Source organism: Scyliorhinus torazame, chromosome 13, assembly GCF_047496885.1.
Source record: "Scyliorhinus torazame isolate Kashiwa2021f chromosome 13, sScyTor2.1, whole genome shotgun sequence".
Lineage (NCBI taxonomy): Eukaryota > Metazoa > Chordata > Chondrichthyes > Carcharhiniformes > Scyliorhinidae > Scyliorhinus > Scyliorhinus torazame.
This window is the reverse complement of record NC_092719.1, coordinates 188,991,450-189,063,538: the sequence shown is the minus strand read 5'-3', so window position 1 is coordinate 189,063,538 and position 72,089 is coordinate 188,991,450. Positions and strand designations below refer to the sequence as shown.

The 72,089-nt window shown below is 45.2% G+C and overlaps 1 protein-coding gene across 2 annotated transcripts; it reads left to right on the top strand.

Moving 5' to 3' along the window:
- Positions 1–23,613: 23,613 nt before the first annotated feature.
- On the top strand, positions 23,614–42,005 carry LOC140388448 (5-aminolevulinate synthase, non-specific, mitochondrial-like). 2 transcript variants are annotated; one of them, XM_072472601.1, is made up of 11 exons: positions 23,614–23,772; positions 29,306–29,520; positions 30,450–30,650; positions 31,066–31,209; positions 31,334–31,556; positions 31,940–32,124; positions 33,173–33,352; positions 34,925–35,089; positions 40,211–40,479; positions 41,070–41,232; positions 41,690–42,005. In XM_072472601.1, exons 2-11 carry the CDS (start codon positions 29,319–29,321, stop codon positions 41,848–41,850), a joined length of 1,893 nt encoding a protein of 630 aa, XP_072328702.1. In that variant the 5' UTR covers positions 23,614–23,772; positions 29,306–29,318; the 3' UTR covers positions 41,851–42,005. The 2 variants fall into 2 exon arrangements, with proteins under 2 accessions (XP_072328702.1, XP_072328701.1); XM_072472600.1 differs by lacking the exon at positions 23,614–23,772 and adding an exon at positions 28,217–28,234.
- The last annotated feature ends 30,084 nt before the right edge of the window (positions 42,006–72,089 follow it).

The following is a 72,089-nucleotide window of genomic DNA, read 5'->3' as shown; positions in this document are numbered from 1 at the left end:
GGCTCTGAGGGTGGCCTGCGGAGTACTCGGGGGGGGGGGGGGGGGCGCCCACCGAATACCGGAGAATCCCGCCCAAAGTCTCCATAGTCTCAGATGACCATAGACGGCTTTCCTCTTTGAGGGGGAGAGCTGGCTGGAGCAGATTTAACCTGAGGGTCACCACACCTCAGGCAAGGGGCAAGGTTGAATAACCTCAGCCGGTGCGGGAATTGAACCTGCGCTGCTGGCCTTGTTCTGCATCACAAACCCACTGAGCTAAACCGTCCATCAAAGCACTACTAAATTAATTTGCAGCAATGAAATTTAGCAATAATAAGAAGACATACCAAAGCTAGGAGAGCAGAGATAATAGGAGACAGGCACAACATAGGTCAACATCAATGGACTCATATTCTCTCACAAGTTTTAATTCTTATCGGGCCGGTTTTCACTGTAATTTCTATTATAATTTTTTGTGTAGTTGTGATGAAATGATTTCAAAGGTTGTATCTTTTAGACTGTTTCTCATTAGAACAGATTCTGAGGTAAGGAGTTTCTTGATTGTTTTTCCTGGCTGTGACACAGATGTGCCTTCGGTTGCTAAGGAAATGGAAGCTAATAATTGGGAGATAGGATTCCAGCCTGTCGTGGTCAGAACAAGCAGGGCTCAAAAAGGACAGTTTTTCTCTTTAGCAGCAGGAGAATGAATATAGTGTGAAGCTGTGTGAATGAGCCAACTGAAAACTGTTTTGATGGAGGAAACAATTGATATAAAGGTATAAAAGCAAGCTCAAATTCCCCTGATATGAGTGATTTAATGAAAACATAAAGCCAAGTTCAATTAAAACATTCTCAAAGTGAGATTAGATGCACGTATGTGTTGCCATCTGGCTACTTTGACTTTGATCACCTCAAAACTTTGAAACTCTAAGCAGGTTATATCTCTTTTTTAACTACGATGTAAGTATAATCTTTATATTTTAACTCTTTAATTATTGAACTGTAGTTTTCTTTCTAGCTGTAATAAAACCTATATGCCTTGTGCAATACTCCCTCTCGTCCCTGAGAATCAATGATCAAATCTCATCTGAATTTACTTACGCTGTAAGTACGCTGTACTTACTTACGCTCCATAGTACACAGAAGATATTGCTTGTTCCCCACAGAAGCAATGAGTTTACTCTACACAGTTCATAAGGGTGAGGTTATGTAAGCTCTGAAAAATTGCTAATCACTAGTATCTAGTTCATATAGGTCTATCCAATAGACCAGTTATCCACAAACTGTTATCTTATCAGATTTAGGAATCTGTAATCTCTGATTGTAGTCAGAATTAGAATTAATGCTCAACATCCATTCATCTAACATGCAGTGATATAAAACCCCTACAGTGCAGAATGAGGCCATTCAGGCCATCAGGTCTGCACAATCCGGTCGAAAGAGCATCGTACCTAGGCCAATCCCCGCCATATCCCTTTAAACTCACCTAAACGTTTGGACACTAAGGAGCAATTTAGCATGGCCAATCCACCTAACTTGCACATCCTTAAACTGTGGGAGGAAACTGGAGCATGCGGAGTAAACTCATGCAGACACGGGGAGAATGCGCAAGCTCCACACAGACAGTCACCCAAGGCTGGAATCGAACCCATGATCCGGCCGCAGTGAGCCAGCAGTGCTAACCACCGTGCCACATTGTGTAACTACTTTTGTTCAGAGATTCCGTTCCATTAATTATTTGTTATTCCACTCTGACTACATTTATTCATATTTTCAGTGTTCACTTACCCAATTATAAGTTGCGATTTTAGATGAATAAATAGTCGTTACTACGTCACCAGTTGTCGACTCTCTTTGATGATCTGGCAAGATAGAATTAATTAATTTGGTTTTATGTTTCAAGGGTGGTAATCACCATCGGATTGCCATTCTGCTCCTATTTTTTGACACAGTGGCCTGGATTCTTCCACCGCAAGATCTACAAGTTCTGGTCGCGGCCAGTATTGGAGCTCTGCATTTCTGACCTTGACTCCAAACTGGGGCCTTTCTGAAATAAGGCGCATAACTGGGCTTCTCATAGAATCATAGTCATAGAATCATACAGCACAGAAAAAGCCCTTGGGTGCACCGCATCTGCACTGGTCAAAAACAACCACCTAATTATTCTAATCCCATTTTCCAGAACTTGCCCACAGCCTTGTATGCATTAGGATCGCAAGTGCACGTTTAAATACTTCTTAAATGTTATGAGGGTCTCTGCCTCTGCCACCCTTTCAAGCAGCGAGACCAACACTCCCACCACCCTATGTTCTTCCTCAAATCCCCTCTAAACTTCCTGTCCCTCATCTTAAATCTACGCCCCCTGGTCTTTGACCCCTCCACCAAGTGGAGAGGTTTGTTCCTGTCTACTCTATGCCCCTCATAATTTTATACATCTCAATCATGTCCCCCTCAGTCTCCTGTGCTCCAAGGAAAATAATCCAAGTCTATCCAATCTCTCTTCATAATTAAAACGCTCCAGCCCAGGCAGCATCCTGGTAAATCTCCTCTGCATTCTTTCCAGTGCTAGCACATCCCTCCTGTAATGTGGATTCCAGAACTGCACACAATACTCTAGCTATGGCCTAACCAGTGTTTTACACAGTTCCAGCATAACCTCCCTGCTCTTAAACTCTATGCCTCGACTAATAAAGGCAAGTACACCATATGTCTTCTTAACCACTGTATCCATCTGCTCTGCTGCCTAACAAGACCGGTGCACATGCATACCAAGGTCCCACTGATCCTCAGTGCTTCCCAAGGTCCTGCATTTTATCATGTATTCCCTTGCCTTGTTTGTCTTGCCCAAGTACATCACCCCATACCTATCTGGATTGAATTCCATTTGCCACTGATCAGCCCATCTGCCCAGCCCGTCTATATCCTCCTATAATCGAAGGCTATCCTCCTCACTATTTACCACCCCACCAATTTTTGTTTCATCCGCAAACTTACTGATTAACCCTCCTACATTCATGTCTAAATCATTTAGGTAAACCACAAACAGCAAGGGCCCCAACACTGATCCCTGAAGGACCCCACTGGACACAGGCCTCCAGTCAGAAAAACATCCCTCGACCATCACCTTCTGCTTCCAGCCACTCAGCCAATTTTGGATTCAATTTGCCAAACTTCCTTGGATCCCATGAGCGCTTACCCTTTCTATCAGACTCCCATATGGGACGTTATCCAAAGCCTTGCTGAAGTCCAAGTAGACTACGTCAAATGTATTTCCCTCATCTACACACCTGGTCACTTCTTTGGAAAATTCAATCAGGTTGGTCAGACATGACTTCCCCTTAACAAAACCATGCTGACTGCTCTTGACTAATCCCTGCCTCTCCAAATGTAGATTACTTCTATCTCTCAGAAGTGCTTCCAATAGTTTTGCCATCACTGAGGTTAGACTGACTGGCCTGCAGTTTCCCGGATTATCCCTTCCTCCCTTCTTGAACAATGGTACCACATTAACTATCGCCCAGTCCTCCGGCACCTCTCCTGTGGCCAGAGAGGAATTGAATATTATTTCCAGCACCCCTGCTATTTCCTCCCTTGCCTCACTCAACAGTCTGGGATACATTTCATCTGGCCCAGGAGATTTGTCTACCTTTAAGCCTGCCAGACCACTCAGAACCTCCTATCCGTCTATGTTAATCCCTTCAATTTTATCACAGTCCTTCTCCCTGATTTCTGTACCCACACTGTCCCTCTCAGGAGTGAACACTGGCACAAATTATTCATTTTGAACCCTACCTACATCCTCTGACTCCACTCACAAATTACCACTATGGTCCTTAATGAGCCCTACTCATTCCCTAGTTATCCTTTTACCGTTAATGTAAAACAGGATTTTACCTGCCAGTGGCCTATTATGTACCCTTTTTGCTCTCCTAATTTCCTTTTAAGTTCCCTCTTGCATATTTTATACACCTCGAGGGCTTCTGCTGTTTTGAGCCTCAATATCTGCCATGAGCCTCCAATGCTGTATATCCCTCGATATCCAGGATTCACTGGTTTGTTGGGCCCACCTTTATTGTTTATTGGAACATCTTGACCCTACATCCTCCCTATTTCCTTCATTAAAAGTTTATTGGATAAACATATGGATGATAATGGCATAGTGTAGGTTAGATGGCTTTTGTTTCGGTGCAACATCGTGGGCCGAAGGGCCTGTACTGCGCTGTATCGTTCTATGTTCTATGTTCTATGAATGCGTCCCACTGTTCTGTCACAGATTTAACTAATAGTGTCTGCTCCCAGTCCACTCTGGCCAAATCATATCTGATTTTATTAAAATCGGCCTTCGCCCAGTTTAGAACTTTGATTTCAGCCCCATCCTTGCCCTTTTCCAAAACAATCTTGAATGTAATGGAGTTATGATCACTGTCTGCAAAATGCTCCTCCACTGATACTTCGGACACTTGCCCAGCTTTGTTACTGAATTTGTTTTTCGGTAAATGTGAGGATCATTGAGGAGGAGCCAAGCCACTCCCCTTTTTGTGGGATTAGCAGCTGTATTTTGGTAAATCCTCATTCACGAACACAGTGAAAGACTTTGAGACTTTTGAGTAGCTTTTCACTGTGTCAGTGAATGAGGCTAAGTGTGTGGGGTCAGTATAGGGTGACATGGTGATGGATTCCAGCTGGGAATGGTAGCACAGTGGTAGAGTCACAGGGTGATGGGTGGTAGGGTTGTATGTGGCAGTGTGAGTAGGGGGGCAGGGTGGTAGCCTGGGAAGGGTGGTCGATGGCAGGGTGGCTAGTGAGATAGGTAGAAGGGTGGGTGGAAGAGTGGCATGGTGGCACAATGGTTAACACTGCTGCCTCACAGCATCAGGGACCTGGGTTCAATTCCGGCCTTGGGTGACCCTCACTGTGGAGCTTGTACGTCCTCCCCATGTTTGCATCGGTTTCCTCCGGGTGCTTCGGTTTCCTCCCAAGTCCAAAGATTAGGTGGATTGGCCATGTTAAATTGCCCCTTAATATCCAATGGTTAGGTGGTGTTCGGGGAATAGGGCGGGGGAAATGGGCCTAATTTGGGTGCTCTTTCAGAGGGTCAGTGCAGACTCGATGGGTTGAATGGCCTCCTTCTGCACTATAGCGATTTTACGGGTAGGGTGGAAGAGTGGGTAGACTGCCAGGGTAGTAGGATGGTAGAGCACCAGCAGCGTAGAGTGATAGTGTGGGTAGGGTGCCAGCTGGGTAGGGTCATAGGATAGTAAAGTTAAGTCTGGGAGGGGGGGAGTTCAGAGGAACAAGAAGGTTGGTGGGTCAGAACGTCAGGGATTCCAGAGGGTTGGGGGGGTCACAAGTTCGGGAGGCTGGAGGGAGGGGTGTTGTTAGTTGGGTCTGTCAGAAGGCCAGCAGGGAGTCGGAAGATTGGGGGTGCCGGAGGGTCTGGGAGGATCATAGGGTCAGTGGGTCGGGATGATGAGAGGATTGAGTGGGAGGTGGGGGGGAGGGTCGAGTGGTCAATGGATAATAAGGGGTGTCCGTTGTAATTACGTTTTCTTTTCTGGGTAACTATTCTGGTCAGTTATTTGGAACCCTCTGAAGTCTCCAACTCTAGCTCAGAGTTGGAGATATTTTTTGAAGATTCAAAAGTGTCAGAAATGGAAACTTCCTCGGCAAATCCTATTGTGTCTTTGCATTGGGACTTCCAAAATGTCCCCCAGCTGCATTTTCTGAGCTACTGCCAGGGTACAACCATATGAATACTGGAGGTCCTGGGCCAATAATTCTGTTGCTGTGAACGCCTTGTGACGCAGTCTTGTGACCACTTAACAAGAAACGCCGAGCTCGAGTCCAATGCCAGGATTTGTTGGCCACGGAAAGAGAGTTCAACAGGCTCATAACCAGCTCGGAAATCCTTCTCTCACCATTCCCCGAAGAGTAAAAGCGTGTGAATGTGAAGAAGTTGCTGTGGTGTCTTAATTAAGGCGTGAAACCAAAACTTAAATTTAATCTGAACTGGTTGAGATAGGCATTTTGATAAGCAGCCTCATCAGGCATCACTCATCCCTACCTCTCAAACTGGATGGGATAACTTCATAAAGTTCCTTAGTGATGTTAATGCGAGGATGTGAAGGAGTTGTCTGGCTCCCTGGCATATATTTGTCAGGACATCGTAAACCAGTTTTCTTACAATGAGAGCGGTGTGATCAACTATATCAAAGGTTCAAGAGGCGTCAAGGACAAGGAAGAACAATACACCATGGTCACAATCACAGAGGATATCATTTGTAATTTTAAAATAGAACCATTTCAATGTGAGTTACAAAAAGATGAGAACAGTAAAAATTGCATTTAAAGATCAAAGAAAAGTACATATAGTGTAGTAATTGTTGGGCCAAATGGCTTCCTTCTACACTGTAGGAATTCAACAAGATTTTATGAAAAACATAATCAAAGCAATAGGCCTAAGGCAAAGAAAGAAATATTGGAATGGATGGGCAAATCTTTAGGCACAGCGATGCACTTTAAAGAGAGTCTTAAATGGAGAAGGGGAAAGGAATTCGAAAGCATGGGGTATGACATTTTTTTAAAAATTCATTCATGGGATGTGGGCATCACTGGCTGGGCCAGCATTTATTGCCCATCTCCAATTGCCCCTGAATTGAATGGCTTGCTTGGCCATTTTAGAAGGCATTTAAAAGTCGCCCACATTGCTGTGGATATGGAGTCATCTGTAGGCCAGACCAGGTGAGGATGGTTTCCTTCCCTATAGGACATTAGGGTAAAGATGAGTTTTTACGACAATTGACAATGGTTTTATGGCCATCATTACACTTTTAATTTCAGATGTTTATTGAATTCAAATATCCCTGTCTGCCATGCTGAGATGGGACCCTGGATCACCAGAGCATTACCCTGGGTCTCTGGATTACTAGCCCAGTGAAAATGCCACTGCGCCACTTCCTCCCCTCCCTGGAAGGCACAGCTGCCAAAGTGGGGGCGAAAAGAAAGAATGAATATTCCAGGATTGTTTTTTTAAAGTAACGGAGTGTTTGCTACAGTTGCAGGGCTGGGAGGACGTTACAGTGATTGGATGGGAATCAAACCATGAATGGATTAAAGTCCGATGTTGATTTTGAGCTGAATTCACCACTTCGCGATGCCCGAATCGGGAATTGCGATCGGGCGCTGAATCGGGCGTCAGCCGAAATGCGAGTTTGGCGGCAGGTGCCAAGCCCACCGTCCAGTGCCTCGCTGGCAGCATCAAGGCGTTCCATGCCCCGCACTGGCACGCAAAAGCTGCATTTGCGTGCGTTAGCACGTCAATACTGAGTTTGGACCAGTATTCTCCGGGCCTCCGCGATGCTCCGCCACCACCAAGCGGAAATGACACCAGCAAGGTTCACTTGTGGTATTTAAAAGCGGGGACCGGGCGAGTGCCGTGGCTGCTGAGGGAGAGAGAGGAGGCAGAAACAGTTTCCAAAATCGCAATAGCATGTTAACAGTTGTGCCGCTGACTGGGGGAAGTAGTGGAGGGTGGCCCAGAGACGGGCCGTGGGGTTGGGATGTTCCCCCTAGCTCTGGGGTGGCTGGGCACGGGCCGTCGTTGCTGCAGCCTGCTAGGCAGCCATCTGGTTTGGCACCCCACTGACTGCCTACTGTGTCGTGTAAATGTGCAGAGCACCCCTGTTCGTATGGGTGCCCACCTCAGGCCAACTCCCTAGGAACCCCCAGAATTGTTAGGTGAATTTGACATTCTAATTCTCCCTCAGTGTACCCGAAAAGGCGCCAGAGTGTGGCGGCTCGGGGGTTTTCACAGTAACTTCATTGCAGAGTTAATGTAAGCCTACTTGCGACACTAATAAAGATTATTATTATATTACCCAGCCGGCCTATCAACGGGACTTGCGTGGCCATGGGCACCCAGTAGCCCACCAGGCGTTGGCACTCCCCAGTTCACTCATCTGAAATGCTGCCCCACTGCAGGGGAAGCAGGGGACGGGCAGAGCGCACCCCGGAAAGCAGATGCATGCTTTTGGCACCCTCCCTGGCACTCTGCCTGTTTCAGGGCAGAGACCCCACAAGTGGCACTATCAGCTAGCCCACTCTGCAAGACCACCGGCTGTCTCCAGACCCTGCCAGCACACTACGCCCCTGCTCCCAATCTGCCGCAACCTGTGTGTCGCACACAGGACCCACTGCACACTACAGCTCTGGTCCCAACAGGTGCGCACACCCCTTCGCCCAGCCCATCTGGGGGCACTGCCCACATGCATGCCACCAAGCATGGAGGTGGTCGGTGGCACACGCTGCCCCCCCCCACCCTATATCCCGGTGCCACCCTGCTGGAGGGGTATCCAAGGAGGACACCCAAAGCAGACCCCCCGGGAGATGCAAGACAGGGGCCCCAGAGCATATTGCTGGCATGTGTGGTGCCAGCCACCGGTACCCCTGCCGGCAGGGATGGGTGGTGGGGTAAGAGTCTCCCCGGCAGCAGCCTTTATGGACACACTGAGGATGCAGGCACAGGAGCTGCCCCTGCAGAACAAGAACCTGCCCCAGAGGAGCAGGAGCCAGTCAGTGAGGCTGGGGAGCTGGCCCTCCAAAAGGCCAAGGAGGAGGCGACGCATCAGGCCATGCATATACAGTCGCCGCCTGTCCTTCAAGGACCTGCCAGGCCGAGCATATCGCTCACCGGGGATACCGTGCGGCATCTGTACCAGATGATGCCGCCCCTGGAACCACAGGGGCATGGGGGAGGATACCCTCTTCTGGTGGCCGTCAAGATGACGGTCGGCCCGAACATCTTCGCCGTGGGATCCTTCCCGATGTCAAGTGGGGACCTTTCCTGGGATCTCCCAGATGTTCGTGCACAGGTGCTTCCGCACTGTCACGAATACCCTATGTTACCGGGCAGTGGACTGTATTAACTTCAATGTGGACTGAGCCCACCAGATTACCCAGGCAGCCGGATTCGCTGCCATAGCTGGCATGGTCCAGGTCCAGGGTCTGATCGATGGGACACATATTCTCCTACGGGCACCAGCGCATGAGGGAGTACCCTTCATGAATAGGAAGGGCTTCCACTCCATGAATGTGTAGTTGGTGTGTGACCCCTGGCTGAACATCATGCACGTCTGTGCCCGATATCCAGGCAGCATGCATGATGCATTGGTCCTGGCGCTCACGACGGTGCCCAACACCTTAGAGGTGCTCCCTCGGGTGAGGGGTTGGCTCCTGGGTGACAAACGTGCCTAATGATGCCTGTCCAGACGTCCAGACGCTGATGCAGAGAGCTGTTATAACAACGCCCATGCAGCGACCAGGACCATCATTGAGCAGTGCAACGGTGTTCTAAAGATGCCGTTCCATTGCCTGGGACGCTCTGGTTGGGCCCTCCATTATACTCCGAGGAGGGTCTCCTACATTGTGCTGGCCTGCTATGTCCTGCATAACATCGTGCTGCAGACGGGAGACATGCTGGAGGAGGGAGAGGAGCAACACCAGGACTCCTCCAATGAGGAGGATGGGCAGGATGGGCAGAGCATGGGGCCTGGGCAGGCACAGGAGGCCACACAATGTGTGTGCCAGGGCCGCTGTGCACAGGAGAACCTCATAACCCCCAGTTCCGCCGACTAGGAGACCTGACCTCTGGCAGCCGAGCCACCCTGTCCCACTGCCCCACATTGGCCCCGATTGCAACCCACCCCCTCCCATGTCCCACCTTCCTGCATTACATCCCCCCAACCCAGCACCTCCCCCCCCCCTGACCACGAGCTCCCCAACAACTTCACCACGGGGTGTTGGCCCTAAATTGGCAGTCTAAGTGGGTCTGGTCCATGGGATGGAGGATGAGACGGCCCGCTGTGCAATGAGCTCGAGTGGTCCGTACCATCTGAAAACATCGGTATCACATTCCACTGTCCGCCCGGGTGATCCCTGCATGCATGCTGGCCATTCCATCGCAAGGGCCCACAAATGTTCAGGGGAGGCAGGGCTGGGGTTGGGATTCTGGGTAGGGAGAGTGGTGATTATGGGGGTGGTGAGTGATGATGGGTCACTCACCGCCTAGGATCTGCCACATTGCGCCCCCACATCTCTGGCCTCGTTCCCTGCCGCCTCCGAGGGTGACCCCGGGGGGGACATCGGACTATCCTGGGGGCCGTCAAACACCCCCATACCACCAGCCTCTTACACCCATTCCCCCCACACCGCCCCATCCCACCCAGCACACCCTCTGCACCCAGCCCACGCCATCCTTCAGATAGAGGACCTAGGCAGTTTGGAACAATGGTGAATAGGTGTTTAATTGTAATGGTGCAATGTAAAATAACGCTATCCTATGTGCTGCCCCGGTGCCAGCTTAACTGGTGTCTAATGTTCTAATTTGTAGATTCAGGGATTTGGAGGTGCTGCGTATTCCAGCACCTCCACTGCGGGAGTCACCAGCATGGGCCCCATTACCTCCTCTTCTCTCGGGGTGCCCGATGGCCCCTGGGCTACTCCTGGGGACAGTAGTGTGGCCGGAGTGAGCTCCAAGGCCTCCGCCGTCATCTGGCGCTGCCAGTGCTGGAGTCCTCGTGGCCATAGAGCACATGGACTGTACCACATCCCTCAAGACCTGTGCGACTTTCCTCTGTGACGGCCCAGGTCAGCCAGCGCACGGTCAATGCTCTCGCTTCCCGCAGCCATGGCCCTTTGTGACTGGGCCATGCTCTGGAGCTCCGCAGCAATGTCTATGTGGCCCTAGTACATGGCTGCCTGTGACATTGCTGCCCTGTCCTGGGCCTCAGCCATCGCCCGCACAGTGTGCCCCAGGCCTTGGACATCCTGACCCATGGTTACCACTGTGGACGCCACACGTTCGGTGTTGGCCTGGGTAGCACGCATTGTTGGCACCGCCTTCTGCTCCTGCAGGCAGATGAACTCCTCCAACGGCCCCTTGAAGGGCAGGAAGCTTGCTGACACCCCCTCCAGTAGTCTCTGGCTTTGCACCTGTATCTCCAGTATTGATGGGACCACCCTTTCCAGAAATCCGAGACCTGTCTGGACGGCAGCTAGTGCTTAGGGTTGGGCCCCTCGGGGGTTCCTATCTCCACCTGGTGTACTGCTGCATGTGTGAAGTGCGCAGCAGATAGTGTCCCAGGAGCCTCTTCACTAAAGTGCCCAACCGAGGTGAGTGTCTCTGGGATGGTAGAGGGTGCTGGTGACAGCAGTGACAAAAATTTGGTGTCGTTCCCGAACTGATGTTGCAGGATTGTGGCTGTGGGCGAGGGGCCCTGGACGGTCTGGCCTCGTTGGCAGGTGAGTTGCGAGGTTGCGGCTGGAGGCAAGGGACCCCAGATGGCCCTGCCTCGTCGGAAGGTGATCCTGCAAGACAAAAGACAAGACGCATGGTGCGATTGCAGATAGGCATGGTGTGGGAGAGAGGGGTGAGTCACATGCCACAGGGACATCGCAATTCATTGGGGGCTCACTTGGTTGTCCCATGCCGACCTCTGCCTGGGCGACAACCCACCCTCCCACTCTACCAATCAGGTTCATCACCCTCTGCTCCGCGACATTGAGGGCCCACTGGTCCAGCGGACGCCTCCGATCCTCTCCCGCTCCTGGCGGTTGAGGGCCATCTTCTCCTGGGGGTACAGATAATGCACAGTGTGAGTCACTCCGATGTGGGCTGCACAGGGGGTCCTGGGGTAGCCTCAGGGCACCCGGCCATGGCGGGCGGCGGCTGGGGTTCGATCACCCTCTGAGGGGGTGATGTTTGCAGTTTGCGGGACGGGGGTGGGAGTGGTGAGGGATGTGGGTGCATGGGATGAGGGTGATGCCAGGGGCATGGTGGTGACTCACATGTGCCGCCCTGAGGAGGACATGCAGCTTCTTTCAGCACTGCTGGCCGGTCCTCGAGGTGGGGCCCACGGTGCTCACTGCCTCTGCCACCTCCGCCCAGGCCCGATTGACCTTGGCGGGTGGCAGCCTCCTTCTCATCCCGGGAAAAGGGTGTCCCACCTCTCCTCCATGGTGTCCAGCAATGTCTCGAGCTCTGCGAACGCGAAGCGTGGTGCAGCTCTGCGGGGGGCCATCTTCTTGGTTGGAATGAGGTGAGTGTGGGGGGTGGAATGCTTATATGTCAAGCTCTCTAGTGCCAATCCTGACCCCAGCGAATTCCACACCAGCTTAAGTTGGAATTGCACTAGTTCTATGTGGTGGGAGTGCTGGCCCAGCATGTCGTGAATAGCTCCGTGACTGGCGCCCCCATTGGGACCGGGGAACACCCGCCATTCAGTCCCGGCATCAACACTAGTCTCTCAAACGGAGAATCCACCCCTTTGTTCTTTCCGCGGATGCTGATTTACCTGCTGTGTGTTTCTGTATTCCTTCCAGTTTTCTTGTTCTTTTGAAATTTGCATTAGATTTGCAAAAATGCACAAGACGAGAGGAAATACCACACTAAATTAATATTCTGTTGTTCCTGAATAATTGAGCAGTCTGGCCATGGATTACATATTCCAACCTGTATCCAAAGAAACTTGAAAAATCAACATCTCAAGCTGTTTAATTACGCTCTGTTCCCGATCAATAATTAGAACCAATTTTGCCAACATTTGTAATTTTGATATGTGAACTTTGGGACCAGTTTTCAACCAAATACCCTTCTTGTACATTGTTCAACCTTCAAAGCTTTAGAGACTTCTCAACAACCCTGAAAAATATGTGCACTTTGTTTCAAAATATGATTCAGGGCCTGCACACCACACTTGGCACCATGCTGATAGCTTCAGACTGTTTCCATTACGTTCTGCAGTTGACAAAAATCAACTGTCTTAGCCTAACGTCATCACATTTCTTTAGTCTGTACTAATTGTTGCAGAACAGTTGGCAGAGACCTCATGTAAAACCTCGTTGTATTTTGTGTAAATGGCATCTGGAAATAATTAACAAGCTATACTGTAATTGAGAGTCCAAATTTCATCATAAATTGTCACCTGTTGACTATTGCCAAGTGATCACTTCTATTTATCCATTACTTGTTCTAATATGAGAAAATTGTTTGTAGTTCTGTTGTCTTACTTTGAGGAAAAGGTTATTGTTATGTTGCATTCGACTTCTCCCGTACACAGTTGGGTGTAAACACCCCAGGTAACTGGGGGTGGGGTTTCCCCTTAACAAGGGTATAAAAACCCTGACCTGGGAAGTCAAGGAGGTGACCCTTTGGTTCTTAGAGCAGAAAGTAACAAAAAGAATGCCGGCCGTGACCGGCCTTTAAATATGAACGATGGAGTAATTCCGCCAGAGGGAGCAGCAGAGAGAAGGCCACGCGTCCGGCACATATACTGATGCCATGCGCCCTGTACATCCATGGTTTGGGCGTGAAATCAGGGAGGAGAGATTACTCCATTTTGTATCTGTCAGCAAGCAACCAACAGGACTGTGTGAAAAACTGTAGATGGATTATTTTGTAATAAGGAAGAGAGGGCCAGAGACACAAACAGGCCAGGATCTCACAATTGATTCTGCTGGAGAGAGCTTCTCAGGAGAGTCCACAGCAGGGCAAAGCAGTGTTGGTGTGAGCTGTATCCAGAGCTCCAGGGCCTCTGGTGAACAAACAATTAAGAAGAAACTGAAATTGGGAACAAAGCATTTTAAAGAAGCTTTCTTGAGGTATGGTAATAGTTTTTATGATCTTGTGTATACCGTAATAAACCAGTCATTCATTTTTACCCTACCGAGTGTTCCTGTTGTCTCTCCTGTTCGAGTTCTACAGTTATCATGTTTTACTAAAGGGCTCCAAGTATTTCCCTTGCACTAAGAACGTGGGTTGCAAAGGAGTGAATAATGGGCAGCACCTGATTCCAGCCGGTTTTCACCATGAGGGAAGAAGGCCTGGAGATTTTGGTGGAGAGAGTGTGGTTGGTTCAAATGAGAGAGGCTGGGAAGGACGTGTCGTTTTCAGGAACGACAACTGAGTATGTCACTGGAAAGGTCCAACTACACTTTGCAATGGCCTCACTGGAGATCAGTAACTTTTAGAAATAAATTAAATCTCCCAGTTATTAATTGAAATAATTACACCTCAAGGTTTCATATTTTGGCCAAAAACTTTTACTTAAACAAAGTTAAGTACTACTAACTTAACACTATGGCATGTAATTTATGAGCTCCAAGGCATTGTGACCAAGAGGAATGCCAAAGGTGAATTGGGGGAATCCCCCAGGAAATCACAAGATAAGGATTACCTGGGAAGTTCTAACTTGTTGGGCAATTGTCCTGAAATTGGAAGCAAACAAACGTACAGCTTCATTCGCAAATATTGGATCGTTCTGACTGTCTTACAAGAACAGTTACCAAGGAAAGGCCAGAAGAATTGAAACAACTTCTAACTCCTGGGCAACTATAGTACTGACCCCCCATCCCAGGGGAGCCCTCAGCCACCTGAACCCAGCCCCACTGACCGGCCCCACTACTAACCAACCCCCGAGCACCCATCCCCCTTCCTACCAACTGATCCCTCAACTACCCTATCCTCTCCTCCTCACCCCATCTCCCATTGACCACCCAACAACGTCCCTCACCGACCCCTCCCCCCAATTAACCCCCTGCAACATTATCTACCCGGCCCCACACCCCCGACCAACCAAACACCCAACCGACAGCTCTTCCCCCCCCCCACCACTGACCACCCAACAACCTCATGGACTGATCCCCTCCACACCCTCAACCGAAATCCTCTGCTGACCACCCAACCCCTAACCAATCCCCCCCCAACCACCAGGTCCTGATGACCAACTCATACTCTCCGATCCCCCCAATTGACCGCCTGCACCATTGACTACTCGACAGACCTCTCCAACCATCTGATCCTTCCTGATCGCTGCCATCCACTAACCACCTGATACCATCCCCCGCCCGACCACCTGACATCCCAACTGACCCCACCATGATCACAAGAACCCCCCCCCCCCCCCCCGCCACTGACCACCCAACCCCTCCCAATCGACCAAACTCCTCAATCACCAGACCCTCCTAACAAACCCCCCTCCTCCCCAAGCCCCCAATTCTACCCACTTAACTTCCAAATTGAAAATGGCTGGACATTTAAACCTACCTCTTGCCTGCTTTACGGCCGCTAATGTCGTAAAAAGGGTGCTTCCTTATCTCTGACTCTGTACCCCTGGACTGAAGGCCTCAGGAATACACTGCCCTACACAGTTCTCGCCCGACCTGAGTCAATTTTCAGATTGCCACTCAAATTAAGTGCAGGCCCTATGTTTCGTAAATACTTGGGCGGGATTCTCCCAACGGGCAGCTAAGTGCCGACGCCGGAGTAAAACGGGAGTGTTTTACTCCAGCGTCAGCACCCATTCCGGGACCCCATTCTGCGGCCCACAGTGGGCTAGAACAGCTGCCGACTCCGGCCTGAACTCGGCGCCACAGGGTCTGCGCTTGCACAGTTGGGCCGGCGCCAACTAGTGCATGCACAGTGGCCTTCTTCCCCGCGCCGGCCCTGACAGCAAATGGCGCAGGGCTACAAGAGCCGGCGCGGAGGAAAGGAGGCCGGGGGTCAGAGAGGCCGGCACGCCGACCAGTGGGCCCCGATCGCGGGCCAGGCCACTATGGAGGCCCCCCCCCCCCGGGGTCAGGCCCCTCCTCCCCACCCACAGGCCGCTCCAGACCCTTCAATGTCAAGGTCCCGCCAGCTCAGAGGATGTTAGAACGGCCCACTTGGGCCGGAGAATCGGCGCGCCGGCCCGGGCCGGAGAGTCGGCGCACACCCCGACCAGTGCTGTGCCGACCACGCCGGTGCCGATGGCGCCTATTCTGCGTCCCGGCGTTGGGGTGGCGTAGTGTGATTCACGCGGCGCTGCACCGATTCTCCGAACCTGCGGGGGGGGAGGGTCGGAGAATTCCGACCTATTCTTTCAGCCTGAAAATCCCAACTGGTCACTCCCTGATCTATTTTTATTTTCATCAAAGAGTTTCTTTTTCAGGATCTTGACGCTTCCTTGACATACCCTGGGACCATATCAAGTGTGCCACAGCTCTCAGGAAATCACTTTAATTATCATTAGTTTTCTTACTGAGTGCCATTTTCTGTACTGAGGAGCTCCACTCACCAGAATTCCTCTGTGCGAAGGAGAAAAATGACGTCCAGTTCTCTCAACCTCCCCGATGGGATACCGAACCATCTTAAAGCCCCAACTCACCAATAAGGGGGTTTGTAGGCCCCGCCGGCAACCCATGCACCCATGCAGGGTACTCCCAGGCCCGAACCACAGTGCAGGGAAAATGCCAGCTTGGCAGAATCAGATTGAGGAATTTACATTCCAAGTTTATGCCTTCCTCCACTGCACCATCTTGTTTTCATGCCCTGGAATTCCTTCCCTTTAACCTTGTCACCTTTTCTATTGCCAACAATAATTGAAAACTTCTTTCAAATCTACCACTTCAGCTCTGTTTAATCCCCCTCCCCTAACATTCACTTTACTCTTACTTGGGTCTGACTCCCGACTTTGATTTGCTTCAGCAAATGTTACCACTATTGTTGCAGTTGGTGCTCCGATTTAAGGTCAGGTAGTGAACCATTCAGACTCTTGTTTTCTTATACTGTATCCAATTTTTATAAAGAGTCTGCATTTTATAACACCTTTTATAAAATCCCAAAGTGTTCCTCAGCCAAAGAGGTACTGTTGAGTTTTACCCTGTGCTCCTTTTCAAATAGAATCCTTTACATCCATTCGAGAGGACAGATAAGTCTTTGGTTTAACCTTCCTTCCAAAAGATAGCACCTCCAGCAGTGCAGCTCTGTACTAAACTGAACTGCAGCCTTAATTACATTCTCAAATCTCAGTGGGAGGGAATTGAATCCACAATTTTCCTAACTCCCCAATGGCAAGAATGCATCCTCCATTTATTACTCCAAATTGTATCTGGCCTGTAGGGGTGGTTGCTATGGTTGCCTGCCTCGCATCCATGGCCTTGACCGCTCTGGGAGTGAATTTTGTGGAAGGGGTGCCAATCAAGTGAGCTGCTTTGTCCTAGAAGGTGTTGAGTTTCTTGAATATTGTTGAAGTTACATTCATCCAGGCAAGTGGAGAGCATTCCATCTCATTCCTGACTTGTGCCTTGTAGGTGGTGGACAGGCTTTGGGGAGGTAGGAGGTGAGTTGCCTGCCACAGGATTCCTAGTTTCTGACATGCTCTTGTGGTCATCGTATTTATATGGCTGGTCCCGTTCAGTTTCTGGTCAATGGTAACCCCCTAGATGTTAGTAGTGGGGAATTCAATGTTGGTAATGCCATTGAGTGTCAAGGGGCGATGATTAGATTCTCTCTCATTCAAGATGGTCATTACCTGGCACTTGTCAGCCCAAGCCTGGATACTGTTCAGTTCTTGCTGCATTTGTACGTGGACTGCTTCAGTGTCTGAGGAATGGTGAATGATGTTGAACATTGTGCATTCATCAGCAAACATCCTCACATCTGACCTTGTGTTGGAAGGAAGGTAATTGATGAAGCAGCTGAAAATGATTGGGCCTCAGATACTAACCTGGGGACCTCCTGCAGTGATGTCCAGGGACTGAGATGATTGATCTCCAACAACAATCTTCCGTCTTGCTCAGTATGACTCCAAGCAGTGGAGAGTTTTCCCCTGATTCCCATTCACTCCAGTTTTGCGAGGGCTCCTTGATGCCATAATTTGATTGAATACTGCCTTGGTGTCAAGGCACCTCACCCCTGGAGTTCAGCTCTTATTTGTACACAGGTAGTTAGTTACTTTGCTCAAAATACCTGTTTAGCTGTATAACTTCTAATTTGATGTTGAAAGACTTCACCTGGTAATTGTTATCTGAATGTAGTTAGATTCAGATTTAGATTTATTATCACCTGTACCGGGGTACAATGAAAAGTATTGTTCTGCGTACAGTCCAGGCAGATTGTTCCATACATGAAAAACATAGGACATCCAATAAATACACAATGTAACTACGTTTTATTTTTAAATTTTAGAGTACCCAATTCATTTTTTCCAATTAAGGGGCAATTTAGCGTGGCCAATCCACCCACCCTGCACATCTTTCGGTTGTGGGGGTGAAACCCACGCAAACACGGGAAGAATGTGCAAATTCCACACGGACAGTGACCCAGAGCCGGCATCGAACCTGGGACCTCGGCGTCGTGAGGCAGCAGGGCTAACCCACTGCGCCACCGTGCTGCCCCACAATGTAAATACATAAATATAGACATCGGGTGAAGCATACAGAATATAGTGCTACAACAGTGGAGAAGATGTGTAGAGAGATCAGCAATTCAATTAAATAAATTGAACTATTCAGTATGCACTATCAGGTCATTTCTTGTAATATCAATAGGGAATCTGACTTAGGGTAGTTATTAACTAGATCAATGGATAGATAGATATAAAAATGCATAAAAATGAATATGACATAGCTATACTGGAAGGCAATCCTTTCAAAAACATTTTGTATATGGTTAATTGATGGGTTCTGTTCCCATAACTCTCAGTGCTCTTTTCACAAGGGCTATTTCTGAATAATGTCAAGTAGGTCTGTCTTGTTTTGCTTTGATAGGTATTACTTTGAAATTGGTTACTGTACATGAAGATTTTAAACTAGTCATCTGTGTAGCTGCAAACCTCTTTTTGTTGCAGACTCTAGCAGCTTATTAGTCTTCTTGGTAGTTGGACATGGTGTAAAATAAAACTTATAAGCACACTTTGGGTGGAAATATCCAGCACTGCCTCCTATCCCCCCACCCCCGATGATGGATTTGATGGTGGGGGTGGAGGTGGAACGGTGGGCAGTGGGAGCTGGAAATTCAGTTTACCGCTGGTGTACAATGACTATGGGAACTGGCACTACCGGCCAATCCAGTGAGTTGCCATCCCCAGCAGAGGCCCGTGTGAAACTATTTTGCATCCTGAAGGCCCAAACGGAATTGTTTTCTTTCTTCCCTATCCCTCCCCCACTCCTAATTGTCTGCGCCTCCAGCAGGATGTCACATCTGAGCCAAGGTGACATGGAGATGTTGGGAATTACCTAACGAGGGGGCTGGGGCAGAGTCTGGAGATCAGGACGGAGGTCTCCTGCAACTATGGACCCTGGACAATCACTTGCAGCAGTGGGTGAGTGGAGCAACTACCACATGGATCTTCAAGCTGCAGGTGGACAGCTGCAGGAGGTACTATTGAGCGGCAATGCTCTTTGCTGCTGGGATGGGGCTGGGGAGAGTTACTTGGGGAGGGGAGGATAGAAGACGTCAGGGTAATTAGATGGGAAGGGGCGGAAAGATGAGGGTGGGGTGTAATTAGATGGGGAGGGGAGGAAAGAAGAGGTTGTGCGTAATTAGATGTGATGGGGAGGAAGGAAGCGGTAGGGTAGGTGTGAATTCCAAGAGGTGGTGTGGAGAGGTTGGGGACGACAGGGGAAAGCTGCGGGGGTTGTCGAATGGTTGAGGTGGGAAGGACCGTGTTGGGGGCAGAGATGGGGGTGATGCAGGTGTGCAAGGGCATGGGGATGAAGAAGGGAAAAGGGTTCAGAGAGAGGGTCTGTAGTATCAATAAATGAGTCCTCGGGGGGCCCATACATGGAATTGATGAAGGGAATGAATAGTTATGGTTAAAGGGGGAAGTGGGATCTGGTCAGATAGGAGGCTTCTGTGATGTTTGCCCTGTTGTCTTGAATGAACATGGCAGGCATCCTCTGGAGACGTACCTGATCCTGGAGGACCCCGGCTTATTTTGGTTGTCCTACTGTGGGGTAGCAGTGGTCACAGAGGATGAAGATGAAGGGGTCACGCTCAAATGCAGGGCACCTTCAGGAGTGCTGAATGAAGTCCCGGGGTGCCCACCTGCTGCTCCTCCTCCTCCCGGGTACCCGAGGACCCTGCCTGACTGCTTGAGGGGAAGGGGCACCTGGAGGGAGGACAACATGCCCCATTTCCCCTTGCGTATACATTATGAAAGTCCACCCGTGGCTACAGGTCTATGTGCATCTCTGGCAGGATATGCTGGACCAGATACTCCATGGTATCCTCCACCCTTCCCGTGGAGACCACCATGGCGCCCAGGTTAGAACCATTCCATTTGGGAGCAGGCGGATCGATTCCTTAGCATCACTTGTCACCCCTGAGGGACTCCACCTGACTACCTGATGTTCCCCCGTCCTTTGCTACCTCACCAACATCTTGCGCAGGCCCGATCCCTGAGACTCATCATCCAACTTGGACGTCGCAGGAGCCTCTTCCCCATCATCTCTCTGTGTACCAGCTTGGCTGACCTTGCCTCATCCTGCTGTGGACATGTGTCTGTGCAGTGACCATCAGAATATGAGGCCCTTTCTGAATAACATCCAGTACCCACGGAGGTCTGTGTCTCTGTACTGCTGGAAGGGGCAGGTGACTGCTGTGATCCCTCCACTGCTGCACTCTCTTTCTTCTCCCCAATAACATCTGCCCTCTGTGTGTTTTTGCGACTGTTGGATAGGGCTTCTTCCTCCTGCCTAACCCTCTTCTTGTTGGCAGCTGTAAGAGAGAGAGGAAAGAGAGTGAGTGACTGTATGAGCTGCCTCCGACATGGAGGAACGGGAGACCCTTGGCTTTCAATATGACATGCATGATTCTTTATGGATGAATGCTGTTGCCAACCCTTCCATCCCTGCAGGCATGGTCAACTTCCTCTCCTGCCAGCTGGGCTGCCCACCCCTCTACACCTGTCAGGCGGCTCAGGTCAAGCTGGCCCATTCTGATCTTCACCCACTCCCTCCTATTGTGCCTTAACCTTTCCTTTACAAATAGAGAAGGTGGGATTGAGAACTATTGGGTTTCATGTATTTTTTTTCAGTGTACCTTCACACTCAAACTGTTTGTTCCCCTTTTGGTGAATAAATGGAGAAATGATGGAAGGATTCCAGAGCTGGTTCATTGGCCCATTGCACCATGCTATGAACGCTTCTTCTGTGGTTAACAAGAACTCGAACCCACAGGTTCTAGTGCGGACGTAGGGCCATAAGACTTCCAGCATGTTTCTTTTTCATTCTTTCAGGCATAGTGGCGCAATGGTTAGCACTGCTGCCTACGGTGCTGAGGACTCAGTTTCGATCCCGGCCCTGAATCACTGTCCGGGTGCAGTTTGCACATTCTACCCATGTCTGCGTGGGTCTCACCCCCACAACCCAAAGATGTGCAGAAAGGTGCATTGGCCACGCTAAATTGCCCCTTAATTGGAAAAAAAATAATTGGGCACGCTAAATTAAAACAAATAATAATTCTGTGATTCAGATGGCCATAGGTTGCTTTCCCCTTTGAGGGGGAGAGCTGACTCCTGGGATTAAACCTGCAGATCACCACACCTCAGGCGAGGAGCAAGGACAAGAAGGCAGAATCTTCATGAATAACCTCAGCCGGTATGGGAGTGGAACCTGTGCTGTTGGTCTTATTCTGCATCATGAACCAGCTGTCCCGCTAACTGAGCTAAACCAGATATGGCATGAGATACCATCCTGCCCTGCCATGGTCCTTTTTACCAGAATTAAATAGTCTGCCCTTTGACTCAGTTATGAAAATTTCTAGTAAACTTTGAATATGTTGGGTCCATTAATTAGGGCAAATTTTAAATAGTTATGAGAAGTTGAATAGAAATGAAATGAAATGAAATGAAAATGAAATGAAATGAAAATCGCTTATTGTCACAAGTAGGCTTCAAATGAAATTACTGTGAAAAGCCCCTAGTCGCCACATTCCGGCGCCTGTCTTTTTTTTTTCTCATAAATTCAGAGACCCCAATTATTTGCTTTCCAATTAAGGGGCAATTTAGTGTGGCCAATGCACATCTTTGGGTTGTGGGGGTGAGACCCATGCAGACACAGGGAGAATGTGACAAGGGGAGAATAGAATAAAGACTCTTTCAGGGTGGATAGATATTTCCTATCTTCAGCTCTCGGGAGGCTGGAAAGAGGGAAGTTGTGTAAATGGAGAAATTGGTTAGCATTTAGTTACGTTGGTTTACTTTCTTTTTGAAGAAGCAAATAGAATTGTTCTTGGAAATCTGCGGCATTCTCTTGCTCAGTTGTCTGCTTGCTTAAATTTTGCTCAAATTCAAAAATGAAGCCTGATGTGATGTTCCCAGGGCGTATTTTATTTTAACCTAGTTGAATTTGTGTTCATGGGTTTTTATGTTCATTGCCATGTCTTGTTTGAAATGAAATGAAAATCGCTTATTGTCACAAGTAGACTTCAAATGAAGTTACTGTGAAAAGTCCCTAGTTGCCACATTCCGGCACCTGTTCGGGGAGGCTGGTACGGGAACTGAACCGTGCTGCTGGCCCCGGGTGTGCTAAACGAGCCCCTGTTTGGATAGTGGATAGTTTTGAAGTTTAGATACTGAGACTCGTGAAAACATTCTCTGTTTTCAGAAGTTGGTAAGATGGAACTTAGAAATGCGACAGTGATTATTGAAAAGTAAAAACTTTGCGAGCGAAGGGTAGAAAAGAACCGTACAAATGTAATGCCAATTCTACTGGATGATGTACCCGTGAGTGAAGTCGAGTGGTGGAAACAACTGCTGATTGTCATATTCATTCGCTAGCACTGAATAATGGGGAAATAAGAGGTGTGGTTATTTTAGGGACGTGTTTGTTAGCAGAGGACAGAGTGAGAAGCTATCCCTTAGCACAAATACAAGGAGGCTAGGCACCAGTAAATTGGAGGGGGGATTTGCATATTTATAGCCCCTTTCACAATCTCGGGTTGTCCCAAAGCACTTTGCATATTATTGGTGTTGCAACTCCACAGGTCACTAGTTCATTGCCATTGCATCAGGATTTGCTTCTCGATTCCCTCTTGCGTCAGCTTCTATGTGTGTACACTTCCAGTCACTGGATGACGATCATGAATGGAGATCACCCCCGCCCCTTCACCTACTAACCCTGGTGAATTTGGCAAAGGCCAACACACAGCTTTAAGTGTTTAAACAAAGTTGTTTTGGGTTTATCTCTTTCCATACATACTTAATTCCTCTTTTGCCGTCCTATAAATATTAAGATGGTGTTGCTGACTTGCAAAAGGGGCTGTTGACTTGAATTTAGCAACTGGGGTCAGGATGAGATGTCACAGGCAGCGGGTTGTTGAGGGACAGGCGCTTCACTCATTGACGTCACATAGTAAATAGCCCATCTAATGTGTGTTCACAAGGATCACGGAACAAAGGATTTGTTTTAGTTCACTGATGGGCCTGACCAGGAGGAGTGGGTTCAAGTAGCCAAGAGGGATGAGATGATTAAAAGTGTTAGAAGTTAATTTTTTTTTTTTGGGGGGGGGGCGGGTTTTTTTTTGCGGGTGAGTTATTTTATGAATTGTGGGGCTTATTTTTAAAAAATGCAAGAAAAAGTTTTTATGTTCAACGAGAGCACTTTCCGCTGGGGCTCAGTGGCAGCCAGGCACGGTTGTTACAGGGCAGCAGACACCTGAGGGCGCCTGAGCTCCAGAGGCTGCGAGCACAGCGGCCGGGGGGGGGGGGGGGGGGAAGGGTTACGTCAGGAGGAGGGGGAGGGTTACGTCAGGAGGGCAGGTCTCCAATGCGGGGCGGGGCCCTGGGCTGGGAGGGAAGGGCTTCCTGGTGAAGTCTCGCGGTGTTTGGTGACCGCTGGAGGTTCTTAGCCGCGGCTCCGGGGCGACTTCCGTCCAGTTCGTCCTCAGTGCAGGACAACACAGGGAGCGGATCCAAATCGCAGCGCAGCCCAGCTTACCGAGCGCCCCGGCCCAGTCACCTGTAGCATTAACAGCCGGTAAGAAGAAGCCGATGCACCCCCTCCCCGGTTTATTATCTACCGTCCTTTTCGGAATAACGTTTTTATTCCTGACTTTGAGTGGCGGCTGGGGATGGGCCCCGTTCCTCGGTGACATCAGCAGTGGTCGCCTGCAGGTGTGGGGAGGCTGCTTCCCTGCAGCAGGGGTGGGGGAGAGAGCCAGGGTTTGGTTGTGGTTTGAGATCATATGGAGATACCTGGATTGTGCAGCACCAGCAGCGTCTCGATCTCTGTTCCTCTTGTGTGTTTAAACTGGAAACATTCCTGAATGAGAATGTCATAGGTTAATGACCATCTTTTCTTTTATTCTTCTCTACACGTATGGGACTTTAACCTGGTGGTGTAAGACTTCTTACTGGAGATCGGAATGGTCATTTTAAATGTTTTAAAATATAAATTTAGACTACCCAATTCTTTTGGGAGAATGTGCAAACTCCACACAGACAGTGGGCAGGAATTGAACCTGGTTTCTTGGGCACCCTGTGCTAACCGCTGTGCCACTGCTGCCCACTGTTGCCATAGGAATCATGGCAGTCGATCTCTAACAAGAGAATAATGCTGCAGATCTAAAATAAATAATAAAGCGCCCATCTTCTAAGCTGCATACAGAAGCGATCAGTGGGAGGGTGGGATGGGGGGGATAATCTAGGAACGCTAAACTGGTCAGACAACGTGTGGAGAGAGCAATGATAGCACAGTGGTTAGCACTGTTGCTTCACAGTGCCAGGGTCCCAGGTTTGATTCCTGGCTTGCGTCACTGTCTGTGTACACTTTCCCCCGTGTCTGTGTGGGTTTCCTCTGGATGCTCCAGTTTCCCCTCAAGTCCCGAAAGATGTGCTGTTAGGTAATTTGAACATTCTGAATTCTCCCTCAGTGTACCCGAACAGGTGCTGGAATGTGGCGACTAGGAAATTTGCCCAGTAACTTCATTCAGTGTTAAGTAAGCCTACTTGTGACAATAAGGATTATTATTATCAGCCTGGAATATTAATTTGGTTCCACTCCTCCTCAGAAGCTGACTGACCTGCTGAGTGTTTCCTAATCTTTCCTGATCTCTTCTGCAGTTACTATGAAATGAAAATTGCTTATTGTCACAAAGTGATTTTTCATTTCATTTTCATTTCATAGTAACTATTCCAGTCTGCTTTGTGTTATAAATCAGGTGCCACTGTTATTAATGAAAAAATATATGCCAAACATTTTTCCATGTTTTGTCAACTACTACAGTAATGTTTGTCAAAATATGCTGATTGTGTGTTTGTGATTGAGGGGAAATTTGACAGGTACTCTGAATTTCTGGGTGAAGAATGTTTGTTGCTGCTTGTGGAGCATTCACTGATCCAGTTGTGAAATTATGTTTTGTCACTTGTATGTTATTTTTAAGTCTTAATGTCACGGATATTTTAATCTGTCCAGTGTCTCAAATACTTTTAAATGGATTAACATTGCTCAGTTGCATGGTTGGTACAAGTAATATGTTTCACTTTTAGTGACACCATTTAAATTACTTTATTGCCACTGATTAGCTTTGCTGACAGCCATGAGTAATAGTCGTGCTGCATCATAAATATTGTCAATGTAATGTAATAGAAATTGGCTCAGCTGGCATTTATTGCCTGTCCCTAATTGCCCTTGAGATGTGACCCAGGCAGTATGCCATGCTATGTGAAAAATAAAGGATTGAAAAAATCTTCAATTATCGGTGCATTTGTAAGTTTGCATGTAATCATACTGCTTTGTTACTCGCTTAAACAGTGCTGAAAAGATATGTCTGAGGTTTATGCTCTTTGTGCATATTCCAACTTGGATGTTATTGCACAATATATCTAAATAGAGACAAGTTACTATTTCCTCCTTCATATTTGCACGATGTCTGGCAACAGCATGCTTATTTGAGACATTCTGCTGGAAGTCTATATTAATTTTTTTTCAAAAGCCTGCTTGGTATAATGTTGAAAGCTCACATGTTGAAACATGTGAGCTGTGTGTATGCATGTAGAAGAATGGGCAATTGATATATTTGCTAAACAATAGTAGGATATCACTTGTTGGAAGTCTTTCAGGTATAGAGTTCTTGAGAGCAGATTGCCTCATGTTTATTGCTATCTTTTAAAGCACATTGGCTGCAAATAATTGAGCTTGTTTTTGCTCCTGTTAGCGTTTTGGAAACTTGAGGGATAGTGTTCCCTAGGGATAGCTTTGTAGTTAACTTTTTTCATATTTTTCTTGGTGAATGAGCTTTTGTTTAATTTTTTTCAGTAATAATAAGGTTTGGCAATAATAAGGTTTGGCAAACAGTATCTAGAAGACTTGTTTGACCGTGGTAATTGTAACCACTTATCTTGTCGTTTAAAACTGTCCTTGCATTAATTGGCAGCAATATTTTAAAATCTGGTGACTTTAGTTCTTCCATTGGATCCTCTTAAAATCATGGGTTTCCTAGACCCTAGGGGTTCTATGAGAAAATTGAGCTACCAGGTTTAGACTTTGGCTGTTTTTATATCTTGTTAAAATAGGGAGTTCCTTTTGAGAAACCTATTAAGTTTAATATTTCATATTAAGAGGTGAAGGTATATTTGTTGCTTGGATAAATACAACATACTCTACAGTTTGCACCATGATTAACAGTGATAAGCAGTACAAGGGAAACTAGATGAGTGCACTTTACGGATGACCTCACGAAAGGACAATGTGTGTGATTGTAAATAGTGTTATGCTACATTATTTTGGCAAGCTTTGAGATGAGGCTCAAAGAGCTGCTTGTTCTCAAACTCCTATCCATAATAAACTGTAAATTTTAGTTGTCCACCAAGGACTCAAGATTTTCCCATTTCGACCTCACCCTCCCAAATCCACTTGCACGTCCCAGAAATTAATGCAATATATATTTTCAAGCTATTAATGCAATATTTATTTTTGAGCTGAAGGGCAAGGAAAAAAATTCCAACTCCAGGGAAGAAAAGCGAAGGAGGAATGAGATCGAGATTTTACCACTTTGGAAATAATGCTTCTGATTTTTGGTTCTAAATGGGCTAGCTCTAATTTTAAAGATTCTGGACTTTTTCATTTTTGATTTTCCCTCACCACAGAAAATACTTTCCTCAAATCTGTCTTTTCAAATCGTTAATGTTTTTAAAAGCCACAATGAGACCATAAGACATAGGAGCAGAATTAGGCCACTTGGCCCATCAGCTCTGCTCCACCATTCAATCATGGCTGATATTTTTCTCATCCTCATTCTCCTGATTTCTCTCCATAACTCCTGACCCCCTTATTAATCTACAATCTTCTATATTCAAGCAATGCAAACTCTGTTTGTATAATCTGTCCAATTAATTTAGTGCTGGGATTAGTTAAAAAAAATTCCCATAAATTTGTGGGCAGTTTAGTGTGGCAATCTACCAATGCTGCACACTTTTGGGTTGGTGGGGGGGGCGGCGGTGGCGGCAAGACCCACACAGACACTGGGAGAATGTGGAAACTCCACACGGACAGTGACTTGGGGCTGGGTTCGAACCCCAAATGGCTTTCTTGACCCATTTTTAGTAGTTCTGATCCAATATTACTTGTGCTACGTGGCATTCCTTTTGGAAAGGAATTGTTAAATGTGAGACATGGGGGGTTTAATAGCAGCATTGCACAGATCAGGAACAACTTGGTCATCCAAACAGCAACTGTGTATTAATCAACCTGTACATGGGCGGCTGTATTAATCAACCTATACCTGGTTTGTAATAGAAGCTTTAGCTCATCCACGTTATCTAGTTGCTATTACTGAAATCGAATATAACAAGTTGTACTGACCTGTGTTTTCATATAATTGACCTATTTATAATTTATTCTGAGAAACTATTTTTCTCATCGCTCTTGTTAGGCTATCCAATTTCTCAGCTGCTATATTTGTTTTCTTTCTGTCTCCTGGTGTGGATTGTGCTCCCACACTGCTGTTTAATTAATCTTTGAACAAGTTGCTAGGGAGGGGCAAGAGGATGCAGGGAATTTACCAAGGTGCACAACTGACATTGGGAGCTCAAGGTGTAGGATCAAACCTGTTGCCTTGTAAGTTTATTTTTATGTACGTGTAGTTAACATTTCCCCGATGTATTTAAATTGTGTAATATGCCAGTAAATGTTCTCCACCTAAGGCTTGGAGACTGCGGGGTTATTTCCAGCAGCCTATCTCTTTGAACATAATAGAAACCTCTCTGTCTTATTGTCTCAGTGCACAAAGAGATGATAAGGATGTCAGAACCAGCTGTCTAATTCCGGAGTCTTATTTCGAGGCTCTCGACTGTGGAAATTTTAGATGGTATCTTGCACACCCGAGCTTGAAGCTATATGTTTTCTCCTGTGTTTGCGAGAGTCTAATAAATATGAGCTTTTTGAGGTGTGTGTTTGCTGTTCAGTATCTGAATTACCAATGGAGGAACTCTTCATTCAGGTGGGTTTACGTTTGAGAGCTGGTCAGTTGAGATTTTGCATTTAATTTGGATTCTAAATATTGCAATGAATGGCTAGGTTTTCTCTAGATTGCCCAATCTTCTGATTTCTTAATGGATTTTTATATTTTATTCTTGTGCTGGTCCAGTAGATAGAATCTGATTGAACACAAACTTTTGTTTCCTTGAACAGTAAAGATTGACTGCAGCATGTTGAAAGAAATTTAGTTTTGCTTCTATTTAAAAACTGCAATCTGTAGCTCAAATTTAAAATCCGTCCCAATGTCCAACAAGATCCTGGAGGTGATAATTGTCAAGATGGAGTGCCACTTGGTTTAAAAACAAGCCAAAGGAAAATCACTACTAGATTATTTTCCATAATATAGCATCAGTTTGAAGACTTTTTTGGGGGCAAGAGTTGATTGTATGTCTTTTTAATATAGATTAAAAGCTTGTTGTCATTTTATTTACATTGTACACTTCCTGGTGTATGCTGTTCAGTCATTCTCCTGTGTGCTTCAATATGCAAATACTTTATGCCATAATATGCTGGAAGTGCAAGTTGATGAGTCTCTTATCTGACCTGAGTAAGACTGACCTATTAAACATTTTGTGTGAAGTGCTTGCTAATTTGAGTCCCAAATTTATCCTTTGCCAGTTGTATTGATTATTCCCTTGCCCTGCAGTTGAAATAGTGCTGAATTTTGTTTTTTCTATTCCATTTATTATCTTCTAAGTTTGCTCTCCTACCTCACAAAGGTTGAAAAGTAAGACTTCCTCTCCCAGCCCCAACCAGTCAAACCTGTTTCTGTATCTGGATTCAGGCTGTCGAGTTGGCTTTTGTTTTGTGCAGCACAACCTATTTTAATTCTTCCCTTCAGTTGGTCCCCCTTTCCTGTAATTCTAACATCCCTGATTAAATTTGTGAATCATTACCATAAATCTTGTGCGTGCTTCGATTTGTTTTCTGAAGTGTAATCTTCTTGGTTGTTCATAAAAGTCCGAGGTGTTGCAATCAATGAATGTACTTGAACAACAAAGTCTTCACATTAAACCACTTTCTTTCCCTATAGATTAAGAGCTGCAATGGAGGCAGTTGTTCGTCGCTGCCCATTCCTTTCTCGTGTATCCCAGACTTTTCTTCAGAAGGCTGGCAAATCACTGATCTATTATGCACAACACTGCCCCATTATGATGATGAGAGCAGGAGCCAAGCCTGTAACGCGTACTGTAGCCACCTCTGCTGCTCACTGTCAACAGACCAAAGAAACCACGCCAGTGAATGAGAGTAAGGAGTTGCTTATAATTTTGGGGAACTGTTTTTATGTAAATGCAAAATGTTTGAAGGGAATAAGACAGTTAGAATACAGTCATTCCTGCTTGTGATTTTAGACCATTAAAATATCCTGTGAGGCTTATCAATAGATTAAATTGGCAAAATTGATTCTGAAACCATTTGCTGTAGAACTTAACCTGCAATCCATTGATTTTAGAGGTTGAGGTCACAGGCTCCTTCCCTTGTAATAGCTTGGCTGAAGTGAACTATAGGGCGTAATCTAACTGGGGAGGGGGGGGGGGCATTTGTGCATGGATAATGGGGTTTCTTGGAGCCTGCAATGCTGGAAATGATCCTGCTATCAAAGGGAACTTTGGTTTTTCTGGGGACCTCTGCGAACAATGCCCCACCGAGGCCACACTTGCCTCCAGCTCGTCGGTGCAGGAAGAGATTGGGGTCCCATTTTTAAATGCTGCCAGCCCCACCCAAACCTCACCCCTGGGCATCGATCCCCAGCACACACTGAACTGGCAGTGTCACCTGGGTGGGCAAGATCCAGATCGTGACTTCTCACAAGATCTCATGGGGCATCCAGAGCATTGTAAATCTTGAGAGGCATATCTAGATTTAATTGCCTTGTTGCATCACCGGGTTGGGCATGGTGAGGCCATTCGATTGGGCACATATTTTTTTGACACTGCAAAGTGGTGGTGATCTTTTTTAGTGAGTTTGTTTGGGTAGCAGATGTGGGGAGAAACTACCTCAATTTGGACTGTTTTTAAAATCTGATTCTCTATGATCGGCGCACATTATGTTTACATTATTTAAAATATAGACATTCCATTTACAAGCACTTGATTTTCTCTTATTTATGATGAATAGTTTCTCGTGATTTAATTTCAAACTTTTCTTTTGAGCATACTTTTCTTCATGTACCACAGAACCTACTAACTCGGCTTCAGCTCCAAGTGTTCCGGCTCCCCAGCTTCCCTCCGGACACCCAGTACCTAATGCTGGTCAGGCAGTTGCTTCCAAATGCCCATTTCTTGCTGGTGAGATGAGCCATGGCAAGAGTACTGTTGTCCGAAAAGCCAGTGTGGAGCTTTCAGAGGATGTGCAACAGATGCATGCTGTGAGAAAAGGTAGGATGATCTAGATTTTTTTTTTTCTTTTAAATCACAATTTCATTTTGGTGTACTTTAATCTTGAAGACTGCTGTCAAAGAGCAAACTTGAATTTGTATAATACCATTGTGTCAGCAGGATGTACCAAGTGCTTTACAACCTTTGTTGGCAGATGTGGCAGCCAATTTCTATACTACAAATGACAATATATAAATAAGCTGTTAGTCTCTTACTGCTGTGCATGATCTAGTCATTTCATAATTGAATCTTGCGCAACCTGGCAGTTTGGATGGTAGTTATTTTTAGAATTCAAGTGCCCGAGGCTACTGAATTGACTTTTGCGCACTTTTGTTAAAGTAGCAATTATATTGATTTTGTTTTGCTTATGACATGGGCATGACTGCATACCTAATGTACTGCTTATCCTCTCCAGAATTAGCTGTGACTTCAGTTAATCCGGCTATTGCCAACCTCAGAAAGGCAGGTGTACAAAAGGAAACTAGTCTGCTGAAGAGTCTGAATGTGGCAAAGCAAAAGTCTTCAATTTCTCATCTCATTCAGGACAACATGCCAAAATGTGAGTCTACAACAAAATAAAACTGCAAGAATGCCAATCTTACAAAACTTGTATTTTGAACAGACGCGTTCATGTTACTTGGATTTATTTCTAAGCTTTAAAACTTTATTCTGTACTTGTGCAGCTGTTTCGGCTTTCAAATACGATGGTTTTTTTGAAAAGAAGATTGATGAAAAGAAGAAGGATCATACTTATCGTGTCTTCAAAACTGTGAATCGTCGTGCTGATGTGTTTCCCATGGCAGATGACTACTCCAATTCTGTCAGTGTCAAGAAGGAGGTTTCTGTTTGGTGCAGCAATGATTACCTTGGAATGAGTCGCCACTCCAGAGTTGTGGCGTCTATCATGTGAGTTTATGAATTGAGCTACCCTGGAAGTATGCTGCAACGTGTCCCATAAGACTTCAGAATCCTTCGGAGGGATTTACAGTACTGGTTTCACTCTTGGAATTTGTTTTTAATGAGCTTGAGCCATTCCTTGTCCGTTGCATTTAACATTTTTCTTTGGATATAGTCCCATCAGAAGTGCAGCATGGTCAAAGACCATCTTTTATCCCTCCTATTAGTATCCAGGTTGGTGTGTGAAGAGTTGTTTAATGTGGGACCCTGCTATGATCTATGTAGGCAACATTAGATATCAGTACAAAATTGTGGTATTGAGGATGTTTAAATACATAACGTCTTTAATTGCATGCATAACATTTTTTGCCATTATTACCATCTTTTTCTAGGGATACCCTTCGATGTCATGGTGCTGGAGCGGGCGGGACCAGGAATATTTCTGGAACCAGCAAGTATCATGTTGATTTAGAGCATGAATTAGCTGATCTCCATGGCAAAGATGCAGCACTACTATTCTCATCATGCTTTGTGGCCAACGATTCTACCCTCTTTACATTGGCCAAAATGCTCCCAGGTATGAGTTGCTATTTAAATTTGCCAGCTATTATACCTCAATGGCCTATTTAGGCAGTATTTACCATAGCCCTCACCTGAAGGTGTTGATTTTCCGTTTATTAAAAAAAAACTGTAGGTACTTCTCACTAATGCCCCTAATTCTTCATGTGAGTTGGAAGACCTAATCAACCGTCCTACTATCCATAAAGTCTCAAATTGGATATTAATCAAAGCAGGACCTGATTAAATCTCCCCCCTCATTATCCAAGGGATGTGGGACACTAAATGTAGTGTCCTTACAAATTCTGGCTCCGCTCTGCTCATTCAGCACCAAACCTGTGACCTTCTGATTTGTACGGCACAGGTATGTGCTGTCTCTAATGACCACTGGGGAGTCCAAATTCACAGTTCTGACCCTGACCTCTTAGCAAAGTCTCCTTCCCAGGCTACACTTGCTCCACCTGCCAAATATTACTGAATCCCTTAAGATTTTCATGGTCCAACTTCTGAGTTTCTCACCATTGTTATCTCTCATGTTAAACCCCCTTGGGCCATGCAATCTACCCTGTTAAAATGACTGGTGCATTCTTTCCACGATCCATCAATAGTTTTTAACATGATAAAACATACCAACCTCCTCTGTCCTCCAACACCTTTCCTGTCTCCAGCTCACTGGGGTTTTCCTTCCTTGGCTCTATTCGTCTCCAGCCAATCATAGTCAGACCACATTTCAGCAATGGCTCCTTTTTCACTGCCCCAATTCATACTTTTGTCTTCTAGAAGTCTATTTGTGGGCTACTTCCCTTCCCCCTCCTTTATCCATTTGCTCCTGCGTTGATGCCATCCAGACACACACGTTCTCTGGCATTCCTTCAGCTCCCTAGTAGTTGAGTTATTTACTCTGGATGTGTCTTCTGTGGCGGTCCACTTGCATAATTCACGTGCATTATTGGGACAATATTAAAATTCACTTAATTGACAGCATCTGCAGTCTTTGCTTTGATACACTGATCTCCCAAGTGTTCTATTCATATCCTGAAAGTTTACCTTTTTGTTATTGTGATTAGGCTGTGAAATCTACTCTGATGCTGGGAACCATGCCTCCATGATTCAAGGGATACGGAATAGTGGTGTTCCCAAGTTTATATTTCGTCACAATGATGTTCATCATCTACGGGAGCTGTTGAAGAAATCAGACCCAGCTACTCCAAAGATTGTAGCCTTTGAGACGGTCCATTCAATGGATGGTATGCACTGCAGACAGACTTTAAATTTTAAGGGGAACTACTGTCGCTTGTGAATTTACAGCAGCAAATTAATCAAAGCAAATTGGAAAATTTGCCAAGCTGATCTAGCAACATTTGCATTTCCTAACAATGTATGTAATGTGAGTTGGTTTAAGGCAGTGTTTCTCAAACTTTTTTTCCCCAGTGTGTCTTTTCATGTGACCCTAGAAGCTGAGTTTGAGTTGTTGAATGGGGTGGTTGTAGAGGTCTTTAGATACTGAAGGGTGGGTGTAGCTGTGGCTTCAGATGTCGGGTGAGAAGGGTTCAAGCTGCAGCTTTTTTTTAGCAGCAGTGGCAATCAGGCCTTTAAGATATGTCTAGGCCATCCCACCATAGGGGGCGGGGGGGGGAAGAAAGGCTTTGCAAGGACCTAGAAGCTAGTGGTATTCAGTCCAAGTTGCACAGCAGCCATTGCTGCTATGAAGCTCACGACCACAAAAATTGTTTTGTGACCTGTTTGGGGGTCACAAACCGTAGTTCAGGAAACCCTGGTTTATGGGTAACTTGATTTTTCAGTGTGTAAGGGTTCATATGTGGCCAGTGTTGGTACAACATGTCAATAATTGTAAGCTCTCTTTAAAAACACAACATGGAACAAACTTTATTTGTTTCTAACATGAACAATTGATCTCATTTTTTGTCAACTTTTCCCAGATGGCATTCTGGTTGCAATAATGCACTTCTGATTGGTCTGCATTAATGTGTTTCATGAATTTCCGATTTGTTTTAAGAATACAGTCATCATCTACAGCTTGAAACTAAAACTGTTTTTAAAAAGCTAACATGGCCCCTCTCCTTACTGCTGTTTCACATTGCAGCAGTTAGTGGAAAGAGTCCTTGCTTCAAGTTTGCTGAAGGTCAGTGCTTATCAGAATTCCTATCCACCGTGTAAAGATGGGAACCCTTTCACTTGTGAAGCACTGCTGAAGGAGAAGAAAATCTTTTGCTAGTGATTATAAAAAAATTTTTTTTAAAGTCCCGAGAGACATGCTGTTAGGTGAATTGGACATTCTGAATTCTCCCTCTGTACCCGAACAGGCGCCGAAATGTGGCAATGAGGGGCTTTTTGCAGTAATTTCATTGCAGTGTTAATGTAAGCCTACTTGTGACAAAAGTATTATTATTATGCATTGGTACTGAAGGAAGAATGGAGGGGAGTAAAGGAATTCAAGAATGTAGAAGAAGCTTGAATTAGGATGGGGAGGGAATAGAATGCTAGTTTTGCCAATATAATTTGGAGGAAGTGTTTCCAAAAATGTGGGCAGTTGGCTGTTACACCAAAGGTGTAACAATTGGAGAAACTGTCTAATCCAATTCCACATTTGATTGAGATTTAAAATGCATTTGTGAAACACTTGAGAATGATAATCATCTAGACTACACCATTTTTAAATGAAATTCAACTTGGTTGGTCACAGCCCCAAGCCTCAATCTCAATTTGTACTTTTTGATATTTAAATGTCTTTCAAAAATGTACATGTTTTAAATGTTTTCCCAACTTTGGTAACAGACTATTAAATATGCTATCCTTAGGTGCAGTCTGTCCTTTGGAGGAAATGTGTGATGTAGCACATGAATATGGTGCAATAACTTTTGTCGACGAAGTCCATGCTGTTGGCCTTTATGGCTCTCGGGGTGGAGGAATAGGTGATCGAGATGGAGTCATGCACAAAATGGATATAATATCTGGAACGCTGGGTAAGCAAAATGAACTGAATATAATAGAGCATGTGAACACAAGGTTAGAAGTGAAGACTTTGATCTGAAGGTTGAGGATTTTCTCTACAGTGGGTGTTCATTATAACTAATTTTTGGGTTATTTGTTTTCGTTCTTGGTATCCGTCTTTGCTTCCAGTAACTTCTACAAGTCCTTTTGTGTTCCAGATGAGTTACAAGTTTGGGGTTACTTTAATTAGAAGGAAGAAAAACATTGTAACACACGAGTGCACTTTTTGCCTGTGTACGCCTGGTGCTGATCTCGTTGTGCTGAGAGCATTGCTGGAGAGGCCCAAATTTGGCATGGTGCCAGGTCCAAAACCACACGCGAGTCACACGACCCACAGCACCCTCTGTGATCTGATAATATTTAAATGTGTGGCCTGATTGAGGCAACATTCTGCTGGCGCATGGCTACACTGGTGAGGCATTAACCTAGCGTTGATTGGTACAGGTCTCCACATGGGTGTGATGGTCACTCCGGGGAGGTCTCTGAAGCCATTGTAGGCCCCTCTTTTCTATTTCTTCTTTCTTTCTCCCCCCCTCCCCATGGTGATCGGGGACAGGATAGTGCACCTGGGCAGTGCCAAGGGTTGGAACCTGAAGGGGCCATGCCAATGGCGGGGGGTGGGTGAAGGGGTAGTTCGGAGAGACGTCATTAAGGTTGGGGAAGGGGGGGGCCTCAGTGACCCCTATAGAGGGGGAAATGCCCACGTCTGCAGGTGTTGGCATTGTCTGTGGGGGACCCAAGCTCACTGAGGTCGGGGCATCCTTTCAAAGTGACACCCCAGTCTCACTTTGCTTTTTTCTTTACCAAATTAGAAGATGATGACAATGGCCCAGTTCAAAATGTGTGTGTGTTGAGCAACAGAGCAGTATGGTGATAGATAAAGAAGGCTTAAAGGCTGGCAGCACTTGGGTTGGGATGTCACCAGGCCCAGATGGGGTGCATCCTAGATTTAAAGGAGCATAATGCAGAGCCATTGACAGAAATTTTCCTGGACTTTCTGAACACTTGTTCGTCCCGGGGGAGTGGAGGATTGAAAATATGACACCGTTGTTTAAAAAAGGAAAAAGGATAACCCAGGAAACTACAGACGTGTCAGCTTGACATCAAACTGATGGAGGATAAATATAGACAGGCAACATGGCTTTGTCAAGGGCAAGTCATATCTGAAAAATTGAATTGGGTGACCCGGGTAGTGCCATGGATATTGTATATTTGGGCGCATTTCATATGATTCCATGTGGCAGGTTGGTTAACAAATGTTTGAAATTGATGGGTTCTTGGCAGCCAAGAGATGGGAAACAAAGGGCAGGAATAGATGGGCATTTTTCAGACTGAGACAAATTGAAAGTAGTGTTCCCTAGGGCTCCATGTTGGGACACTTGCTTTCGCTGGCTTTATTGAGGGCACATCTCTAAATTTTTTAGATGATGCGAAGCTAGGGAGAATCGTGAATTGTAAGGATGACGCTGAGTGACTTCAGAGGCACATTGACAGGTTGGCCAAATGGGCAGACACTTCCCAGATGAACTTCAATGCAGAGAAATGAGGTAATGCATTTTGGTAGAAGAAACATGGGGAACAATATAGGCTCAATGGTACAACTTGAGGGGAGTATAGGAGCAGAGGGACCTCTGGGTTCAAATGCTTAATTATCTGAAGGTGGCCAGGCAAGTTGAAACAGTTAAGGCTTCTAGGATCCTTGGGTTTATAAGTAGAGGCATAAGTACAAAAGCAAGGATGCTACACTTCTACAAATCATTGGTCAGACCACATTTGGAATATTGTGTTCATCTGGGCATCTTATCTATGGAAGGATGCTGAACCCCCAGAAAGTGCAGAGGGGATTTACTAGAGTTATACCAGGAATGAGGAATTTTGGATACAAACAAAGATTGGAGCAATTGGGCTTGTTCCCCTTGGAGTCAAGAAGATGAAGTGATGACTTAAGGTATTCAGAATTCTGAACAATTTGACAGGGTATAAAAGGATATTCTGTTTCCACTAGTTGGTAAATCAGTGTCTAGGGGTCACAATTTTGAGATGGTCAGCAAGAGTTAGGAATGAGATGTGGAGAAACGTTTTATTAGAGTTGGGGTTTGGAATGTGATGCTTCAGAGTGGTGGGTGGAGATTCCATTGAAGGTTGCAAAAGAGCTGGGTACATATTTGAAATGGTTTAATTTAGAGGACTGCAGCTGTAGAATGAGAATAGCTGAGTAGCAAATGGACTTGTTTTTTTCTGTGCAGTAAATCACAAACAAAACTTGCAGTAGTGTTTCAATCCATCTCTGGGCACGATGGCCCAGTGGTTAGCACTGCTGCCTCACGGCGCGAGGATCCGGGTCACTGTCTTGTGTGGAGTTTGCACATTCTCCCCATGGCTGTGTGGGTTTCGCTCCCACAACCCAAAGATGTGCAGGTTAGGTGGATAGTATGTCAACTTAACGTTTTATAAACCATTCAGTCCAGCATTGGAAGATGGTTTTGGACTAAAAGCTGTTTCTGTGTTCTCTCAAATCAATGGGTCGGGGCTCTAACTTGGCAGTTACTCACAACTCATTGCGTAGTAGCTTTGAGCACATTTTAATCAAAAGCGCTCATGCAGGATGTTGCAATTTTATGGTAAGGGAAAGCTGAAAGTCCCCCACAGAAAATCGCATTTCATGCTTTCTTTTTCCAAAGTGAAAGGTTTTAAGGTTCAGTTTTCAAATCCATCCCACAAAATCTAATATACCAATTCAATTCATTTGACATGTGGGACGCTTCTAAAGCTCCAGCTAAAATATGTTTGCGAAGATACTCAAACTGTTGCCCATTTATTCCCCATGAGCAGTATCAAAGGTCTGGTCCATCTGTAGTTTACAATAACAAAATATTGTTATTATGAGATCAGCTTGAAGCTTTATTTATCCTATGCACGCAGCGCTGTTCTTTAGCAGCTGGCTGCAATTCAAAAGTAATTTTTCCAGGATTCACTTAAGATCAGTGATGGGGAAGAACATAAGCCACTGATTCCTCTTGCAGTTGCCTTGACAGCTGGTTGCAATCCATAGATAACTGTCAGGGTTTACCCAGGCCAGTGGTGGAAAAATGATCTGTTTGTTAAAAATGTCAGTAGATGGAATATAGGAAAGAGGCGCAGGAGTCGGCCGTTTCACCCCTCTAGTCTGCTCCGCCATTCAGCCATTTCACCCCGAGTCTCTGCTCTGCCACTCAACTAGATCATGGCTGATCTTTTACCTCAACACTATTTTCCCACCATCTTCCCTTGATCTCTTTAAGTCTACCAATCTTTGACTGGGCCTCCACAGTTTTCTGGGGTACAAAATTCCAAGATTCTCAACCACTAGTGAAGAAACTCTTCCTTTTAGTCCTAAATGGCCTAGGTCTGAGATGTCTACCCTGGTCCTAGATCTCCCCTCTCCCAATCAAGGGAAAAGCCCTCCTGCATCTATCCTGTTGAGCTTTGTAAGAAATTTGTATGCTTCAATCAGATCACCTCCATCTTAATTCTAGGGAATGTAGGCCCAGTCTCTTTAATCTCTCCTCATATGGTGATGATCCTCCGGTTAAATTCCATCAGTTTGATATGCTATTGCGCTCCCTGCTATGGCAAGTATGTCATTCCCTGGACAAGGAGACCAAAACCGCCAAAGAATACTCCAGGTATACTTACCAAGGCTTTGCATATCTGCAAGCAAGACTTTTTAATACTCAAACCCTCTTGCAATCCTTTTGGATTGCAGACCATTGAGTAAAGCTGTGCTCCAATTGGATTTATTGACTCATTTTAAAAAGCAGCTTGTAAAATTAATACCAAAACTGAATTGAGAATATTACATTGAACATGTGCAAAAAATAATTGGGTTGTCTAATTGGCTCGTGTCTGAATCTCCTAGCAGCTAAAGGATTTTTACTCCGTTATGCACACCTATAACCTACCTGTGTGCTCTCTGGGGTTTTGTTTTTTAATTTTTGAAAAAGTAACTGGTCTGGAAGATGTAAAGTGGGATTTTTAGAAAAGTTAACTTGGATAATGCTCATTCAGGTGAAGTTTTTGCATGTTCTAGAAACAAGAACACCTTGAAGTCAGCCCACCCACTAATGACTCGTCACTTCACCCCAAAACCCACTATAACTCTTCCCCAAAAAGAAAGCTGATATAGAACGTTGCAAAATGGAAGATTGTCTAAATAAATACTGCTGATTTTTTGATTTCTACTTTTCAATGTGTACCAGTTTGAATTTTTCATGGTTTGATTCTTTGTTACTGTAGTCCTAGATGGTAGGCTGCTTACTCCTTTTGAGAGGGAGAGCTGACTGGTAGTGAATGTGGCTGGTTTAGCTCCGTTAGCTGGACAGCTACTTTGTGATGCAGAGTAAGGCCAACAGTGCAGTTTCAATTCCTGTATCGGCTGAGGTTATTAACGAAGGCCCTGCCTTCTCAACCTTGCCCTCACCTAGGAGTGATGATCCTCCGGTTAAATTCCCACCAGTCAGCTCTCCCTCAAAGGGGAAAGTGGTGTATGGTCATCTGGGGCTATATTGACTTTACTTGGACTGTGAATAAAACAGCTGGGTTACTGGTACTCATCTCGATGCATGATGATCTCGAACCTCATGTACTGTTCATTACCAGTAGTCATGTCAGTTTGACCTTGTAGTTGAAGCAAATTTATTTCTGAGTTGCTGTCATTTGCCAATGACCTGGAAAAATGTTTAGCTTAAGAGAAGTGTAAACCAAGCTCTTGCTACTGAATCTGCCTGAAGCCTTCTCACTTCAAACAATAGCACCACTTATCAAGATCATAATTTTTGTGGAGCCAGCTATGCAGAATATTAGATCTGTAGTTACAGATATCAATGGTTACAACAGAATTTAGAAAAAGATCAAAAGTAGAAGTCTACAAATGAGCTATTATCTTGCCAAACAGTTTGGGCAGGCAATGCAAGTATGAACAATGAAGTAAAGGGTGTCTTTTGAAGATTATTTTACTAAAGAGCATCTTTCATGCTTTGGCCTCAGTTGCTGAAGTGCTTCACTTGTACTCTAGTGAAGTGTGGAAAATGATTTTTCTTTGTTTTTTGCTGCAGGAAAAGCGTTTGGTTGCGTTGGAGGGTACATAGCCAGTACTGCATCCCTTATAGACACTGTCCGGTCGTATGCTGCTGGCTTCATTTTCACTACCTCATTACCACCTATGTTACTGTCTGGTGCTTTGCAGTCCGTCCAATTCCTGAAAAGTGAAGAAGGTCGTGCACTGCGTCGCAGACATCAACGCAATGTAAAACACATGCGTCAGTTGCTTATGGATACTGGTTTCCCTGTGGTTCATTGTCCCAGTCACATCATCCCAATCAGAGTAGGTATCGATTTTTAAAATCTTTGTTTTTCTTTGTGTTCTTCTCTCTCCCTACTACTTCCTAAATTAATTCCTTCTATCTCATTGGTAAGAAAATGTCTAAATGTTGCAAAATGACTGGGTTGGGCAGCCCCTACAGGGCAGAAGGAGGGCATTTGGCCCATTGAGTCTACACCGACCCTCAAAAGAGCATCCTACCTGGGACCAGTCATCTGCCTTATCCACATAATCCCATCTACGTTTTGGACACTAAGGGGCAACTTAGCATGGCCTATCCACCTACCCTGCACATCTTTGGACTGTGGGAGGAAACCTGAACACCCAGAGGAAACCCACATGGACGAGGGATAATGTCCCAGCCCCACACAGGCAGTCACCCAAGGTCGGAATCAAAATTGGGTCCTTGGTGCTGTGAGGTAGCAGTTTAAGGCCAGTAACTTCAACTCCATTTGAAGAGTGAATTGAAGTGAGAAAATTTGAAGTGGAGTAGGCAATAAAAGATGCCAAAGAAGATGGTCACATTTTTGTTTTACTAATGCAAATTGAAATAATAGTTGACGTTTCAAATTGTATATTTATCCTGTCTTCAGGTTGCAAATGCGGCTAAAAACACTGAAATCTGTGATGAACTGCTCAGCAAATACAACATTTACGTCCAAGCTATCAACTACCCCACTGTTGCACGTGGTGAGGAGCTCTTGCGTATTGCCCCAACCCCACATCACACCCCTGAGATGATGAATAATTTTGTTGGTAAGTAGATCTAAAGAAATATCGAAAAGATAGCAAGCTGGATTTAAACTTATTTGAGTGAGATGGTGTTAAAGGCAGAGGTTCTGGGACTAGCAGTTCACTTGGTGGACTGGTTCAGTTGAATGGTTTGTTTTGTCATGTAGCTTGTAGGTACAGAATGAGCTAAACCTGCACGATTCCACATTTCTTGAGGGTTGGGTGGCATGGGCTTGGACGTGTTTTGTTCCCCACTGAATTGGTTGCCCATCCTAGTCTAAAATCAATTAAAATTGTACATTTTCCCAAATATTTACCTGCATTCCCCATCTCTTCCTCTGCCACCCCACCAACCTCTTGTACTTTGACTATATGTATTTACAGTAGTTTTTATAATTGATTACTAATCTTGGTAATATCAAATCTTGGTAATATGAAACAGTACAAATGGACTAAGTCATGTTTCATATTTTCTGAACAGAAAAACTACTGGTAACCTGGAAGAATGTTGGATTGGAGTTGAAGTCCCATTCCTCTGCTGAATGTAACTTCTGCAGGAGACCTCTACATTTTGAGATTATGTGTGAGAACGAAAAATCCTACTTCAGTGGAATGAGCAACCTGATATCTGTGAACGGCTAAACCACTCTGATTCTGGACTGTCTTTGTATTAGAATTTAAAGTTTAAACCATATAATGTAATATGTTTTTACAGAACTTAACTACATATATAATTTAATTATATAAGATTATTTCCATAGTAGACAAAACTTAATAAAAAAAATAGCAAAACTATATTTATGGCTTTCAAATTTTGAATAATTTCATATTTTGAAATGTAATTATTTTTGTTCACGAAAATGAAAGAAACACCAGAAAGGTGAACGGTGACTTAATGGAGACTTTGTAAAATACAGAAGGGTTGTATTAGATTACATGTGCAGGGAGGTTCCAAACTATGGAGGTTCCAAACTATGGTTCATTCAGATAGGTCCCTTTTAAATCTGGTAAACATTTTCGAATTTTTTTAATCCTAATTAGAATGCGGCATTTTCAACTATTTGAAATAGTTCAGCAAGTACCATCTTCAAGATAAGACACAAGAGCAGAATTAGGCCACTTGGCCCAGCGAGTCTGCTCTGCCATTCAATCATGACTGATATTTTTTCATCCCCATTCTCCTGCCTTCTCCCCATAACCCCTGATCCCCTTATTAATCAAGTATCTATCTCTGTCTTAAAGATACTCGGTGAATTGGCCTCCACTGCCTTCTGCGGCAAAGAGTTCCACAGATTCACCAACCTCTGGCTGAAAAAAATCCTCATCTGTTTTAAGGATCATCCCTTTAGTCTGAGATGGTGTCCTCTGGTTCTAGTTTTTCCTACAAGTGGAACCATCCTTTCCAAGTCCACTCTATCCTGTAAGTTTCAATAAGATCCCCTCTCATCCTTCTAAACTCCAAGTACAGACCCAGAGTCCTCAAACATTCTTCATACGACAAGTTCTTCATTCCAGCGATCAAGATGAATTGCAGGAACTCACCAAGGGTCTAGACGACATATTACAAACCCTGACTGCTACCACCTAGGGTGGCAGACATAGGGAAACACCACCATCTGGCAGTTCTCCTCCAAGCCACTCATCATCCTCACTATGAAATATATTACCATCCCTTCACTGTTGCTGGGTCAAAATCCTGGAACTCCCTCCCTAGCAGTGCTGTGCATGTCCCTACACTACATGGACTGTAGCAATTCAAGAAGGACACTTGGGGATGGGCAATATATGCTGGCCTAGCCAGCACTACCTATATCCCACAAATGAAGAAAACAAAATGTACTTGGCTAGCTTCCCCTTGTCTGTGAAGGAGAAAGGTGTGTTGGCAAGGTTGCATGGAATAGTAGAGGTGGCTCAATCAGCTTCTGTGCAGTATTCTATGTAATACGCCAGTACAACATTGACACATCAGCAAAAGTACGATTGCCAATTACTGAAATAATTCCGTATACAGTCTAACACGGCTTTGAGCCTGAACACCATACCCTTGGAAAAAACTATGATCTATAATTCCCAACAGTTAAGTTTTGTTGAGACTAGACCCAATTTGTGATTATCTAGAACCAAGACTTCCATCCAATATGCACTGCAATAATTTAAATTTAATATCAAGCTGACTGAATACCAGGGTGCAGAATTTTGCAGGACCAAATTGGGTCATTTGGCCAACCAAAGATTGGTCTAAACTAGTGCCAAAATGATATGCAAGAAAAGTGCAATTTGGCAAAGGGACAAATGTGTTTCTGCTTTTGTTAGAGTTGAGGATTGTTCAGACAAATTACCTTTTGTGTCCTTGTCAAATGTGGGTGTTGGGTTATTTGCAGGGAAAAGGAGGACACTTGGCTGAATTCCCTTGGTCTAGTCATGTGGGTTACAGCACACAAAGTGAGCATCCAAATATTTTTTTTAACATTGAGGGTATCTGCCTCTTCCACCCTGTCAGACAGTGAATTTCCAAAGCCCACCTGTGTCTGGGTGAAGGAATTGCCCCTTGAATTCACCCTTCAACCTAAGTCCAATTTTTCATCAACCTGAAATTACTCTCCTTGCTCTTAAATACATAATTGAATTAATGGTTCCTTGTCTTGCCTCCCCAAAGAGAGGCAATCACCTCTATCAAAACCAACCAATCTTGTATCCTCTGTTCCAGTGTCAGCAGTTATATTGTATGAAACCTCTCCTCCACTTGCAATTTCCCATCCCATGTATCCAGGCAATGGCTTTTATAAGGGGGGGGGGGGGGGTCACAGTATGTGGCTTTATTTACTCAACTGATTTGGCTCTTTTACTTTTTCTGAGTTACAAAGCCAGGGCTCAGAGTGTGGACAGGGGCAAACCCCTAATCCAGCTCCTCGCCTGCTCCAACAACCAATTCAAATTGAATCCAATTCATGGTCCCCACAAGAGAGACATACCAGATCTGAGCCAAAAGGCAGAGCAGATACTACACTTGATCTTAGCCAAAATATGCTGTTTAGTTATGAAACCACTGTGCTGATTGCCAGTTTTTGATGACTATACGTGCTCTCAGGGCATTGCTTTTGAGTACAAGGTGTCTGTTCATCCACATTCTTTGCTCACTTGTTGAGTTCATGCTTCCATTCCACATTTTTCTCTCAACTATACTGTCTCAGAATTTGGTCCTCCAAGTGGGTCTTAAAAGATGTGAGTGCACCTGCTTTGGACATTTTCAAGCTGAACGAAACATATTCTAATGCATAAGTAGATGCTAAAGTTTGAACACAAATTTGCCCTTCATAATCCAAGATAGGAGTTACCACTTTGCAATCTGAAGGCAGAAAAGTCTCATCCTGAGGAGATTTTCCAAACAAAAATCTAGTAATATATTTCTTCATGTTTTAGCTTGGCTCATTTAGTGGCATGTTTTCATATCTGCACTGGTCTCCTGACTTGTTGCAAAAACCAGGAGGACACTCCACTGTGCTACTTGCTGTATTGGTGCTGCTGGCTGGAATGGTAAACTGCATGCCTGTTACAATAGGCAGCATATTCTGGTATCCTAGCAGCCATTTCTCCTTCAGCCATTGGAGCTCTTTGCTGTTTGTAAGATGTGGGCTGTGCATAAAATGCCTCCGGTGTAATGCCTGCATACTCACAATGACTCAGTAGTTTTTCCCAACAGGAAAAGTCACCATAGTCCCAGGTGACCATAAGCTGCTTTCCTCCTTTTGAGGGAGAGAGTTCACTGGTGCAAATTTAACCTGAGGAAAACCACACCAGGCGATGGGTAAGGTTGAGCAGGCAGGGCTACGTGAATAACCTCAGCCGGTACAGGGATTGAACCCATGCTGTTGGCCTTTCTCTGCATCGCAAAGCAACTGTCCAGTCAACTGAGCCGGAACCTGAAGTCTAAATGGTGGCTCTCTCAATGCCTTTCCATGCATTCAGCAAAAACCCGAGAAACACTTAAAATGCTTTTGCATTGTTTCCAACAGGGTTATGGCAGGAAACCTTGGAAATTCTATACCAAGTGTTTGGATTGCCATTTCAAACAAATGCCACTAATACTTTCTAATATTTTAATGCTGGATGTTACCTTGAATATTTTGGGGTCTGTATGTGTTCTTGGTGCAATGGCTTGGAAATTGTACCTATCACTCACTTTCTGAACAATTGCAACAAATCTCCATTTGTGCACCACCACTCCAGCATTTATCCACTTACTTTTCTTCCGACCCCTGTTCTCCAATATTATCCTTGCGTGGTAGTTTTGTTTAATTGGATCTTCATTTCTCCTATGCACTGATAAATAACTTGCATGCTTGACCTCATCACAGCCCCAAGAAACTGCTGCAGGAGTTTGTCAGGATACTGACTTAGACCCAAGTAGCTTCAGCTACTTCAATGATATTCCCTTTATTATAAAGTCATAAATTGGGATGTTTGCTGATTGTTACTCTGGTCAGTCTGCAACTCATCCGACAGAGAGTGAAGCAGTCTGTACCTGCATGCAGCAAGACTTGGGCACTTTTCAGAGATTTCAGAAGAGATTTACCAGAATGTTGCCTGGTATGGAGGGCATTAGCTATGAGGAGCGGTTGAATAAACTTGGTTTGTTCTCACTGGAACGAAGGAGGTTGAGGGGAGACCTGATAGAGGTATACAAAATTATGAGGGGCATAGACAGAGTGGATAGTCAGAGGCTTTTCCCCAGGGTAGAGGGGTCAATTACTAGGGGGCATAGGTTTAAGGTGAGAGGGGCAAGGTTTAGAGTAGATGTACGAGGCAAGTTTTTTACGCAGAGGGTAGTGGGTGCCTGGAACTCGCTACCGGAGGAGGTGGTGGAAGCAGGGACGATAGTGACATTTAAGGGGCATCTTGACAAATACATGAATAGGATGGGAATAGAGGGATACGGACCCAGGAAGTGTAGAAGATTGTAGTTTAGTCGGGCAGCATGGTCGGCACGGGCTTGGAGGGCCGAAGGGCCTGTTCCTGTGCTGTACATTTCTTTGTTCTTTGTTCAGGCATAGGCTAATAGATGGCAAGTAACGTTTGTGAGAATGACCGTCTCCAATGTGAGAGAGTCTAACCAACTCTTGATGTTGGTATTACCACTGATGATGTTGGTATTACGACAGGAATCCTTTTTTTAAATTATAGAATATCCAATTATTTTTTCCAATTAAGGGCAATTTAGTGTGGCCAGTCCACCTATCTTGGGGACCTGGGGTGAAGGGTGTTGCATGCAACAGTGCTGTACAATCACCGGTTCATGCCTGCCATTTTTGTGGCATTGGGGAGTCTATGGACCTTATCTACGTTGCATGTTTTAGGCTGCACTCCCTTTTTAGTTTTCTAACCAATCATTTGCTGGAGTTTTGTTTGCACTTCAGCACCGTGCTCCTGATCTACGGGCACTCGGTGCGGAGAGGGGCAGGGAAGGTGGAGGACCTCCTTGTGAACCTGCTCCTGGGCCTGGCGAAGCACACCATTTATAGGTCCAGGCAGCGGGCGACCGAGGGTGTCGTCTGGCCAGACTGTCTCTCTGCCGCAACTACATTCGTAGCCATGTGTCCCTAGAAAGGGAGCATGCGATGTCCACTGGCACCATCGAGAGCTTCTGTGCCCGCTGGGCACCGCAGGGGTTGGGGTACATTATTGACCCCTTTAATTGCACTCTGATGTTTTTAAGTTTCCGTTGATCTTTGTCATGTTCGGGCAGTGCCCCTAACAGGAGTGGCCATTTCTTGCTTTGTTCCTAAGTTTGTTTCCTCCTATATTGTTGGTGGACCTCAAAAGAGTGGCCAGTCCACCTAGCCTGCATATCTTTGGGTTGTGGGGATTAGTCCCACGCAGACGAGGGGAGAATGTGCAAATTCCACACGGACAGTGACCCGGGGCCAGGATCAAACCCTGGTCCTCGGCGCCGTGAGGCAGCAGTGGTAACTACTGATGAATCCTTGACCACCTAGAGACTACATTGACCAGAAACCTAATTGGACAACCCATATAAATACTGTGGCAACAAGAACAAGTCAGAAACATAGAATCCTTGCAGGGCAGAAGGAGGCCATTCAACCCGCTGAATCTGCACCGACCCTCTGAAAGGGCACTCCACCCAATACCTCTCCCCCACCTTATCCCAATAACCCATTAACCTAACCTACAGATATTTAGACATAAGGAAAATTTAGCCTCGCCTAGCAGAAGCTAGGAATTCAGCAACATGTAACATGCCTTCTGTCACCTCAAAGCCTGTCAGCCATCTACAACACAGAAACCAGGAATGTGATGTAATGCTCCCCACTTGCCCGATGAGTGCAGTTCCTACAATACTCAAAAGCTTGATACCACTGAAGACAAAGCAGCCAGCGTGATTGTCACCCTATCTACCACCTTAAACAATCACTCCTCCAACTGTGACACATTTATGAAGTTAATTGCAAAAATTTGCCAAGTCTCCGTCAGTACCTCCCAAACCTGCGACCTCTACTAACTAGAAGATCAAGGCATTAAATGCATGGGAACATCACCACCTGCCCCTGACTTGCAACTATATCACTATTCCTTCAATGTCACTGGTTCAAAAATCTGGAACTTCCTCCTAATAGCACTGTTGATACCTACAACAGATGGACTGCAATGATTCAAGAAAGTGTCTCACCACCACCTGGCCCAGTACTCATTTCATTAGTGAATGCAAAAAATAAATGTTTCCTCTTGTCAGAGAATGTGGAACTAGAGGTCACTTTAAAAATAAGGGGTCACTCGTTTAAGATAGAGATGAGCAGAAACTTTTTCTCAGAGCGTCATGAGTCTCTGGAACTCTTCCTGAAAAGGCAGTGGAAGCAGAATCTTTGAATATTTCTCAGGCAGAGCTGGATAGATTCTTGATTAACAAAGGTGAAAGATTATCTGGGATAGGCAGGAACGTGGAGGTGAGGTTACAAATTGATCAGCCATGATCTTATTGAATGGTGGAGCAGGGTCGAGGGGCCAAGTAGCCTACTCCTCCGAATTGGTATGTTCATAAAATAATTAAACCAAGTGTAATGGTGGGAATAAAAGGGTGCAGGTGAAATAGTAGAGCAATTGGATAGAATAACTAGAAAGGCAGTTACTGAAAAAGAAATGGTGAATTCTTGCCTGATAACCAAATTTATAATTGTCAAAGGAATTCCAGAAGTGTTGGCTATCATGGCATTTTTTCCCCCAATCTTATCTCACATCCCAAATTGTTGCCATTGCTTAGATCAGCAAATGCGGCAGACAATAGAATCCTAGTGGGACCTTGTTCTGCCCGCGCTGTGTTACTGATCTAAGCAGGGAGGGAGTTGGGGACTTCGGGGATATAGAGAGGAAACATTTGCTAGAATTCCAACTGTGGTGCACCTCCCATATTTCTAAAAACTGGAAAATGTGCTATGTCTTTGCCTGCTTTAGCTGACTTAGCTAGTAGTTTCTTGGATGTTCTTTTTGCTGGTTTTGTTATGACTTTACCAGCAGCTCTGCCTGCTGTGACATGAAGTTAAAGGCATGTTTTGCTTTTTCAATCTCATTCAACACACCCCCAGATCTAGCGGAATTGTGCTGAGGTTCTTGGTCACATTCAGGGATTCTTTTCTAAAATGATTTGCCACAGAAAATAATTTTGATACAAGGTTTAAAAAATAGAATATGTGTATCTATTCACCTCGCTCATTCTCCCTCTATTCAATGAATAGGCGATAAGAGATCCTTCATGTACTATCAATAACATTGCAATCAGCCTCAAGTGTTTGGATTTAAAATCTGTTATAGGTGTGCTAATTGAAAGTATGAATGGATGAAAAAATTCTCCTGCTTCTGACGACCAATGTCATAGGTGATCACAGAATATTCTGAAGAAATGGCAGGGATTCAAACATGCTAAAGACAGCCCTGACTTTGCAAGGCAAATGTCATCAGCAAGTGTAGAGCCACAGTCTGGTATTCCCTAGCTGGCAGCTTCCACTTACTTGGCCTAGTCTTGATCTATCCAACCTCTGAGGGCTGGTACATCGGGTGACCTGAGGCAAACCAGAATCCACATGACCCCCACTGGTTTGTTCTATGCCACCAAAGAAGAAAGGCCAAATATGTATTTTTATTAAATAAATTGTCTCAGGGATGTGGCTGAGGTTGCGGTGGAGTGTTGGACAATACTCCCCAATGATAGACATTGAATCATAGAGGTCTACAACACAGCAAAGGCCCTTCGGCCTACTGTGTCTGCGCCAGTCAAAAACAACCACCAAAGTTGCTGGGAGCGGTGAGTGCACAAAAGGTGTGGCAGGAGTGCCTTTAGTCACGGAGTGCTGATTGGAACAGAGTGCATCTGAGTTTAGGTGAGTGACTGAGTTCGGGTGAGTGGCTGTGTTTTTGTTGGTGTTCGGGTTTATCCTTGAGGTTCTATAAAGAAAATTTAAAAAAAAATATATATATATATTTAAATTAATTATCTAGTTGAATATGGCTGGACAGGTGATGTGCTGTTGCTGTATGATGATGGAACTGGTGGATCCCATTGAGACCGCTAGTGACCACACATGCAGCAAGTGTTGGCTGCTCGAGGAACTTTGGCTCAGAATTGATGAGCTGGAGACCGAGCTGCACACACTGCGGCACATCAGGGAGGGGGAAAATTACCTGGACGCTTTGTTTCAGGAGGCAGTCACACCCGGTAGAATAAGTTCTGTTAATTCGGACAGTGGTCAGGGACAGAGTGGTGTGACTGCAAGGGAGGCAGGTAGGGGGATCCTGAGTTTAGGAGTTGAGGAGCCTCAGCCCTTGGCCTTGTCCAACAGGTATGAGGTACTTGCTCCCTGTATGGATGAGGAAGAGGGCTGTAGGGAGGATGCGTTGACTGACCACTGCACCGTGGTACAGGAAGCCATTCAAGAGGGGGGAGCAAAAAGACAAGTGGTAGTTGTAGGGGATTCTATAATTAGGGGGATTGATGACATCCTTTGTAAGCCAGATCGAGAGTCCCGCATGGTATGTTGCCTGCCCGGTGCCAGGGTGAGGGACATCTCTGATTGGCTTGAAAGGATTTTGGAGAGGGAGGGGGAGGATCCAGTTGTTGTGGTCCACGTTGGGACTAACAACATAGGTAAGACTAGGAAAGAGGACCTGTTTGGGGATTATCAAACACTAGGAACTAAATTAAAGAGCAGGTCCTCCAGGGTTATAATCTCTGGATTACTACCCGAGCCACATGCCAATTGGCATAGGGCTGAGAAAATTAGAGAAGTTAACACGTGGCTAAAGGAGTGGTGCGGGAAAGAGGGATTCCATTTCATGGGGCATTGGCATCAGTACTGGGGCAGGAGGGACCTGTACCGTTGGGACGGTCTTCACCTGAACCATTCTGGGACCAGTGTTCTAGCGAATAGGATAAATAGGTTGGTCACAAGGACTTTAAACTAGCAAGTTGGGGGGAAGGGAAGTGTAAAGCTATGGACAGTATAATGGTTAATGGAGATCATGGCAGCAGGTTACGTGACAGGTTATTATGTAGAGATATGGGTTCAAAGACAAGGAAAATTAGGAGAAAGGGTAAGAGGAAAAATAAATTGCGAAAAGTTACTGATCAAGGTGTTAGGATTCATAACAAAGACATAAAAAACAGCATAAGTGTACTTTACCTGAATGCTCGTGGTATACAAAATAAGGTAAATGAGTTGATGGCGCAAATCATCGTGAATGACTATGATTTAGTGGCCACTACTGAAACATGGTTAAAAGATGGTCACGACTGGGAGTTAAATATCCAAGGGTATCAGACTATACGAAAGGATAGAATGGACGGTAAGGGCGGTGGTGTAGTTTTGTTGTTTAAGGATGGCACCCGGGCAATAGTAAGGGATGATATTGGTGCTATGGAGGACAAGGTTGAATCAATTTGGGTGGAAATCAGGAATAGTAAGGCGAAAAGGTCACTGATAGGAGTAGTCTATAGGCCGCCAAATAGTAACAGGATGGTAGGGCAGGCAATAAGCAAATAAATAATGGATGCATGTAGAAATGGTACAGCGGTTATCATGGGAGATTTTAATCTGCATATCGATTGGTTTAACCAGGTTGGTAAAGGCAGCCTTGAGGAGGAGTTTATAGAATGTGCCCGGGATAATTTCCTGGAACAGTATGTAATGGAACCTACAAGGGAACAAGCGGTCCTAGATCTGGTCCTGTGTAATGAGGCAGGATTGATTAATGATCTCATAGTTCGGGATCCTCTTGGAAGGAGCGACCACAATATGGTGGAATTTAAAATACAGTTGGAGGATGACAAGGTAAAATCAAACACTAGTGTTTTGTGCTTAAACAAAGGCGATTACAATGGGATGAGAGAAGAACTAGCTAAGGTAGACTGGGAGCAAAGACTTCATGGTGAAGCAGTTGATGAACAGTGGAGAACATTCCGAGCGATCTTTCACAGTGTTCAGAAAAGGTTCATACCGACAAAAAAGAAAGACGGTAGAAAGGGGAAAGATCGACCGTGGATATCTAAGGAGGTGAGGGAGAGTATCAAATTGAAGGAAAAAACATACAAAGTGGCAAAAATTAGTGGGAGACTAGAGGACTGGGAAGTCTTTAGGGGACAACAGAAAGCTACTAAAAAAGCCATAAAGAAGAGTAAGGTAGACTATGAATGTAAACTGGCTCAGAACATAAAAGCAGATAGTAAAATCTTCTACAAATATATAAGACAAAAAAGAGTGGCTAAGGTAAATATTGGTCCTTTGGAAGATGAGAAGGGAGATTTAATAATAGGAGATGGGGAAATGGCTGAGGAGCTGAACAGGTTTTTTGGGTCAGTCTTCACAGTGGAGGACACAAATAACATGCCCGTGACTGATGGAAATAAGGATATGATAGGTGAGGACCTTGAGATGATTGTAATCACTAAGGAGGCAGTATTGGGCAAGCTAATGGGGCTAAAGGTAGACAAGTCTCCTGGCCCTGATGGGATGCATCACAGAGTGTTAAAAGAGATGGCTAGGGAAATTGTAAACGCACTAGTGATAATTTATCAAAATTCACTAGACTCTGGGGTGGTCCCAGAGGATTGGAAAGTAGCAAATGTGACACCACTGTTTAAAATAGGAGGTCGGCAGAAAGCGGGTAATTATAGGCCGGGAAGCTTAACTTCGGTTGTAGGGAAAATGCTGGAATCTATCATTAAGGAGGAAATAGCGGGGCACCTGGAGGGAAATTGTCCCATTGGGCAGACGCAGCATGGGTTCACAAAGGGTAGGTCGTGTCTGACTAATTTGGTAGAATTTTTTGAGGCCGTTACCAGTGCAGTAGATAACGGGGAGCCAATGGATGTGGTATATCTGGATTTCCAGAAAGCTTTTGACAAGGTGCCACATAAAAGGTTGCTGCATAAACTAAAGATGCATGGCATTGAGGGTAAAGTGGTAGCATGGGTAGAGGATTGGTTAACTAACAGAAAACAGAGAGTGGGGATAAATGGGTGTTTCTCTGGTTGGCAACCTGTAACTAGTGGGGCCCCTCAAGGATCAGTGTTGGGCCCGCAGTTGTTCACAATTTACATAGACGATTTGGAGTTGGGGACCAAGTGCAATGTGTCAAAGTTTGCAGACGACACTAAGATTAGTGGTAAAGCAAAAGGTGCAGAGGATACCGGAAGTCTGCAGAAGGATTTGGATAGGTTAGGTGAATGGGCTAGGGTCTGGCAGATGGAATTCAATGTTGCCAAGTGCGAGGATATCCATTTTGGGAGGAATAACAGCAGAATGGATTATTATTTAAACGGTAAGATGTTAAAACATGCTGCTGTGCAGAGGGACCTGGGTGTGCTGGTGCACGAGTCGCAAAACGTTGGTGTGCAGGTGCAACAGGTGATTAAGAAGGCTAATCGAGTTTTGTCTTTCATTGCTAGAGGGATGGAGTTCAAGACTAGTGAGGTTATGCTGCAATTGTATAGGGTGTTGGTGAGGCCGCATCTGGAGTATTGTGTTCAGTTTTGGTCTCCTTACCTGAGAAAGGACATATTGGCACTGGAGGTTGTGCAGAGGAGATTCACAAGGTTGATCCCAGAGTTGAGGGGATTAGATTATGACGAGAGGTTGAGTAGACTGGGACTGTACTCATTGGAGTTTAGAAGGATGCGGGGGATCTTATTGAGACATATAAAATTATGAAGGGAATAGATAGGATAGATGCGGGCAGATTGTTTCCACTGGTCGGGGAAAGCAGAACTAGGGGGCACAGCCTCAAAATAAGGGGAGGTAGATTTAGGACGGAGTGTAGGAGGAACTTCTTCACCCAAAGGGTTGTGAATCTCTGGAATTCCTTGCCCAGTGAAGCAGTTGAGGTTCCTTCTTTAAACGTTTTTAAGAAAAAGATAGATACCTTTCTAAAGAATAAAGGGATTCGGGGATGTGGTGTACGGGCCGGAGAGTGGAGCTGAGTCCACAAAGATCAGCCATGATCTCATTAAATGGCGGAGCAGGCTCGAGGGGCCAGATGGCCTACTCCTGTTCCTAATTCTTATGTTCTTATGTTCTTAAAGTATTCTAATCCCATTTTCCAGCGTTTTGCCTTGTATGCCTTGGCCAGGCAGGTTCACATCTCAACACTTCTTAAATGTTGGCAGCAAATTCCAGACTCCCACCACTCTCTGGTTGAAGAAGTTTTTACTCACATCCCCTCTAAATCTCTGGTCTATTAAATCTACACCCACTGGTCATTGATTCCTCCACCAAGGGGAAATGTTTCTTCCTGTCTATCTATGCCCCTCAAGTGTTACTTTTCATGCCACAAGAGGCAGGTGGATGGGAAGATGTGCCTGTCTGTCATTTGCAAATAAGGTGCACCCATACCGATTCCATATACTTTAATGGGGTGACTGATGGGACCTTCAGTGTGATCCTACCTTAATTGCTTGAGTTATGACCTGAGGACATTCATTATTAGGTTGAGGGTGTCTCCAGCTAGGCCAACATTTATCACCCACCCCTTGATTCCCTTGAGAAGGTGGTGGTGGGCCTTCTTGTTGAACCATTGCAATCCAAATCTTTTAGGGCCATTATCTCACTCTTTGAATTCATTTGTACTTGGAGTGTGTCTCACACTGATGGTGCTGCATTCATTACCCTTCTCGCGTTGATCTGAGACTATTATGGTGGATGGTAGAAGATAAGGAAGAAGAGCAAGACAGATCTGTCGAGCCCTGCTCCACCATTCAGTAAGCTTATGGCTGATCTCTACCACTAATCCACTTCTCCCCCTCCACATTGATTCCCTCTCTATCAATAAATTGTTTATATATTGCTTTTGTTGACCTCAAGATGATCCAAACCACTTTAAAACCAATTAGGTGAGTTTGAAATATAGTCACGCTTGGGATATAGGAAATGCAGCAGCCAATTTACACACAGCAAGCGGCACAAACAACAGTGAGGTAACCAGGTATTGATTGAGGGATAAAAATGCAGGACACTCAGGTGAACCTCCCAGGTCTTTTTTCAAAGTTCTGTCAGGGGATATTTTACGTCCTTTCAAAAGGGCAAAAGAGACTTCAGTTGAACTTCTCATCCAAAAAACTGCACATCTTAGTGCAGGATTCTCTCAGTGCTGTACTGGAGTGTCAGCCAAGATTATACGTTCATTATATGTCCATTTGTTTGCATTGAGATTTGAGTCCGCAGCCTTTTGGTGTGGAGATGAGAGTGCAACCAAGCCTGGCCTGGCCTCCTCTTACTTACCTTCTGCTGATGGTGTCCGCTAATAGGATTATGTAAAGCATTTGGGCCGCAGTAAAGGAATAGCAATATGCTTCAAAGTTAGAGTTGTAGGTGGCTTGGATGCGATGGACTTCCCATGACGTTGCTGCTCTCATCCCACGAAACAGGTAAGGTCGCAGAAGCTGTAAAAGTATGTGTAAGTAACCATGGTGACTGCTGCAGTAAATCCTGTAGGTCATCTATGATGACCCGGAGTTCGCTGAAAACACAAGGTGTGTGAATGACCCATGCCGTTAATAATGAACAAATCCCTTGTGTCAGGAAAATTATTTTTAATATTTTGCATTATCACTGTCACATTGTCATCCTGGAAAACAAGCGTGTGAATTAAAGACAGAAAGACTCCAAAGGCCAATCATCAATAAGAAGAGTGTTAAGGCAAGTGGTTTGATACGGTGATGAACAGAGGGTGCCAGGAGAACGTAAATAAGAATTTACATTAGGCAAAGAAATAAGTGGTTTGAAGTCGTATTTCAAAAGAAATATATATAATTGGAAGATTGTAAATAGATGAGGTCAAATAGTGTAAATTTACTTTTAAAGTATAGTAGCCTAAAATTAAAAAAGGGGTTGATCAATCCTGGGAAAAGGGAGCTGCTGAATGATTTTAAGAAACAACAGCGTGTAAAATCAAAGGGGAAAAATAGATTTAAGAAAACATTGAAGACTGTGTGTGTAGTGGCTGGTGAGATCTGAAAGATCAGCGTGGATGAAGCCAGACCTGTGAGAACCAGTTTTCTGGCACCCTCCAGAGAAACCTTAAAGCAACAGGCCATTATGTGGCAAAGCTCCTGGAATTTTATGATTGAGGACATCTATGAGGACTGTTGCATTAAAATGGGGAAGGAGGGGTTAGCTCTGAGGATATTTTAAGCCAAGATCATTTTAGAAATGTTTAAAAAGTACTGTTAACTGTGTAAAGTTATTTTTAAGTGTATTTTTTTTTCATTTGCTTATTTTAATAAATGTTTGACTTTAATATAAAGTCACCACAATTGGTCTGAGAGTTACTCCCTGACTTCAATAAACCTCCTCATAATACACAAATTGCAAAAACGTTATGGCAGCTGTTTCATGTTTTCCTTTGGGAGTTGGGCAGCTTGGCCTTTACCATCAGCATGCCATAACTCCTGACAACTCATGACAAGGATGATAGATCTGTTGTGAACAAGTTACTGGATGATATGCACTATTCTTCTGTTCTCAAAAATGACACCTCTCCCTCATCCTCACCAGAATTTCCATGAAGTTGCAGCATTTGCACATTAATTGCCCATTGAACTCGCCACCGAAAGCTAAGTCTGGCAATTAACAGCATAAGTACATTTTTAGCAGTATGATCATTGTTAATTATTCCCAACTGACCTTTCTTGTCCAGAAAATAAGCAACTATATGCAGAGTCTCATTCATATTTACAGGAACATATGAAATAGGATCAGAAGTAGACCACTTGGTCCTTCTATCTTGCTCTGTTATTCAACAAGGTTGTGGCTCACCTTTCACCTTAACGCCATCAACCTGCACTATCCCATATCTTTTGATTTTCTTCGCCAAAAATCCATCAACTTCTGTCTTGAATATACACAACCTTCACATTGTAAATTGTTGGAGATTTTTAAATAGTCAAACTTGAATGTTTTTCTTACTTTTCTTACCTGTCTTCATTTCTCTCTCTCGTTTGATCCAATATTTCTTTCCCTCTTTATTTCTCTTCATATACTTGATTTGATATTGAATTCCTGCTCCTTCTCTGTCCTTCCCCTAATCTTTTCTCAGTACTTTGATCTCATTACCTAAGGAGAAATAGAGTGCGATCTAAAGGACTCGGGACCTGACAAGGCCGGGAATTACAAATGCTCAATACACCTCGTGAGATCTAAGAAGATCTCGTTGGCGTCACAGTCTGGATTCTGACCTCAATGGATCCATGGTGCCCAGGTGGCACTGCCAAGCTGGCAGGGGTACTGCCAGAGTGCCACGTTAGAGATGCTCAGGTGGCACCTTGCCCATGCCGGGGATCGGGACAGGTCATGCTCTGCCCTTATGAGGCAGGGTGTGGGGTCTCGAGGACCCTTTGATTGGTAAGTTGGGGCATTGGGGGAGTCTGGAGGCCACAGTGGGAGGTGCTGATATTTAAAACTAGCACGCCAATCTCTTCCTGCACTGACAAACTGACCTTGTTACTGCAGGAAATTAGCCTAAGTGCAGCCTTGGTGGGGCGTTCCTCGCCGAGGCCCAAAAATGAAGTAGAGTCCTCTTTAATAGCAGGGTCATTCTCGGTGCTGCAAGCGCTGGGAAACACCCCGCTAAATGGGCCCGATACGGGACTTTTTCATTTCCATTGAATCATCCTCACACTGTTTATCCAATTGTTCACCATGGATGCACCCCCAAGCCCTGTTGGCTTCACTGTGTCATTAACATCTCACACTTCCAGTAACTTTGTGGGCAAAAAAAATCTTTGAGCCAAAGAATGCACAAAAAAAGCCTAACTAACAGGACAAGGATGTGAGATCCATGCCAGCACATTCTGGGTCATTGCAATAATAGTGCAGTTTTGATGCAACTGGTGAATATTGTTATAAATCTTGCTGATGCCAGCTATCTCAGGGACTTTGTTTATTGTTTCAATATTTTCCTGCGTCCATCAACTCAAAAGCATTTTGCTGTCAGTGTGAGCTGATAACAGCGACACAAGGGCAATGGGAGATCTGGTACCATATGTGAACAGATGGACCAACATTATATATCCTTAACTAATGTAACAATTGAGAAATAGTAAACAGAGGAATGACGGAGAAGGAAGACAAATTAAAATGGATGTTAGTCAAATCAGATATGAAAAAGGAAATAGAGAAAGATAGGTTGGATTAAGTGAGAGAATAATGGAGACAACTGAAAAGGAAGTAAAATCTTAAAAGAAGAAAGATTTACATTCATATTGTGCCTTTCAAGACCCATGGCCATTGCAAAGCTACTTCTAGCTAATGAAGTTTTAGAAGCGAAGTCACTGATCTAATATAGGAAACACAGCAGCAAATTTGTGCTCAGCAAGTTCCCACACAAAACAACATAATAATAACTAGTCAATCCGTTTTTGTGATGTTGACTGAGGCTGTGACCCTGGCTTAACTCCCAAGGACTTCTTCAAAATGGTTTCAGGAGTTCACCAAAGAGCAGGAAGGGTCTCAGTTGATTGTCCCACCTGAGGAGCAACACCTGTGACAGTGCAGCATTACCTCAGCGCTGCACTGGATTTCCAACCTTGATTTTTGTGTGCAAGCCCTGGAGTGGGACTTGTGCCCAGCACCTCATGGCTCAGATGCATGATTTGTACCTTTTGAGATAATTTTTTTAAAAATTAGACTACCAAATTCTTTTGTTTCCCCAATGGGCAATTTAGCATGGCCAATCCACCTACCCTGCACATCTTTGTAGGGGTGAGACCCACGGAAACACGGGGAGAATGTGCAAACTCCACATGGACAGTGACCCGGGGCCGGGATCGCAACTGGGTCCTCGGCGCCATAGGCAGCAATGCTAACCACTGCGCCACTGTGCCGCCCCACCGTTTGAAGCTATCACAACAATGAGAAGGCACTTACCCTGTCGTGAGCTTAATGGACAATTAATGTAAAAAATCTAACAAGCTTGTCAAAAGCAACACGAGGCTAAGGGCGAGATGTCACTTGTGTGAAGCAAATGGTGGAGTGCCCGCATCAGCGAGCAATTTCTGGAGATTTGCAACTCATGCCTTATCTCTTAATTCTTTGAATTTGCTGGTTGATTTACATATTAACGTGGCTTTACTTTTCCAAGATTAAATTGTCCATTGTGCCAACTTCCGGGGAGTCAGTCAAATTGAACTGCTCTGTCTTAGTGCCATGTTTCTTGCATGACTAACAGAGAGAGCATTCCAATGAGAGTGTTTTGTCTGATAGGTGGTGCAATTGCTGGGAAAGTTTCATAACTTCCTCATTTTCTTGGAATGAAGGGAAATAATATGCTCATTTGAAACTGAGAAAAGGATGGATGTCTTTGCTGATGTAAAATGTATTATTCACAACTAATTACTAATTGGCATTACTAATTTTGTGGTTGGTGATTTTTTTTTTTGCTGCTCGTCAAAATGTTTTAAAAAAAAATCACAAGATGGGTACAGATGAGGAGAATCATTACATCACAACATCCAAATGTTTTATGGGTTTTGCCAGTGCTGTTCTATATCCACTGTTGTTTACACCTTGTGTGGAAAAGAACTTCTTGGCATTAATCCTGAAGCTACCTTTATCTGTTTGAATTTAGATGCCCTAATCCTACTGTCAAGGTTCATCTTGAATGACTGTTCTGATTTATCTTATCTATGGTTTTTGACACCATGAAATTCTGTGAAGGCCTCTGTTGCCTCCTTTGAAGGTTAAATAGTTTAAGTTTGGTCCAGTGTTTCTGTATCCATGAACATTGGAAATCAGCCTCATGATTCTTCTCTGCACTGTCTCCATCATCGGATATTCCCCTTGTGTCAAAGTGACCAAAATTGAAGACAGTATTCATGATGTTATAGAATCATAGAATTGCTACAGTGCAGAAGGAGGCTATTTGGCCCATTGAGCCTGCACTGACCCTCTGAACGAGCACCCTACCTAGGCACACTCCCCCAAATTATCCCCCAAGCCCCATAGCTCCACCCAACCTTCACATCTTTGTGACACTAAGGGGCAATTTAGCACTGCTAATCCACCTAACCTGCACATCTTTGGAGAGAAATCGGAGCACCCGGAGGAAACCCACATAGACAAGGGTTTGATTTCAGCCTTGGGTGACTGTGTGGAATTGCGTGTTCTCCCCATGACTGTGTGGGTTTCATCTGGGTGTTCCTCCCACAGTCCAAAGATGTGCAGATTAGGTGGATTGGCCATGCTAAATTGCCCCTTTGAGTCCAAGGACGTGCAGTTAGGTAGATTGCCCCTGATCAATGCGCTGACTTTGGGGGGTAGGTTGGGGGAGTGGGCCTAGGTAGAGTGCTTTTTCAGAGATTCGGTGCAGACTCGATGGGTCAAATGGCCCCCTGGATTCTGTGGACTGGTAGGGGCCGTTTGTCTCTGTGGCAGCTCTTTGAAAGAGTTGTCCCACACTCCAGCTGTTTCTTCATAATCCCGCAAATCAGTTCACTTCATGTGCAATAAAAACAGATAAATGCTGTTGGAGAGGGGGTAGGGGACATAGAGCATTCCTTTTCTATTCCTCTTCAGCTATGAAGTGTCATATGGACCTGAAATGTTAACTGTTTATTTCTCCACAGATGCTGCCAGACCTGCTGAGTTTATCCAGTATTTTCTGTTTATATTTCAGATTTCCATCATCTGCAGTATTTTGCTTTTATTTTGGTGTTTTCTTCAAATACAGGGTGCAGGATCCTCCATTTCTGCAGCAGGCCAATGGAGTTTCCCATTGTGGCCATCCCATGCTGCTGGGAAACCCGTGGGTGTGGGTGCGCTGATGATGAAGCGGAGGGTCCCCCAGGGGCATTTTGAAAGTTCCTATGGAATCTAATTCCAACGCCCTTTGAGGTAACATGTTCCAGGCCTTACTACCTTTCCCCCTCATCCTTCTCTGCTCTACGGAGAATAATGCCAGTTTCACTAATCTCTCCACATTCAGAAAGTGAGGTGCCTTGAATTGTACACAATGTTCCAGCCAAATTGACATGTCAAGATTTAGTATGACTATTTTGATTTTGATTCAGTGCACCTATGTACGAAATCAAGTATCCCTTACACTTTCTTAATAGCCCACTAAAGTTACCCTGCCACCTTCAAGGATATGACTTAGCAGCCCCAGGTGCCTCTGCCCCTACATCTGCTTAACAACAGATACGTTTATTGCCAACACATCACACACACCTATTCTCTGACAGTTATTGCTGGAGGGCAGAACATGCTATCTGTTTTAATTTATAATTGCCTGAGCGGGATGTTGAATCCTCATCTTTCTCTGTCTCTTTTCAAAGACCAGGCTTACTAAGTTGCACAGGCTGATTACTCCCACTCCTTTTCTCTTTCCCCATAACCCTGAAAAATGTCCTTCAAGTACATATCCGATTTGGTGAAAATTACTATTGAATCTGCTTCCACCACTCTTTCAGGCAATGAATTCCACGTCTTGCTTTAAAAAATCCTCCCATCTCTGCCCGGGTTTTCATTTGCTAATTCGATGCTTGGATACAGACGGCTTGAAACGGCAAGACTAGGCAATCAGTTGCCACAAGTTAAACCTTAACCTTGAAGTTAGGACTATAGCGAGAACAGGATCAAGAACAAAGTTAAAGTGAGGGGAACAGGGCTTCTGTTAATGACAGATCTAAAAATTGACATCTTGACAGGGCAGCACTCCGTCTGCACTGCACTGAAGGGTCAGCTTAGATTTTGTGGAGTGGGACTTGAATCAACAGCTTTTGGCACATGAGAGAGGGTGCTACCACTGAGCTGATATTTATTAAACCACATTTGACTTATTTTACATTGCGTTCAAAGAATAAAGAAAAGTACAGCACAGGAACAGACCCTTCTGCCCTCCAAGCCTGTGCTGATCATGATGTCCTAACTAAAAGAAAACTTCTGCCCTTACTCGGTCCACATCCCTCTATTTCCTCCCTATTCATGTACCCATCCAGATGCCTCTTAATTGTTGCTAATGTGCCTGCTTCCACCACATCCTCTGGCACATCTCCCTTAAACTTTCCCCCTCCCACCTTGGACCTGTGCTCCCTTGTAATTGACATTCCACCCTTGGAAAAAGCCTTTGACTATCCACCCTCTCTGTGTCTCTCATAATTTTGTAGACCCCTATTAGGTTCCCCCCTCAGCCTCCGTCTTTCCAGTGAATGCAATCCTAGTTTGTTCAACATCTCCTCATAGCCAACACCCTCGAGACCAGACAACATCCTGGTGAACCTTCTTTGCACTTTCTCCAAAGCTTCCACATCCTTTTGATAATGTGGTGACTAGAACTGCACGCAGTTCCCCAAATGCAGCATAACCAAGGTTTTATATAGCTGCAGCATGATTTCCCAACTCTTGTACTCAATGCCCCGGCTGATGAAACATGCCATATGCCTTCTTAATCACCTTGGCCACCCGTGCTACCACTTTTAGGGAACTGTGGACCTGCACGCCCAGATCCCTCTGTATGTTAATGTTCCTAAGGGTTCTGTCATTTACAGTATAATTCATACCTAGATTTGATCCTCCATAATGCATCACCTTGCATTTGTCCAGATTAAACTCCATCTTCGATTTCTATGCCCAAGTCTCCAATCTATCTGTAGCCTGTTGTATCCTCTGACAATCCTCAGCACTATCAGCAACTCTGCTAATCCGCAAATTTACCAATCAGATCACCCACATTTTCCTCCAAATCATTTATATATACTACAAACAACAGAGGTTCCAGCACTGATCCCTGCGGAACACCACTAGCTACAGATCTCCATTCTGCAAAACACCCTTCCACCGCTACTCTCTGTTTTTTATAACCAAGTCAGTTCTGTATCCATCTAGCCAGCCCACCCCGACTTCCATGTGATTTTAGTTTTTGTACCAGTCTGCCATCTGGGACCTTGCCAAATACCTGACTAAAGTCCATATAAGCTACGCTCACAACCCTTCAGTCATTAACTTTCTTTGTCACCTCTTCAAAAAACTCAATCAGGTTGGTGAGATGTGACCTTCCTCGTAGAAAACCATGCTGCCTGTCACTAACCAATCCATTTTCCTCCAAAGGTGCATATATCCTGTCCCTCAGTATCTTTTCCAAAAGCTTCCCCACCACTGATGTCAGGCTCACTGGCCTATAATTTGCTGGATTATCCTTGCTTCCTTTCTTAAACGAGGGAACAACATTGGCTATTTTCCAGTCCTCTGGAATCTTGCCTGTGGTCAAAGAGTATGTGAAGATATCTGTTAAGACCCCAGCTATTTCTCTCCTTGCCTCCTGCAGTAACCTGGGATAAATCCCAGCCAGCCCTGGGGACTTATCTACTTTAATGCAATTTAGGATGCTCAATGGGCGTGATTTTCCGCCGGCATGATTCTCCGTTTTGCTGGTCCCGGGGGTTTCCCGATGGCGTGGGGCTGCCCCACAATGGGAAACCCCATTGATTGGCCGGCGTAACGGAGAATCCCGCCGGCGGGTCGAGGCAGAAATGTGACATGGCGGGGCGGAGAATCCAGCCCAACATTTCCCCCTTTGATATATTGACTTTCTTGAGAGCATTCACACACCGATCCCCGACCTCAACATCCATCCTGTCCTCCATGGTGAATACCAATGCAAAGTACTCATTAAGAATTTCACCCACTTCCTGTGGTTCCATGCATAACTTCCCTCCATTGTCCTTGAGTGGCTCTACTTTTTCTCTTGCTACCATCTTGCTCTTAATATATGCATAAAAAGCCTTGGGATTCCCCTTGACCATGTTTGCTAAAGACAATTTATGGCCCCTTTTAACCCTCCTAAATCCACGTTTTAGTTCCTTCCTACTTTCATTGTACTCCTCAAAGGCTTCGTCTGTTTTTAGACAAAGCTTACAATTTCCCTTGTCATCCGTGGTTACCGAATCCTACCATTTCTATCCTTTATTTTTGCGGGACATGCCTGTCCTACACTTCAATCAATTGGCCTCTAAAAGCCTCCCACATGTCAGACATGTTTATATACTTTCTTCGTTATGACATATTACATTTGTGTTACTTAAGTTACACTCTGTGAGTTTCAGGTGATCTTTAATCTTGGTAGGGCCAGGGCTTTTCCTGGTTATTATTTATTTTAAAAAAAAGAAAGGCTTTCATCTATTTTTAACTTTTTCCAATTAAGGGGCAATTAGCGTAGCCTATCCACCTACCCGGCATATCTTTGGGTTGTGGGTGTGAGACACAGACAGACACGAGGAGAATGTGTAAACTCCACATGGACAGTGACCAGGGGCCAAGATTGAACCCTGGTCCTCGGCGTCGTGAGGCAGCAGTGCTAACCACTGCGCCACTGTTTCACCCTAAGGCTTTCATATATAACAGTATCTTTTGCAACTTCACATCCCAAATTGCTTTACATCTAATTAAGTGATGGAATGCTGGTGTGGACACTGGAGCCACTTATGTCAACCAATAGTCACAAGATCATCTCTGCCGAGGGAATGTCAAGGGGCAATGGTCATGCAAATTTTCAACTGGAAGGAAAATGACCATTCAAAATTGTCAAATCCAAGTAAAAATCAGTAATACTGACATTGGTTCCATTTTAACATGTACAAGGTCAGTTTGGACAAGTTTTACGTTTTCCCTTCATTTCCAAGTTGCACTGGTCTTCCCAGCAGGCCACGCCTAATGGTGTGCACTGGTTCCCTGCGTAGCCTTTGCATCGCAGACTTAGACTGGCAAATGACTCACAACTGCTTTGTCTGCACACTTACTTAGGGGATGCATGTTCCTTCTCATTAAAGGAATGGTTTTACTGCCAACTGGAGGCCCTTCATATAGAATTCGGCTCCGTAGTCACGGTACGAGACCCATGAGGAAGGTGAGGTTTGTTTTGCTGGTAGTTTCCCCAGTCTCCACCCAAAGTGTATTATGAATTACCTGTACCTGTTAAGTTACGTTCTTACCAGTACTCGCCATACAGGCAAGATTTAATTTATATCCAATTAGGTAACACTCCTCAGATACCAAGCTTGTGTGATGTGATTAATAGGAAATTCCAGAATGTGGACATGCAGGAACCTGATCTGTGCAAAGAAAAACATGTACCATTAAAAAAGTTTTTAAACCTTCTTGGAAGGTTTGTCTGTTGTGTTTGCTCACAAATCTGCAACAATAAGGCAAGGCTTTGTATAGAGAATGTCACTAAAAGCTGTAAAGCTTGTTACAAGAATACAATAGGCACATACTGCACTTTGTAATAAGTATCGGTAATTGCTGCTACTGCCCTTTTCTTCTGCCTTTTGCGTGACAAATACTGGTTTGATCTTTCATATATTTGCTGCCTGCGTCATTCAACTTTCCAAAAGGTTAATTTGGTTCTTCCGTGTGTCTGAAGATTCTGTTTTCATCTACTCCATCTCTAAAAGCTGTAAAACCCAACCAATGAAATTTAAGTTTTTTTTTCCAAACCGGCTCTCCTCCTGTTAAATTTGTTGCATTTAGCCTCATTATCCTAAGGGGTTCAGACTCAATATCCTGTTGGTACTACTAATTGGGAGTTCATCTCTTAGAGCCGGGTTTTTCAAATTCAGGGTTGCGACCCGTGAATGTTTCGAGGGCGGGGGTCGGGCGGGTCGAGGAGCAATCGGATGTCGCATTCCCAATCGTGGGAAGAAGTCCCCAATGGCCGCGAGTGGCTTTTAAGGATGCCGACGGCGGGCAGTCCCAAATTGGTTGTGGCGTTTGAGGGGATGGGGTGGTGCAAGGCTGGACCGTGTGCGCGCGGAGGTGGGGACAGGGGCTGACAGGTGTCCACATGGGTGCGCAATGCTAACGGTGATGGCCCCAGCTTGGAGCTTCGCTCTGGTGCTCGTCTTCTGCACGCTGCTTGACTCGTCCCCCACCACCGATCGGCTTATGCGACCTGCAGCTTCATGGTCAAGCTGATCAATGGCCGTCACAACACCCGCTTGCACTCCCATGACGTGAAGAACTGGTCGGGAAGTGGTCAGCAGTCTGTGACTGGGGTGGATGCAGCTACTGGACAATGAGAGGGAAGCCAGGCCAGGTTGTCGGTGAGGAATACCGATAAAACGAGGCCATCAATACGGCTGACACATGTCAACACTGGAAGAAAGCTACACAGTCATCACATTGTGTCGCCACTTTCTGGGAACCAGGAGTGCTTTTGGTGAGAATGAAGTAGGAGGTGACTTGGATATTTGGATAGTGCAATGCAGTGGAACCAGTCAGAAATATTGTGACATTGTGTGTGTTTGACAAGTTCCTTCACCTTGTCTTAATAATAATCTTTATTATTGTCAGAAGTAGGCTTACTTTAACACCGCAATGAAGTTACTGTGAAAATCCCCTAGTCGCCACACTCCGGCGCCTGTTCGGGTATACTGAGGGAAAATTCAGACTGTCCAATTCACCAAAGTCATAGTTCGTACAGTAAAATCAAGATCCTACTTTTTTTTATACTTGTGTACATTTCTAAAGAAATGGGAATGTATTTAAAACAAACTTTGTGTGTAAACGTAAGGAAGCTCATGTTCAACTGAAATTGTTTTAATTTTCAGTTGTAAAAAGTCATAAACTTGGAAAAATCAGGTATTGGAAATAAAGTTTCAAAGTAAAGAAAAGAATGCCGGCCGTGACCGGCCTTTAAATATGAACGATGGAGTAATTCCGCCTGAGGCAGCATCAGAGAGAAGGTCACGTGCCCGGCACATACACTGATGCCATGCGCCCTGTACGTCCGTGCTTTGGGCGCGAAATCATGAAGGAAAGGTTCCTCCATTTTGTATCTGCCAGAAAGCAACAACAGGACTGTGTGAAAAACTGAAGATGGATTATTTTGTAATAAGGACGAGAGGGGCAGAGGCACAAACAGGCCAGGATCTCACAACTAAATCTGCTGGAGAGAGCTTCTCAGGAGAGTCCAGAGCGGGACAAATCATTGCTGGTGTGAGCTGTATACAGAGCCCCAGGTTCTCTGGTGAACAAACAATTAAGAAGAAACTGATATTGAGAACAAAACATTTTAAAGATGCTTTCTTGAGGTTTGGCTTTAATTATGCCAATGCAAATCGGGATGCAAAGCCCATGCAAAGCATGCAGGGGAGTACTAGCAAATGAAAGATAAAAACCCTCAAACCTTTAAAGGCATTTGAAGGCATGGAAAATCTGAGGACAAACCTCTTGATTTTTTTCAAAGGATGTAGTGAGAACCTAAATCAACAGCTGAAGTCTTGAGCAGAAATATAACATTGAATGACAAGGCAAGTGAGATTGTGAGGACCAAACTGTAATGATATGCATAAGCAATTCTGTATGTTAATATGTTAGACCACCAACCAGAAGGTTGCAGTAGAACTACACCATGTGACACTGCAACCTCCAGGAGTCTGAGTGAGGAGTCATCGTGGATAGTCGTGTTTTGTATTAGCTCTCGTATTCTAGTTGTTAACAGTTTACAGTTCGTTAGTAGTATTAGTATTGTTTTCTACCCACATTATTGTAATTTAATAAATCTTAATTAGTCACAAACTAGACATTCTTTGGTGCACTGACTCAATCATTGCAATGCACCAGAACGTAACATGGTACCAGAAGTAGTGATCTACGAATTGAAGATCGGAAGTAAAGAACTTAGGAAACGGTATTATTAAACAAAAACTACTAATCAACAAAGAGCATTAAAGGAACACATTTCAACGGTCAACTGGTCACCGAAGAAAATGGATGGCTTTAAAACACCACAAAGTCATTGTGTAACTGGTAACATAGATGCAAATTGACAAGCTTTAAGCAACAGTTCACTTGATATGTTTATGGGCTTAGGTTTACGGGCACAGCCTGATGAGCAGAAAATAGCGTTGCTGCTTACCATAGCAGGTCCACAGGCGATCAAAATCTTTAACATGTTTGTATTTGAGCAAGAAGCAGATAGTGAGAACTTTGATGCCATTATTAAAAGGTTTGAGTACGCATTGTAACCCGAAAAAGAACAAAACCTTTGAAAGGTACATTTTCATAACGCGCACGCAGCAGGCAGGTGAGTCGCTTGCCAGTTTTCTCACGGATCTAAAATTAAAGGCTCAGATTTGTTATTTTTGCCACATTAAAATCATCAATGATGAGGGGTCAAATCGTATTTGGCATAAAAAATGATAAAGTGCGTGAACAATTTTTGAGGGAGAATGAGCTCCAGCTCGAAGACACAATAAGAATTTGCCATGCCAGTGAGTTAGCTGCGTAGCAAATCAACATGTTAAACATGCGAAGTATAGGGGTGAAAATCAGGAATGAAGCTGACGCCATAGATGTTGTGACGCACTTGAAAATGAAACATGATCTCAACAGCGGCGGCCATTTTAAGTGATTGCCAGATGCCACTATTTCGTGTAAGTGGTGTGGAAATAGGCACTTACAGAGGCAATGTCCTGCCTTTGGGAAAATTTGTGCAAAGTGCAAGAGCAAAAACCACTTTGATAAGCAATGTTTTCCCAACAGGAAATCGACTTATAAAAGTCCATTAATGCCTTTGATGGAATTAATTTAGAGGACACATTCTTCATTGGTGTCATTTCTAATGCAGGCAGGACCAACTGAGCCAAACAAAGTGAAATGTCTTCTACTAAAATAAGACGTAGTAATAATGAAGTATGTACGTAAATAAAGATAATCGGACAGTTTCTTTACTCTTAAATCAAACGTTTATAAATGTCAAGCTCAACACAGGAGTGAGAGCCAATCTCATCAGTATCATGCATATTGAAGTGATCCCAAGATTTTGAACAGACCAGTACTTTGAAAAGATAACCATGCTCAAAGGATTAATTCTTTAGGCATGTGTGAGCTGGAAGTTCAAGTCAACGATAGAATCCATAAAGAGAAATTTTTAATTGTAGCCACAGATCATGAATCGTTACTCGGTGTGGAAGATTGAGAAACATTTAGTTTAAAAGCAGCTAAGAGCTTTGACTTCCTCTTTTTCACAGCAGGAAGGTCTGATGGGGGGCCCTCTGTTGGGGGCATGATGTTGGGGGGGGGGGACTGATGGGAGGGCTGGGAGTCCCTCTGATGGACTTTGGGGCACCTACATTACACACCTACACTCTTGACCCACCATCGCGTCAGAGCGACACTTGGAATATCTGCACCAATCCGTACCCACATAAATCCCGGCTGAGAGGACTTGACCATCACCCGGGTTGCCTCGCGCTCCTTTCATTGTCACCACTTGGCTCCAGCTTCCTCCACTTTAGATAGATTTGGGTCAGGGATTTCTAGGTGCCAGTGGAGATGTTGCGTTTTTTCAAGGAGACTTTGAGAGTTTCCTTGACGCATTTCCTCGGCCTTCCTGGGATTTGCTTGCCATGTTGAAGCTCTGAGTAGACCGTTTCATAGAATTCATAGAATTTACAGTGCAGAAGGAGCCCATTCATCCCATCGAGTCTGCACCGGCTCTTGGAAAGAGCACCCTACCCAAGGTTAACACCTCCACCCTATCCCCATAACCCAGTAACCCCATCCAACACTAAGGGCAATTTTGGACATTAAGGGCAATTTATCATGGCCAATCCACCTAACCTGCACATCTTTGGACTGTGGGAGGAAACCGGAGCACCCGGAGGAAACCCACGCACACACGGGGAGGATGTGCAGCCTCCGCACAGACAGTGACCCAAGCCGGAATTGAATCTCGGACCCTGGAGCTGTGAAGCAATTGTGCTTTCCACAATACTACTGTGCTGGCTTCTTTTGGGAGTCTGACGTTAGGCATGTGGACAATTGTTGCCCGCTAAACGGAGTTGACTGAGTTTGGGCAATGCATTGATGCTGAGGATGTCACCCTGAGTGGGAACAATTAAAGTGAGAAAGGAGTAATGGGGCCTTTCACAGTGAGAGAGGAGGAACAGGGCCTTTCACAGTGAGAGAGAGCGACAGGGCCTTTCCCAGTGAGAGAGGAGCGACAGTGTCTTTCACAGTGAGAGAGGAGCAACAGAGCCTTTCACACTGAGAGAGCAGCAACGGGCCTTTCACAGTGAGAGAGGAGCAACAGAGCCTTTCACAGCGAGAGAGGAGCAACAGAGCCTTTCACAGTGAGAGAGGAGCAACAGGGCCTTTCACAGTGAGAGAGGAGCAACAGGGCCTTTCACAGTGAGAGAGAGCGACAGGGCGTTTCCCAGTGAGAGAGGAGCGACAGTGTCTTTCACAGTGAGAGAGGAGCAACAGAGCCTTTCACACTGAGAGAGCAGCAACGGGCCTTTCACAGTGAGAGAGGAGCAACAGAGCCTTTCACAGTGAGAGAGCAGGAACAGGGCGTTTCACAGTGAGAGAGGAGCGACAGTGTCTTTCACAGTGAGAGAGGAGCGACAGGGCATTTCACAGTGAGAGAGGAGCAACAGGGCCTTTCACAGTGAGAGAGGAGCAACAGGGCCTTTCACAGTGAGAGAGGAGCAACAGAGCCTTTCACAGTGAGAAAGGAGCAACAGAGCCTTTCACAGTGAGAGAGGAGCAACAGGGCATTTCACAGTGAGAGAGGAGCAACAGGGCATTTCACAGTGAGAGAGGAGCAACAGTGTCTTTCACAGTGAGAGAGCAGCACCAGAGCCTTTCACAGTGAGAGAGGAGCGACAGAGCCTTTCACAGCGAGAGAGGAGCAAAAGGGCCTTTCGCAGTGAGAGAGGAGCAACAGAGCCTTTCACAGCGAGAGAGGAGCAACAGGGCCTTTCACAGTGAGAGAGGAGCAACAGAGCCTTTCACAGTGAGAGAGGAGCAACAGAGCCTTTCACAGCGAGAGAGGAGCAACAGGGCCTTTCACAGTGAGAGAGGAGCAACAGAGCCTTTCACAGCGAGAGAGGAGCAACAGGGCCTTTCACAGTGAGAGAGGAGCAACAGGGCCTTTCACAGTGAGAGAGGAGCGACAGAGCCTTTCACAGTGAGAGAGGAGCGACAGAGCCTTTCACAGTGAGAGAGGAGCGACAGAGCCTTTCACAGTGAGAGAGGAGCAACAGAGCCTTTCACAGTGAGAGAGGAGCAACAGAGCCTTTCACAGTGAGAGAGGAGCAGCAGAGCCTTTCACAGTGAGAGAGGAGCAACAGAGCCTTTCACAGCGAGAGAGGAGCAACAGAGCCTTTCACAGTGAGAGAGGAGCAACAGGGCCTTTCACAGCGAGAGAGGAGCAACAGAGCCTTTCACAGTGAGAGAGGAGCAACAGAGCCTTTCACAGCGAGAGAGGAGCGACAGAGCCTTTCACAGTGAGAGAGGAGCAACAGAGCCTTTCACAGTGAGAGAGGAGCGACAGAGCCTTTCACAGTGAGAGAGGAGCGACAGAGCCTTTCACAGTGAGAGAGGAGCGACAGAGCCTTTCACAGTGAGAGAGGAGCGACAGAGCCTTTCACAGTGAGAGAGGAGCGACAGAGCCTTTCACAGTGAGAGAGGAGCAGCAGAGCCTTTCACAGTGAGAGAGGAGCAACAGAGCCTTTCACAGCGAGAGAGGAGCAACAGAGCCTTTCACAGTGAGAGAGGAGCGACAGGGCCTTTCACAGCGAGAGAGGAGCAACAGAGCCTTTCACAGTGAGAGAGGAGCAACAGAGCCTTTCACAGTGAGAGAGGAGCAACAGGGCCTTAAACAGCGAGCGAGCAGCAACAGAGCCTTTCACAGTGAGAGAGGAGCAACAGGGCCTTTCACAGTGAGAGAGCAGCAACAGAGCCTTTCACAGTGAGAGAGGAGAAACAGAGCCTTTCACAGTGAGAGAGGAGCAACAGAGCCGTTCACAGCGAGCGAGGAGCAACAGGGCCTTTCACAGCGAGTGAGGAGCAACAGAGCCTTTCACAGTGAGAGAGGAGCAACAGGGCCTTTCACAGTGAGAGAGCAGCAACAGAGCCTTTCACAGTGAGAGAGGAGAAACAGAGCCTTTCACAGTGAGAGAGGAGCAACAGAGCCGTTCACAGCGAGCGAGGAGCAACAGGGCCTTTCACAGTGAGAGAGGAGCAACAGGGCCTTTCACAGTGAGAGAGGAGCAACAGAGCCTTTCACAGTGAGAGAGGAGCAACAGGGCCTTTCACAGTGAGAGAGGAGCAACAGAGCCGTTGACAGCAAGTGAGGAGCAACAGAGCCTTTCATAGTAAGAGAGGAGCAACAGAGCCTTTCACAGTGAGAGAGGAGCAACAGAGCCTTTCACAGTGAGAGAGGAGGAACAGAGCCTTTCACAGTGAGAGAGGAGCAACAGAGCCTTTCACAGTGAGAGAGGAGCAACAGAGCCTTTCACAGTGAGAGAGGAGCAACAGAGCCGTTGACAGCAAGTGAGGAGCAACAGAGCCTTTCATAGTAAGAGAGGAGCAACAGAGCCTTTC

What these genes read in the sequence shown, in the direction of transcription:
- LOC140388448 (XM_072472601.1), top strand. Translation starts at nt 29,319, where the DNA reads ATGGAGGCAGTTGTTCGTCGCTGCCCATTCCTTTCTCGTGTATCCCAG. An exon ending in AGAGTTGTGGCGTCTATCAT is followed by an intron (nt 31,557 to 31,939) that starts GTGAGTTTATGA and finishes ATCTTTTTCTAG; the next exon opens with GGATACCCTTCGATGTCATG. An exon ending in GTCACATCATCCCAATCAGA is followed by an intron (nt 40,480 to 41,069) that starts GTAGGTATCGAT and finishes TCCTGTCTTCAG; the next exon opens with GTTGCAAATGCGGCTAAAAA.